This window comes from Mus caroli, unplaced genomic scaffold (assembly GCF_978045245.1).
Source record: "Mus caroli unplaced genomic scaffold, Mus_caroli_1 scaffold_15, whole genome shotgun sequence".
Classification (NCBI taxonomy): Eukaryota; Metazoa; Chordata; class Mammalia; order Rodentia; family Muridae; genus Mus; species Mus caroli.
The window spans coordinates 106,567,771-106,639,348 of record NW_028227270.1 but is presented as its reverse complement, the minus strand read 5'-3'; the positions used below and the strand labels follow the sequence as shown (position 1 = coordinate 106,639,348).

Here is a 71,578-nt window from a genome sequence, read left to right as displayed (position 1 = left end):
CTCCTGGTCTCCTGGTTCTCCCCTTCCTCCTCCTCTCACGTGGCCAGGCTCGGGTCATGTTAACTCTGGACTCTCCCAGATGTCCCTGACTCTGGTTATGCTCCTCCTCTGTTTAACTACGATAAACTTCTTTTCCACCATACCTAGGAGCAGTAATGTCCTTTCTTTCTTATTTTTTTTTCATTCAGATACCAGAGGAGTTTGAACATGAGAAGTTTCATATTGCAGGTCTGAGTGTTGTAAATAATAATAATAATAATATAATAATAATGCTGCATTGAAATCTTGCTAGTCATGTCTTGGGGCCCAGCCTGCTGTAATACAGGTTTGACACTGAAGGCAGAGGCTCAAGTGGCAAATGCACGGAGTTTGAAGACACATTAATGATTCAGGAGCAAGTGCATTAGGGGCATTGGAAGCAGCAGTCCTATCAGCTACAATTAAAGAGCTGCACAAGGAGCAGGCTTTTCATAATTCATGGGACAATTTTACTTTCTATTGTAAGAGAATTCTACCAAAAGTAATTTGTTCTTGTGAGTGAGTAAATTGCTAGGAAGACCAATTATGTATTTAGTCCATGAATAGTTGTAATTACTTTGTAAAAATGTGTAGTTGATTAAAAAAACCTGATTTTTGGCATCTTTTAACAATGTTGTTTTACAATAGTACCAGTCTTGTGAAATATGATTAGATAAAAATCAAAGAGTCTTAGAAATTTCTGGTTTCATATATCTATAAGGCAAACTGTTCACCAAACAAACACCAGTACTAACTTGATAAAAGAAAAGCAACCGTTATTTTTTTATCCATTGTTTATGTTCTATTGACCAAAAATAAATTTCCAGATAATTCTGTAGCGGAAAATAAATGGCTTCAGTTACATCAGTTTTTAGTGTGAATGAAAGTTCTCGGGAAGAAGCTGTACACACCTTCCACGGAATCTCCTGTTGGGTAATTAGCTAATCAGAACATATTGTGCAATATTTAGCATGTTAAAGGGCCAGATACAAATGATCTTGTACTCTTTCTAGCCACTTTAATACCAGTTTATTGTCTTCCCCTATTTGTGAGCTTACATCTTTATAATCACCCTATTAAAAAAAAAATCAGTGTAATGCCACGTGTGTACAGGTGCACTGAAAGGCCAGAAGAGAGTGGAGGATTCCCTGGAGATGAATTTACAGGTGCTGTGAGCCACCCAGCATGGATACCAGGAATCAAACTCAAGATCCTCCTGAAGAGTAGCAGAGGATCTAACTGCTGAGCATCTCCTACGACCAGGTAAATCCTTTTGAATGTATAAACAGACACCTAGCTCTACCAGTCAAAAGGGTCAGGATACTCTGAGCTAGCATCTGAGGCAGGTAGCAGAGGTTGCTCAACTTTACTTCTACTGAACTAGCCATTGTTTCTAACAATGTGGTTTTTTGTTTTTTGGGTTTTTGTTTGTTTGTTTGTTTGTTTGTTTGTTTTCGAGACAGGGTTTCTCTGTGTAGCCCTGGCTGTCCTGGAACTCACTCTGTAGACCAGGCTGGCCTCGAACTCATAAATCCACCTGCCTCTGCCTCCCAAGTGCTGGGATTAAAGGCGTGCTCCACCACGCCCGGCCTAACAATGTGTTTTTAAAGTGTCTTGTTTTATAGCTTTCTTTGTTGCTTTTATGAAAGTATAATTAAATTTGTTACCACTTTGGTATATGGAATTTACTGTAGCCCAAATCTTTCTTCCTAGACCTTCATCACTCATATTTGGCTCCAGAATAAACTGTCTTATCCTCTTGGTGGTGAGCATTGTGGTTTTGTGTCAACACTAAGTATTTAAAAATCTTGAAAGGTATTGGGATTTGGATTTCTTATTCATAAGTATGTTTAGTGAGTCTGTTAAAAATACTCAGCAGTATTATGTCCTACTTACTACAAAACGTTACTGATACTTATATTTCTATCTAGCCCAAAGCTTGCTGCAACTATCAGATACATGGTTCACAAATAAATAAGTCAAGAAACTGGAATAAAAAATGGAAAGGAATAAAAATTATTTGATCTTTGAGATTAGAAAAACCAAATATTTTGTCTAGTCTGAAAGGCCAATTGTTATATAAAGGGAGATTCATTCTTTCTTTCAATGTATAAATAATAGTAGTAAATTAAAAATGACCCTAGAAAGAACTTGGTCTTCAACCAATTTTCCCTAAGATTTTATATTTGGGAAAATCTAACTAGGGGTTGGTTTTTTGTTTTGAAGGACAAGTTGTAGATTTTGGAATTCTACTTTTGGAACTGATGTGAAGATCAATAAACATAACAAAAAGGCACCGGGTAGCTGAGATCTCTAAAATTCATAAATGCTTAAAGTTGAAGACCATGCTTACAGCTTTCAGTGATGGTTTGGGCCATGGATTTCCCTTGGGTTAACTAGCAATGGTGAGCTGGAAATTTCTCTAACCAGTGATCTGTACATTTATGAAATAATCCCTCAAGTAAATTATACCTATATTCTTTTTAGCAATGATGTTAAAGTAGCCAATATTCTGGGATTCTGCAAAAGCAGATGTCAGCATCCAGATTAAAAACTGAATGATCCTCATAGGTCTCCAAATGTAAATGTTTAACTAAATATGTCATAAAAGTCCAAAAGACAAGTGAAAAAACTTTCACATAATACATACATGACCTAGGCTGATTTCTCTTGTTGTGATAAAACACTATGACCAAAAGCAACTTGGGGTGAAAAGAACATCTTGGTTTACATGGCCTCAGCACAGTCTGTCATTGAGGGAAGCCAAGGCCAGAACCCAAGTAGAAAATGCAGGCAGGAACTGAAGCAGAGTCCATGGAAGGATATCCCTGACTAGTTTGCTATCTGTGGTTTACTCAGATTGTTTTTTGTCTTAATATAACCCAAGACCACCTACCCAGTGGTGGCTTCACCCATAGAAGTACTGGATTCTCTCACATTCATTACTAATCAAGAAAATACCCCACAGACTTACCTACAAGCCAGTTTGATGGGGGTATTTCTCAATTGAGATTCCTGCCTTCCAAATAACTCAACCTTATGTCAAGTTATTTTAAAAACTAAATAGCACCAAACACAAACACACACACACACACACACACACACACACACACACGACTCTGTTGATAAAATACTATGTATTTTTCTCAATTCCTGGCAAACCTAATTTAATTAAAACCCTTTTCATCTATCAGACTATTAGAAAAATGTACTTACAAGACTTCTTCTGAGCTTATTTCTATACTCCCAATAGTGGAAAAGTATGGTTATAATTGTTCAGGGTCTCTTCTGGTCTTGTAAAACATAGTTAAAAATCTTTCATATGAGATGAACTATTGTACTCCTGTCCTTAGTACATCCCCAGAGATAACTTTCTATTGACATACTCAATGTCTTCATCCATCTTTCCTAAAATAGCTATTTCATATATTCGTACTTTGAGGTCAGCTGATTTGCTTATACTTGTTTCCAAGCCTCCGATGAAGGTACTCACCACCCCCCTAGCCCCAGACAGTTTCCTTGTTGTCTGTCATACAGAATTGCCTATATTAGTTTTTCTTGCCATTGTCTATTATTATTTCTAAATATACAACTTTAGCATTTTTTGCATTTGCATTTTATAAGTCTCAGTTATTTGGAAGTAGCAACCACAGCTAACAGTTAACTTTCTAATGATATTCCTAAGGTGCTTGACCCATCTAAAGTCTTCATTACATCTTTGTTAATTGAATGATTAAGTTGCATCTAGGCAAAATCATTGTACTGGTATTTAGATGGCTTTTATTAGGACCTAGGACCTGTCAGGAATGGTTGGGTTATTGAAAGCAATATGCCAATCATGGGATTCTGGTACTTCCTTTTGTCAAAAATATTGACAAAAATTTTAAAATATGAAAACTGTGTTAGTTTTTCATTGCAGAAAAAAATACCTAAGAGAATAATAAATGGAAGCTAGAACTACTTTAGCTATCTTCCAAAAATGTCAGTCTATAATCCTGTGGCTCTTTTAATTCTGTGTCCATGGTAAAAGAGAACATCTTGTACGAAAAGCATGTGATGAACAGCAGGCTGAGAGCAATTAAGAGGCCCAGGCATGTCCCATAGGTTTCACTTTCTCCAGCAGGCCGACTTCCCAAAGTTTCCACAGACTCTCCCAATGGTGATACCATCCAGGAAGCAAGGCACTTCATGTTCAATTGTAAGAGACAATGCAAAACAAAGCAATAAAGCTCAACTCTTCAGACTTCTTACTCTCTTGAGTCGTTCACACTTGGTGAAGTCATCTTTAAGTCTCCTCTCAGCATCATCTCCTTTATCATTTCTTTGTCCTGTTAAGGTCAACTCACATCTCTCAGCTTGGGTGCTTTAGGCTCTACTTGTATGCCAACCTCTTCAAAGAAGGTTCTTGGATACCTCAAACATGTCCTTTAAAGGTACATTTTAGCTGGGCATAGTAGCTCATACCTTTAATCCCAGCACTCAGGAGGTAGAAGCAGACAAATCTCTATAAGCTTTGTGTAAACCTGGCTTACATAGCAAGTTTCAGGTCAGCCAAAACTCCATAACTCCTCCTGGTCTACACCTACTTGGGGGCAGATCAGCCTGTCTCCTCCTCTCTCTCAACACTGCACAGTCTTCAGGACTCCCAGGAGGATCTCCTGCAGGCAACAGGTGGGATAGCCACCTCAATAACTGCAGCAGCTAGGACCTCCCCTCCCCCCCTGGTACCCAGCAGATGTAGGACTCCTTCCCTCTGCAAAAAAAAAAAAACCCAACTCCCTTTTGGTTTGCACCTGTTTAGGGGCAGATTAGCCTGTATCGTCCTCTCTCACAATACCACACAGTCTGTAGGACACTCCAGAGATCTGCTGCAGCCAGGGCAACAGTTTACGGGGCTCCCAGGAGACTTGCTGTAGTCAAGGCAATAGTCTGCAGGCTCCCAGAAGATCTGCTGCAGCCAGGGCAACAGTATGCAAGTCTCTAAGGAGATTGACTGTAGTTAGGTATACATATCCCCCAGAAGATCTGAGGCAACCCTGGGACCCAGGAGGCAGGCTCCACACAGTCACCCAGGCCAACTAGCACCAGAGATAACCAGATGGTAAGAGGCAAGCATAAGATCATAAGCAACAGAAGCCAATATACTTTGACATCATCAGCACCCAACTCTCCCATCACAGCAAGCCATAAATATCCCAATACACTGGAAAAGAAGGATACTGACCTAAATTTCCATCTCATGAAGATAATAGAGACCTTTAAAGAGGATATAAATAACTCACTTAAAGAAATACAGGAAAACACAGTTAAATAGGTAGAAGCCCTTAACGAGGAAAAAAAAATCCCTCCAGGAAATACAGGAAAATGCAATCAAACAGGTGAAAGAATTAAAAAAAAAAACAGTCCAAGACCTAAAAATAGAAGTAGAAACAATCACAAATAGAGGCAACCCTCCAAATGGAAAACCTAGGAAAGATGTCAGGAGCTATAGATGCAAGCATCACCAACAGAATACAAGAGATAAGAGAGAGAATCTCAGGTATAGAAGATACCATAGAAGATATTGACACAAAGGTCAAAGAAAATACAAAGCATAAATAACTCCTAACCCAAAACATCCAGGAAATCCGGGACAAAATAAAAAGGCCAAACCTAAGAATAAAAGGAATAGAAGAGAGCAAAGATGCCTAGCTCAAAGGACCAGAAAATATCTTTAACAGATTCATACAAGAAAACTTCCCCAAACTAAAGAAAGAAATGACCATAATATACAAAAAGTGTGCAGAATACCAAATAGATTGGACCAGAAAAGAAAATGCTCCTGTCACATAATAATCAAAACACCGAATGCACAGAACAAAGAAATAATCAATATTAAAAGCTGTAAGGGAAATGGCCAAGTAACATATTAAAGCAGAGCTAACAGAATTACACCATAATTCTCAACAGAGACTCTAAAAGCTAGAAGAGCTTGGGCAGATGCCATGCAGACCCTCAGAGAACAGAAATCCCAGCCCAGGCTACTATACCCTGCAAAATATTAATCTAGCCCTACAGAGGATTCTTGAGGGAAAACTCCAACACAAGGAGCATATCTATAACAAAGAAAAAACAAGGAATTAATCATCTTACAACAATCCTAAAAGGAGAGAATCACATAATGCTACTTCCAATGACAAACACAAGAACTAACAATCATATGACTTTAATATCTCTCAATATCAGTGGACTCAATTCCCCAGTAAAAAAAACATAAGCTAACATACTGGATGTACAAACAGGATTTAGCATTTTGTTGTGTTCAAGAAACACACCTCAATGACAAAGACAGACACTACCTCAGAGTAAAAGACTAGAAAAAAAAGTTTTCCAAGCAAATGGTTCCAAGAAACCAGCAGGAGTTGCCATTTTAATATCCAATACAATAGACTTTCAACCATAAGTTATCAGAAGAGAAAGGGAAGGGCACTTCATAATTTTCAAAGGAAATATCCACCAAGATGAAATCTCAGTTCTGAACGTCTATGTCTGAAATGCAATGGCACCCACATTCATAAAAGAAACTTTACTAAATCTCAAAATACACATGGAACCCCACAAAATAATAATGAGAGACTTCAACACTCCACTCTCAACAATGGACAGGTCATTGAATTAGAAACTAAACAGAGACACAGTGAAGCTAATAGAAGTTATGAACCAAATGGATTTAACACACACACAACATTTCACCATAAAAAAAGAATATATCTTCTTCGCAGAACCCCCACAGTACTTTCTCCAAGATTGACCATATAATCATTCACAAAATAAGCCTCAATAGATGCAAGAAGATTGACATAATCCCATCCATCCTATCAGATCACGGCGGACAAAGGCTAGACTTCAATAACAACAAAAACAACAGAAAGTCTACAAACTCATGGAAACAGAACAATTCTCTACTCAATAAAAACTTGGTCAAGAAAGAAATAAAAAAAGAAATTAAAGACTTTTTAGAATTCAATGAAAACAAAGACACAGCATACCCAAACAAATTAGAAACAATGAAAGCAGTGCTAAGAGGAAAATTCAAAGAAACACGTGCCCTTGTAAAGAAAATGGAGAGATCCTACACTACCAACTTAACAGCATACCTAAAATTCCTACAGGAACAAAAAAAGAAGAAGCAAACATACCCAAGAGGAGCAGATGGCAGGAAATAATCAAACTCAGGGCTGAAATCAAGTAAGTAGAAATGAAAACTATACAAAGAATCAACCAAACTAGGAGCTGGTTCTTAGAGAAAAATCAACAAGACAGATAAACTCTTAGCCAGACTAACCAGAGGGCACAGAGACAGTATTCAAATTAACAAAATCAGAAATGAAAAGGGAGACACAATAACAGAAACTGGCCAGGTGTGGTGGCACACGCCTTTAATCCCAGCACTCAGGAGAGAGGCAGGTGGATTTCTGAGCTCTAGGCCAGCCTGGTCTACAAAGTGAGTTCCAGAACAGCCAGGGCTATATAGAGAAACCCTGTCTCGGAAAACAAACAAACCACCACTCTGGAAATCAGTCTGGTGGTTCCTCAGAAAATTGGAAATAGTACTACCAGAGGATCCCGCAATACCTCTTCTGGGCATATATCCAGAAGATGTTCCAACTGGTAAGGACACATGCTCCACTATGTTCATAGCAGGCTTATTTATAATAGCCAGAAGCTGGAAAGAACCCAGATGTCCCTCAACAGAGGAATAGATACAGAAAATGTGGTACATTTACACAATGGAGTATTACTCAGCTATCAAAAAGAATGAATTTATGAAATTCCTAGGTAAATGGATGGACCTGGAGGCCATCATCCTGAGTGAGGTAACCCAATCACAAAAGAACTCACACAATATGTACTCACTGATAAGTGGATATTAGTCCAGAAACTTAAAATACCCAAGATATAACATACAATTTGCAAAACACAGGAAACTCAAGAAGAACGAAGACCAAAGTGTGGACACTTTGCCCCTTCTTAGAATTGGGAACAAAACACCCATGGAAGGAGTTTCAGAGACAAAGTTTGGAGCTGAGACAAAAGGATGGACCATCTAGAAACTGCCATATCCTGGGATCCATCCCATAATCAGCTCCCAAACGCTGACACCATTGCATACACTAGCAAGATTTTGCTGAAAGGACCCAGATATAGCTGTCTCTTGTGAGACTATGCCGGGGCCTAGCAAACACAGAAGTGGATGCCCACAGTCAGCTATTGGATAGATCACAGGGCCCCCAATGGAGGAGCTAGAGAAAGTACCCAAGGAGCCAGGGCCAAGAAGTGGAAGTGGGTGGGTGGGGGAGTGGGTGGCGGAGCAGGTGGGGGACTTTTGGGATAGCATTGGAAATGTAAATGAAATAAATACCTAATTTTTAAAAAAAGCAAAAGGAAGAAAGAGGAGACAAATCTGATTGAGTAGAGAAGGGACTGGTGGGTCTGGGAAAAGCTGGAGGGCTATAAACAAGATCAAAAGAGACCTAATTAAAATCTCACTGAATTAATAAACATGATTTTTTATAAAAGAAAGGAAATTTCTATTTCTACTGAGCACCGGTTACACAGTAGGCACTGGTTGAAATATATTAGTGAATTTGCCTCCATTTGTTATTGCTATGCTCTTTTTACTAGTAAGTGAGAAGTTGGGGGATGGATTCAAACTGTCCCTTCTGTTGCTATGGAGTTGTTTCTCACTGCTATCAAAGCCTTCTGGTTGGCAAATCACATGACTTTTGTCTGCAAAGTCTATTTGTGGCTGCTTCTTGAACAGAATACCTGAAATTTAGAAGCCACTGTCCAGTTTGTCTATTTTCTAGACTCTGCCTTTTTCTTTTGCCTGCTTCTGGAGTTGGTTCAACCAATTTGCTCCTTCATGTAACCTTTGCCTAGAGAAAAGGAACATTCTGAGGTTGATATGATTGTTCATTAGAAGGCCTGGAGAGATGTTGTGACAGAGGGCATTTATTTAGCCCAGCTTTATAGAACATTTTCTGATTTCATGGATCCTTGGAATTTCCATTATAAAAAGAGCTGAAAGATAATCTACATTCATTTATTTGTTCCTGTTTTTAATTAGAGACAAAAGTAAGTATATTAGATATACTTTATTGGTTTCTAGGAAAAAGACCTACTATTGTATATCATGCCTTGTAATTATTTATGTCATTGCAATTTATAAACGGATAAAACAGATGTAATATCTATAATGTCTTCCCTTTTAGCAAAGAACCTCAAGAGGTACAAACAATCCATTACTGCAAGGCTAATCCCTTGCAATATTGGTTAAAAATTATTATTCCTCCACCAAAACTTGCAAAGGCAAAGGAACTAGCAATGCTGAGTATTTAAGAGCTTGGAGTAACCTTCGGACCATTGTGTAATGGACATAGGGTCTATGAAAACATTTACAGCCATTTTACCACCTACCTTTTAAAAATCTTACTAAACAGGGGGAAGAAAGGGTTTTGCTGTGAGGTTCTGATTCCTAGAAATGGCAGAAGTTAAGTCTCATCAACATGGCTGTCTAAACATGAGCTAAACAAGGACAACAGCAATTGACATACTAACAGGGAAGAGCTCAGGAGACCTCAGTCCTACACAAAGAGCTAAATATTCTTCCCCAGAGAACACACAATTTGGTTATATGCTACTAAATGATCAGCCTTGTAATCATATATACATAAAAGTAATGCTATACAGACTAAGCAGGTTATATTCATGTATTTTGGAATAGTACATATACAGTCATATATACATATATACATGTGTGTGTGTGTGTGTGTGTGTATACACATATACAACTGAAGGGACAAAAAGGTCATGAATTTGAGTGAAAGCTATGGGGGGTGGTATATGGGAGGCTTTGGAGGAAAGAAATGAAAGAGTGAAATGACATAATTATAATCTCAAAAAACTAAGAAAAGTATCTTTAAACCCCTGCTATAAAAAGCATCCTTCATGGCTCCTCCCAGGCTTGCATGCTCTTATCTGACCCCATGCTCCGTCTTCCTTTACTACGCCTAAGACATTCTGAATGAAATTACAGGAAATAAAAGGCTATGCCAGAGAGAGTTATTTTGATGTTGTTGTGTAAATATTTACTTTGATTGAATATTCTCTTCTGGGTGGGAAGAAGAGATGCCTGTAACTCAAGAAGCTAAGAAAACCTAACAATCTCAAAAAGCTTGGGGAACTTACAAAGCTCAAAACGGTTGGAAAACATAAAGAACTCAGAACGTTCAGAAACTTACAAGGTCAGAAAGTTACAAGGTCACAAAGCCACGTTCAAGACAGTAAGCAGGAAACCATTTCTAGGGGAAAGATTATTGGGTGGAGATGCTATTGAGTTAGGCTGGGAACTCCATGGATGCAGCTTTAACGGTCATCTTTGCTGAATGGGGTTTCCATGATGCCGCTGCACTAAGTCACCCATATACCTATAAATAATCCAAGAATCTACTTGATTCACCAAGCTAGACTTGGGCAGAATCATTTCTTTGGTGTGGTATCTATGCCCAATCCGGGCTGAAAACACTTTAGTTTGGATTTCTCCAGGAGTGGTTAGACAACAAGTGGTTGTTTTCTTCCATTTTCCCTCCCTTCCCCTGGGGAGTAGACGAAAGCAAGGTATCTGTTTGCAAGCCTTGTTGGCAGATTCTCTGTAGATGAGGAGAGGAAAGAGGGAAGGATACTTCTAAGAACTGTGGAGACAGAGTTGGTTCAATGCACTTTGTATCACTGAATGAGAAGCCTAAAGAGTGAGAAACCAGAGGGTGTGAGGAAGAAACAAGAGTTTTCTTGATTCCTACCCTCAACAATAGTTAATCAGTATATTGTCATTCTCATAGGCCTGCCTCCATGGAAACACAGATCTGGGGTTGCATGTGGCCCCTGGACTTGAAATCCTCCTTTATTAGATATTAGATCAGAAGAAATGACTTCACTTCTCTGCAATTGTTTCCATAATTTGTAAAGTAGTGATGAAAATTAAATAGCTTTATACTTACAACATGATGACAAAAGTGCTGATCTTAGAATAGGTGCTTAGTGATCTATCTGCACTGGGAATTTACTTATCTTCGAACTGGATAGAATATGTAGCCTAAGAAACTGGGGCTCTGCAAAAGAATAAAACAAAACAAAATATTGTGACTCATAACATAGATTCAGCCATGGTAGGGCCCCTGCCAGCTTCCATCAGAAAAATAACTCCTTTTGGCATAGTAGTCATGTATGATAAATTATTCAAAATGTGAGGTTTTAAAATAATAAATATTTATTACCTCATATTATTGGTAAGCTGGGAATCGAGGAGCATTTACCTGTGAGGTTGTAACTTATAAGCCCTCCACGAGTATGAGCAGAGATGGTGGCCAGGGACTATATGAACTGCATCCAGAAAGGTTCCCTCACACTTCCATTGGCAGGTGTGGCATGGGAGACATTTCGTGGGAAGATACAACACACATGTCTACTCATTACAAAACGGAGCCCACAGCAGACTAAAGTAGTGATCTCACCAAAGTCCAATTTGGTCAAACAAGGAGATTTTATTGAGGTTTCTAACAGTATTATGCTTAAAGTGGGATTACAGGGGAGAGGATAATTCAAAGGAGTAGTTGTATGACCAAAAAACAAAACAAAAACAAAAACAAAAACAAAACACCAAAAAACCAAAACAAAAACAAAAACAAAAACAACAAAAAAAAACTGACCCCACACAAGTGATGACAGCAGAAAGCTGCAACCCTGGAGCTCTGCACAGCTTGCTGCAGCTCAACATCTTGGAAAAGTCTCTCCTCTCTGTCACTCCGGTGGTCCACCTCCATACCACCACTGCCCCAGTCTGAAGAAGTTGTTTATTCCTTCTATAAATCTGGGAAGGGGGCTTGGGAAGTTTTGCAAGTTTCAGATTTCCCAGATATGTGACCTTTAATTTACATCTTAAATCTCAAAAGCCTCTTCTGCCTCGTGTAGAGAATGTTTCAGTTCAGAGGAAACTGCTGTAAAAGAGCCTAAGAAGTCAGTTTCTCCCCACACTTCTTTCTCCAGGCCTCCCGGAGCCTCCTCATGGCATGACACCAAGTTCTCTTCAGAATTAACTGTTTGGGAGAGTGAGCCAAAAGTCACAAAGCATTGTGTGAAGAGACGTCTCAAAACACCTTGTAAGGAAAAAGCCACAGTGCACCATGGGATTGATCTCATAGTCTTTTACTGTAACCTTTGTCACATGTCATTTATTAAAGTAAAGTTCTAATTCTCATCCACACTGAATCAAAACAGGATGTGCTGACAGGTGTATATAATCCAATTATTTGAGAGGTCAATGCAGGAATGCTAACTGAAATTGGGAGGCAGGGAGGTCACAACCTGTAGCAGCCACCTGTCCTCAATAAACCAAGAAAAAGAGTCAACTTGAAATAGCTTATCTAGAAAAACAATGTACTTTCCCCACTCTGGCCTTAATGAAATCCTGCCCTTCTCTAATCCCTAAACCTGGAACGAAAACTCTGCCCCAACCCTGCACTGCAGGCTTCCCTGGCTCCACTGGCCACAGTGCACCAGGTCTTGGGATATTTCTCTGATTATCAAAGTTGGGGATCACAACTTAAGCAAGTGCAATTAAAAATCAAAATCAAAACAAGAAGTGAATAAATTAATAAATAAAGCCATTGTCCTTTGCTGACACCATTAACAGGTCTTCAACTTATGCCTGGGTAAAACTTGATGTTTGCTTGCAATCAATTTCTCATATTTTCGGTCCTTCTTGCTTCTGTCTCAGCAGCAAATATGATGGGACTATTTGAAGAGATCACAGGACATTCTATAGTTGCTAACAAACAGGGGTGGCTCCTTGTCATTCTAAAAGCAGTAGCTGAGCTTATGAGCTTATGATTTTATATAGACTTGGTCATCTGAACAACCCCCGAGGAAAACCTAGCTGATGAAAAGCAGTGGGATCTACAGACCTTCTAATATTAGAGAGACCTGGAGGGGAAATGTTCCCACCCGTTTCTCCCAACCCTGGGCAATGGCTGTATAGATTTCATTTGTGCGTGACTGCTTTTCAGTTGGCCTTGGTGCATTGTGTCTGACTTTCTTACTTCTTCCTCCTTCTGCTTTGGTGAATTCTGCGAAACTAAATGTTCCCTGATGTGATGATTCTTAAACAATTAAAATTGAGGCATGGGGACCAGCACAGCACAGTCCTAGTGGCCCAGGTGCATGCTGTGTGCTCTCATCTTGGAAACAATGTAACAACTGCACAATGGTAGTTCCAGGTTAATACTTGACTTGCAAAGAAAGTTTGAAGAAATTATTAGAAAGTGAAATAGAGCCAACATTGGGATCCTAAGAAAGGAAAAAAAAAACTATTGAAATTATGAAATAAGTTTTACACAACATTTAAGAGTGGTTCCTGGATAAGCAAGTATAGAGTATGTGAAATCTTATACTAGTAAAACTAAGTCAGAACACTGAGACTCTTAGGAGAGTTATTGTGTACAATGTACAGAAGCAGAAAGCTAGCGGAACTACTGAGTTAAGGGTTAAGTTGATTCTTTCTGGCCACTGCCTGGCAGCTTTGCCCATGTCATTTATCATTAGAGCTTCACAAGAAAATACAAGTAGCTGGCCTCGGAGCTCTGAGCTCTGAAGTATAATAAGTCGAAAGTTAAAGTTTAAATAATGATAAGTTTACAATTATTATTACTTTGGCTGTAGGCCCTGGGAATAGGGAAGTTTGAAACTTTGGGGAACAGTTATAATTCTTGATTCTTTGTAGGATGTGCTTATTCTTTTGAATTTGATTTGGCAATGATTATACAATGTCCTTTTTTTTTTCTACCTACTTTTGGAGTATCAATAAAAGCCTGAGGCAAGAAAAAGGACCACAAGAAGAATGAGTGAGGAGAGAATGTGAGGTGTGTGTGGAGAGAGTGTGTGTGAGAGATGTGTGTGAAGAGTGTGTTTGAGAGTGAAAGGGGAATGCACAGAGGTGTGTGTGAGTGTGGGAGTTCAAGAAAAAAAAAGTGCACAGGAGAAAAGCCAAGTGTGCAGAATGCAGAGTGTGTGCAGCCTCAAGCTGCGAGCGAACAAGCAAGTGAGAAAGAGCAGAGAGTGAGAGAGAACAGAGAGAAGCTTTAAGCCTTGAGAAATTGCATGGGCCTGGCGAGATGACTCAGTGGTTAAGAGCACTAACTGCTCTTCAGAAGGTTTTGGGTGCAAATCCCAGAAACCACATGGTGGCTCACAACCATCCATAATGAGATGGTGCCCTCTTCTGGTGTGTCTGAAGACAGCCACAGTGTACTTAGATATAATAATAAATAAAGGCCTGAGCAAGCAGGGCCGACCAGAGTGAGCAACCTTCATTCCCAGCAACCATATGATGTCTCACAACCATCAGTACAGATACAGTGTACTCATATACATAAAATAAATAAAATAAATCTAAAAAAAGAAAAAGGAAAAGAAAAATTGCCTGTCAGTTTGTACCCAAAAAGTAGTCTGTGTATATTTATTATGCACCTTCCAGATATCCCTGATTCCAGTTGAAAACTCTGATCCTGTGTGGAGGTTGGACCCCAACAGTTAGCTGTTGTTGGATTTTTAATAACTGTTCCCCCCCAATAATCAAGACAGAGTCCTATTGATTTATTTAATCAGCTTTAGCACAATTACTGGGTGATTACCCCTAAATTATTTTTCTACACTAGACTGGCTATTTGCAAGCTGTGCTCCCCAAGTTACTTGCCAATCATTGCCCTGTCTCTCCCTCTCCCTCTCCCTCTCCCTCTCCCTCTCCCTCCCCCTCCTCCTCCCTCTCCCCCTCCCCCTCTACCTCCCCCCTATCCCTCTCCCTCTCCCTCCCCCTCTCCCCTCCCCCTCTCCCTCTCCCTCCCCACCCCACCTCCCACCCACTCTCTCCACCTTGTGGTCCCTACCTTCAACATCTAGAAGCTTGTCCTACCGCTATCCTCCCCAGTATTTTTCAGATGATATAGACGAGCAAAGTTTACACATCATTTGAAGTATGTGAGAATGTGCTTGTCTGGTCTGCAACCAGATCTTGGGGGCCAAGATTTGTCACTTGAAGACATAACAGCACCAGAGCAACCCCTAAGAGTTAGTCATTTCAAAAGTCTTCTTATAGTAGTATTTCTCAATACTCTCTATAAATTGTTATAACTATCAACAATTCAGCAGACAATGAATGCTGTTTTGACCCATCTCTTCATTTGCTTAGAATTGAAAATAACTGTATTTTCTGCATTCTTTCATGCTTTCTTTGTCATGTGACTCATTCTAGACAATAGAATACAGGTAGAAGTAACATGGCTATCTCTCAGGTGTCCAGTGTTTTCTGTTCTTTTCTAAGATTGCTTTCCATTTTCTCTTTTTTTTTTTTCTGGTCTCTCTAGTATCAGTATAAACTAGTATCTGTGAGCACATGGCAGAAGAATACAGACACCTCAAAATTTATTCTGGTTGATCAAAACCATTGGATTGTGCATGTGTGAAAATAAACCCTTGCACTTTGCCACAGGGACTTTTGTAGGTTGTAGTTCAGTGACTAGAATTAATATTCTCAATCAATATAGACCATCACCAAAAGAATTGTTTGCTCAGATAAGAAAATAGTTACTGTTTATTTGTTTGTGTTTGTTTGTTGTCTCTGTGATCAAAATGCCTGACACAGACGCTGTAAATAAGGAAGGATTTCTTTTGACTTGTGGTTTTCATCCACAGTCACTTAGCCCCATGTGCTTGGGCAGAGCATCATGGTGCAGGAGTGTGCTACAAGAAAAGTTACTCAGTTCCTGGTCAGCTGAAAAGCAGGCAAAAGAATGGGGAGCTCAGCTGGTTTTCTCCTCCCCCTTCTAGTCTATCTGAGCCCCTGACCATGGTTGGCATCTTCCATATTTACAGTGGGTCTGCTATACTCTCATACCCCTCTCTAGAAACACCCAGACAGACAGACACACAGGTATATTGATCTCCTAGTGATTTTAAATCAGTCAGTTTCATAATAGAGAAACCAGTTATTTTTAATGTCATTTTAATAGGCTTTAAGAAAAGAGGATAGGAAGTTGGATGGTTAGGGAAGGATGGTTGTAAATGAGAACAGTTGGGAGGCGAGGTGAATATGATCAAATCACATCACACAAAATTCCCAAGAATTCAATAATAAAGGAGGAAGCTTAAGCATCCTAGATACTGCTCAAAATAAAACTTATATTAGGATAATTTAATGTAAGTGTTTATATTAAGTATTTGTGGCTGTCTTAGGGTTTCCATTGCTTTGAAGAGACACAAAGGCCTAGGCAACCCTTATAAAGGGCAACATTTAGCTATGGCTGACTTACAGTGTCAGAGGTTCAGTCCATTACAATCATGGCGGTAAGCATGGCAGTATGCAGGTAGACATGGTGATAGAGAAGGGAGTTCTTGATCCAAAGGCAGGCAGATTGAGTCTCTGTTTTGAAGACAGCTAGAAGGAGGGCCTTCCCTCTCCCCCTCCCCCGACCCCCCGGCATTGGGCAGAGCTTGAGCATAGGTTCTCAAAGCCCACGCCCACAGTGTTGAACTTCTTTTAACAAAGACACTCCTCCTCCAATAATGCCACACCTCCTAATAATGCCTTTCCCATGGGCTGAACATATTCAAACCACCACAGTGCCCTAAGCTTTTACTTTGGGAGAATTAAACCAACCAGTGTATACATGTATGTGCATGAGCATTTGTGAGTATGTGTATGTATCCTGTCTAAAATTATCTACTTTGGCCCACTTTCAGATCTCAGCTTATATCACATTTCTGTAAAGAACTTTTTTTTTTTTTTTTTTGGCATGGGTTCGTCATCATTTTTTTTCATTAAATGTAATTCATCTCCCTTCATACCACTCACTACAATTTCTAACAATGGATATTTTTATGGGTGAATTTTTAATTCTGTGCTAGGCAACAGCCTCTGTGAAAATGTTCCTCACTAATCATAGAACATGATTCATAATAGAAAAATAACACGTTTACACAAGTTTGCAGATTAAAAAAAAGTGGATGAATGAACGCATGCCTGATTTTGTGGCGAGCATTCCCGATTCATCGATGATTGATAGTAAAGCTTAAAAGGACATGTGCCATGATACATACTTTGAAATAAAAGAGAAACCAGTCTTAAACAACTGCCAATGGATAAAAAAATGGGAATACATGATAATATAATAAAATATTCAAACTATAAACAAATATCTAAGAATCAGCTCAGATATAAAAATATTCTATTAGACAAATAAATGAGAACAAAAGGCAAATATTACACCGAATATTTCCAAATGCCTTAAGTAGATACTCACTTAACCCTTCAAGGAAGTGAGCCTACTGCTGCCCCTGTGCCTTAAGAAGATGTCTACTTAATAAATATCAAGCCAATTGGCCTGCCACTGACCCATCCTTTAAGTAGATACTTAACCTTCAAGGAAGCGAACCTAGTACCTTCCCTTGGGTTATGCATTGCTTGGGGATTTTTTTTTTCTGAGAATAGAGAATGTAAGAGTCTCATGTTATACTGACTGAGCTAGCCATGTGGTCATGAGAATGTCAGTAAGTAAACAAATTTACTGTGAATAAGCCTGGCAAAACTGCTTCAGAGAGGTGATAGGCTAAGGTAGAAAACAACTCACTTACCACACATACCCTTGACATGAAAGGTCTCAAAGCACATGACTCCAATCAGACAGTGAGAAAAACATTACACAGGACCAGACTGAGGAGTGTCAGAAATAGAGCAAATCTTGTAAACTGTCATAGTCAACAAGAGTTTCCCCAGGAAAAAAAAACCTGTGTTTGTGTGTGTATGTGTGTGTTTATATATGTGTTTATGTGTGCACTCATGTGTAAATATGGGTGCATGTGCATATTTGTATGTGCATGTTTATATGAGTATATGTGAGAGTGTATGTGTGTGTGTGTTTGCACATGTGTGTGCATGTGTATGTTTGAATGTGTATATGTATGTGCATGAGTATTTGTAAGTGTGTGCATGTATGTGTGTGTGCTAATTTATGTGGAAATATCTTTCTGTGTGTGCAAGTTTATGTGTAAATGTCTCTGTGTGTGTATATATATATATATATATATATATATTTATATATATGCATATATATGTGTGTGCATGTATGTAATTGTATGTATATGTATGTGTTCTTGTATATTTATGTGTGTAAGGACATGTGTTTGTGTATGCCTCTGTGTCTTAACATATATAGTGTACATGCAGATGATCTATGTGTGTTTTTGCATGTATATATGTGAGTACATGTAATGATGGAGATCAAACCCAAGGATTTATGTATGCTAACCATGTATTCTATCAGTTGAGCTACTTCCCTATCCAAACGGTTTTCCTGGTTTTATTTATATTTGTTTTTATCTCTATAATTCTAATTCATGAGCTTGCAATGATATCAAGTTCTCTATCACTGTGCTAGTCTCATTCTTTGAGACATATTTTGTTTGACCAGAACTTCATAAATTACCCACTTCAAAACAAACCTTGTGGACCTGTATCTCTAGCCAGAGACATCCTCTGAAGTACTTCATGTGTATTTGTCAAAGCTTTCTAGGAGTTTTCTCAAAGAGTATGAGAAATATGAAGCATGTCTTATAAATAAACTTAGAAAACAAACTAAACGGCAATGAATAATAATAAAAAAAATCCAGGAACTACTACTTAAAATAAAAAAATCCATCAAAATATTTTGAGATTAAAAATTAAAGAATATACAAAGATCCATTACCAAAATAGGAAATGACTCATATTCATATTCAATTTATTTTTGTTAATATTTATTAATAATGGCATTAGTACAGAACAAATGCTAACAATCCAGAGTCCATCCTGTAGCCACAGTTTGTGTGTCATGGCCTAACTACAAGAGGGCAGTCCTTTCTCTGCACCTTTAGCCCAAAAGGTGATGTTGCTGTGATGATCACGGTGTGCTGCTGTGATGATGCTGTGATGATGCTGTGATGATGCTGTGATGATGCTGTGATGATGCTGTGATGATGCTGTGATGATGCCTTCAGGACAGTCACTATAATAGTGGGTATCTCATCAGACAATGTGGAAGTGCACTCTTCTGACGTGGGATAGGAAGAAAATAAAATGTTTTGACTGACCCTTAGGCATTCAGCTCTCTACTTTTGACTCAAGAACATGAATGGCAAATGGTTCAGCACTCAACGTAATTCTGCTGGGATCCTCTAATACAACTCAGTCCTGACACTCTCTGGAGACAACATCAGATGCTACAGGATGTGGGATTAGTTTCAGAAGTCTATTCCTTAGGACACATCAGATGACAGTCAGGAATTGTTAGGTTTTTACATATAATTCTACCGACTGAAGTTCCAGGGGTCATGGAGGAGTTACAGCTACATCAAACATTTCACGGGGCTAATTGACTGACTGGTATGTCCACACTTGGAGAGAGCTGGGATATTAAAAGTTAGGAAACAGACTTGTCTTAGACTATCTTTAGCTCCCTTAATAGCCATTGATTTCCTGTCTCTGTGTTTGACCCAGTACCCTCGTGACTATTAGGTAAATCCTTTTGGAATGTACAGGTACCTATTTTTTGTCAGTGAACAAGTTAAGGAAGACAAGGTAGAATCTAAGGTCTACAGCTGAGCCTTCACTATTTGATGGAACTGGTTTACCTGACAGATCCACCAATATATTTGAAAAGTGTCCTGATATATAACTTTATTTGTTCTAGGACCATAAAAACTTCATGTTACCATATCAAAATCCAGTATTTGGGGCAACTGAATTTGTGTTCCCAGGCCTTGTTTACTCATAGTCAATTTTAGAATTAATTGTGTCTTACTTTCTTTGAGGTGAGAACTTTGGTTTTGCATTGGTGCTCTGACTTATAAATGGGGATCAGGGATTGGAAACCGGTCAGATAGGACACATACCCAAAAGTAGCAGTGCCAAGAATGTCCTTGTGGGAGTCCAGGAAAGCCAGATAGAGTTGTGGTGTCTTGCTCCTTGCTATTTCTTAGCCCTGTTCCAAAATTATATGAGTGTTACAAGATATTTGATCCTGTTTCTAGCCAGAGTGAGGTTTAGTCCTTAGCACATAACTTTAATCCCAAACAATGAAGTTAAAATTAGTTTGTAAAAGGAAGCACACAGGCTTGAAAGTTATGTCTATTGAGTGGCAAAATTTATGATAAGTTAGAGAAAGATTTGACAGAATAGGATATGTCAACTCTCATGAGAAGAGAGAGGAAAGAGAATCTCCCTGAGAGACAGACAGTACAGGAAGGAGAAAGTGCAGTGCAGGATGCAGCAGCATCCGAGGAGAGAAGCACAGCAGGGTTGAGAGGCAGCATTGCAGAGAGGGAGAAAGAGGCAGCTTTACCAGAAGAGTCTTACAGAGACAGGTTGGAGAGAGAACAAGCTAGACACCGGTAAACACAGAACAAGCAAAAGAATGAAAAGGAGCCAGAAGATTAGAAAAAAATGCTAAAGTTAGTTTGAGGCCAAGCACAGAAATTCAGAGGTCAAGAGAAAAGCCAGATTGAATAAGTCAGCTGGGAGAGGAGTTTTGAGCCAGAACAACTGAATTGAACCAGCCAGCCAGAGCTTAGAAAGATCTAAGAAAGGGTGAGCTTATTTCTCAGCAAATCTCAGAGGCTGAAAAATTCTAGGCCTAGATAAGATTGTATGGGGGTTAGAACCTTCCAGGATTATGTCTAGGACAGCAAAGAGAGATAGCAAGCCTCCCAGACAGCAATTACAACAGGAGAATAAAATTTACTTTTACATGTGAAGACCCAACTGCAAGAGAGAGAAGGGATATACATACCTTATGGTTGGGCCAACTGGGCTGGCCAAGTCATTTTCTCTCCAACTTGTCCCAGTCTCCTCCACACATCCTTACAAAAGGTCCCAGACTAGCACTTTAATGGTATCATCTTTCCAGGGACCCTCTTTCTTTCTCTGAAGCCTCCTATAATAAACTTTCTAAAACTTACCTTCTGCTCTTTGAATTTCTTTCTCTGAATTTGGGAAACAAAACCTGGAAAGCCATTGTTTTGGGAAGGGTTTGGTGACTGTTGAGTTTTCTGGGATCCTGGTACGCAAACTAACCTCACTAAGAGCTGAGAAATCGTCTAGTTACTCAAAGATACCTCCTGATTTGTCTGTGTCACTGCTATACCATTTATTTATTTGAGATTTATTAAGTTGCTAGAGTGGCTTACAGACCTAATGAATATAAACTTTCGATCACAAAGTGTATTAGAGCAAATACATATAGAGCTGGGCTGGGTGGCAAAGGCCGTAATTCTAACTACCTTTGAGGGAGAAGCAAGAAGATTCCAAATGAAAAAAAATGAAAAGTGTACTTTTGCTACAGAGTGAGTTCAAGGAAAGTCTGGACAATTTTGTAGCGTGTAATTATTAAAAAAAAAAAATCTATGCTATGTCTGGCTATGCACTTGCAATGATGGTCTCACCCACCCCTATGGTTCCTGTGGTTAGCCAGCTGCCAAACAGCCCCATCTCTCATCTTCCCAGGCCAACTGCCCCATGTGGCCACTTGGCAGAAAGCCCAAATCCCAGTAACCCCGTAAAGTAAAGAAAACTCCAGAGGCTTACAATTTATCAGCCAGATTTATAACAGTAAATCCTCAACCCCAAAATGCCCACACAAAGAACTCAAAACTCAACTAATATAGATACAAGCTGTACACCTAGATTGGACAAATGTGTCTTACATTACTCAATTGTCTATCTAAGAAATCCGTAGTTACTCATGGCTCCTAGGACCACCTGGCTCTGGCTCATCATCCTCTCCTTCAGCACCATCTCCTGCCTCTGCTTCTGCCTCTGCCTCTGCCTCTGCCTCTGCCCCTGCCCCTGCCCCTGCCCCTGCCCCTGCCCCTGCCCCTGCCCCTGCCCCTGCCCCTCCACCTCCCTCCATCTCTATCTCTATCTCTATCTCTATCTCTATCTCTATCTCTATCTCTATCTCTATCTCTAGCTCTAGCTCTAGCTCTAGCTCTAGCTCTAGCTCTAGCTCTAGCTCTATCTCTATCTCTATCTCTATCTCTATCTCTATCTCTGTCCCTTCTCTAAAACTTTCAGCTCCACTTTCCCTTCCACTCCCCAGTCATCACAGGCTCTAGCCTTATCTGACTAATTAAGATTTCACCTAATCTCACCTGAGTACAGGCACAGGGTACAGGGCAGAAAGAACAGACAGCAATCCAGAACACAATTTAGTAGGACCGGGTCACAAAACAAACAGTAAAATCAGGGCTGTGGATATAACTCGTTGGTAGAGTACCTGCCTAGGATCAACAAGGCTCTGAATTTGGTTCCCAGTACTGCCACCAGCCCCACAATACAGATGAATCATTGATTGCCTCTGTAAGATCAGCTACTCTGGAAGCCGTTTCTGTCCTATTACTTTGTTTTCAGGTTTGCTTGGAGGCTTTGTAATATAGATAAGATTGATTAAGGGAAGAAGATAGCTCATTGAAGGAGCAATACAGAGGAGCTTAGAGGTGTTCCAGACCTGTCCTGTGGCATGGCTTTGATGAAGCTGATAGGATGCTTGATATGGGATTTGAACCCCAAATAAGGAAAATTGTGGCTCAAATAAGACCTGAAAGGCAAACACTAATGTGGAGTGCAAATTGACCAAAAGAAGTAAGACAGGTTGTTGAAGATTTCCTGAAAGAATCTATTCATCTCAATATTGGTGCACTGGAACTAAGTGCAAACCATAACATTCCTCAGGTTGTGGACACATGTCATAATGTCGAAAAGAATGAAAAACTTACTTGTCTGATGGAAGAGGTCATGAGTGAGAAGGAGAGCAAAACTACTATTTTTTGTTGAAACCAAAAGAAGATGTGATGAACTTACCAGAACAATGAGGAGAGATGGGTGACCTATCATGGGCATCCATGGTGACAAGAGTCAGCAGGAATGTGACTGGGTTATAAATGAATTCAAACATGAAAAAGCTTCTATTTTGATTGCTACCGATGTGGTCTCCAGAGGGCTAGAAATGGAAGATGTTAAATTTGTCAACAATTATGAATACTTAACTCCTCAGAGTATTATATTCATCGAATTGGAAGAACTGCTCACAGTACCACAACAGGCACTTTGTTTACACCTAACAACATAAAGCAAGTGAGTGACCTTATCTCTGTGCTTTGAGAAGCTAATAAAGCAATTAATCCAAAGTTGCTTCAGTTGGTGGAAGACAAAGGTTCAGGTTGTTCCAGGGGTAGAGGAAGCATGAAGGATGATTGTTATGACATACTCTGCAGGAAAAGGGGGTGGATTTAATACCTTTAGAGATGGGGAAAACGATGACAAAGACTAGTCTGCTTCAGAGACATTTGGGGGATAAACCCCAGAATGGTGTTTACAGTGCTGCAAATGGAAGCTTTGGAAACAATTTTGTGTCTGATGGTATACAGACCAGTTTTGGGACTGTTAATCCAACAGGGTCTTACCAGGACAGTTATGATAGCACTCAGCAATATGGAAGTAATGTTGCAAGTATTCACAATGGTATGAACCAACAGGCATAGGCATATCCTGCTACAGCAGTTGCTGCGCCTATAATTGGCTATCCAATGCCAACAGGATATTCTCAGTAAGACTTTAGAAGTATATGTAAATGTCTGTTTTTCATAATTGTTCTTTATATTGTGTGTTATCAGACAAGATAGTTATGTAAGAAACATGGGAAATGCAGAAATGACTATGGTGCAGCAGTAATTATGGTGCACTTTTTCCGCTATTTAATTTGGATATTTTTCTACATTCCTGAAACAATTTTTAGGCTTTTTTTTTCTTTTTGTACTAGAAAATGCAGGCAGTGTTTTCACAAAAGTAACTATACAGTGATTTCAAATACAATAAATGAAGGCAATGCATGGCCTTCTAATAGAAGATATTTGAAGTCTGAGAAACAAAACAAAACAACATTAAAGGCTTGTGCATCCATGCCCTGGCTTTAACTTGGAAGGTTTTGATCCTGAGTGAAGCCGAGGTACGCTAGAGTTTCCAGTCTTTCCCCTGCTGATTCCTTTCGGACATTAATCTATCGACTTACTCACTTCAGCCTTTTCTTTATGCCCCTGCCAGTCAGCTAGGAGCTGTTGTGAGCCGTTTTCTTCCTGACCTTGGGCTCCACTGAACAAACTCTGAAAATGTTCTAATAAGAGGCTCTCTCTTCCTCCTAATAACTCACATTTTATTGGCAAAAGCAGAATTCAGCAGGGCAGATATGCATATACTCTGTCTTTGTCCATGTTTCCTGGGCTACAAAGAGTCCTCTGAGTGAAAATGGCACGTTAGGGAAGTGCTGTGGCTCCGAAGTAGATTCAGGATTGAGGCTGATAACTAAAAAGACCTTCATCTCTACTCTTCACACAAAAAGCAGGAAAGGAAGGGGATCATTGTACAACATATGGAACTTCCAGTCATCCTAGGCCCAAGTTTTAAACCCCACTGATGGTTCTGCTACTGTTCCCAAGTCCCACAGTGGCTTCATGCTACTTGGATCCTTGAATAATGCATCTGGGTCAGATACATAGTAAAGCATCAATTATCCAGGTATCCACTTAAAAAATCTGTCAACGTTTGAAGGTTTGGAGGGTCTTCCTAGTGAGCAGGTACAGGTTTTGGTGTTAGAGTAGAACTTAATAGAATAGAGGAGAGTAGAGTCTGGCCATGAATCTCTGATCTGGGTAGAGATCTAGCATTCAAGTTTGGCTGCTGCTTCAGTCACTTTGGCTAATGGACCACCCCTTGCCTGGTGGGTTTAGGATAAACTAGACTTGGATTTGAACTCTCAAAGTTTACCTCCTGTGACATATTTTCTCCAACCTCCTGAACCTCTCGAATAATGCCACTAACTGGGCACCAAGCATTTAAATGCCCAAGATTACAGAGGTCATCTCATTTAAACCAACCCAAGCCTCTTCCATGGGGAATGACTGGGGCACAGAAACAAACTTAGTCTACTTCTGTTCATCTAACAATGTCCCTCATTCTCCCTTCCTCTCACTCAAAGGCCTTTTTGACCTTTCCCTTGAGATGGAGAAGCCCAGCTAGTGAGCAAACTCATAGTTAACCCAGTTCTCCAAAACCTCTTCTCCTAAAACATTTTTTCCACTGTTGATGCTCTATACTTTATATAATGAGCTTAGTTGTTTATTCCCTATTCTTCTCTCTCATCCCCCTCCCTCTTCCATCCTCCAACTCTCAGGTCTTTTGTATGCGGCCTGATGAGGAGCTAAATTTGGGGAGAAATTATTTTTATTTTAATTCACTCTTGTTACCGGATATTTGATTACAATATGCACCCTGAAACTATGTTATTGACTGGGAAAAAAGCTGTTTCTAGTTGTGGTGTGGCTTAGCCTTAGCACACACATTTAGTCCCTTTGGCTAGAAAATAAGCATGCCTTACTTAATATACTACACACCTTTAATCCTAAATAATGAAGGAAGAGTTAGTTTGTAGAAGGAAGCATTCATGTTTGAAAGTGACTTCTAATTGTGTGGCACAAAAAAATGATGAATCAGAGAAAGATTTAACAGAACAGAATATGCCCAACTCTTATGAGAAAAGAGAGGAAATAGAAGCTGCTTAAAGGGCAGTACAGAGGTGGAAGGAGAGAAAGGAGGCAGTTTTATTGGGACAGTTATAGAGGAACAGGTGACTGAGAGAGAGAGAGAGAGAGAGAGAGAGAGAGAGAGAGAGAGAGAGAGAGAGAGAGAACAAGCTAGACACAGGTGAAAGCAGAATGAGCCAGAGAATGAGAAGGAGCCAGAAGATTAGAACAGATTGCTAGAGTTAAGTTTGAGGTCAAGTAGAGCAATTCAGGAGAAGCAGAGAGAAGCCAAATTGAATCAGTCAGCTTGGAGAGGTGTTTGAGCCAGAACAGCTGAGTTAAAACAACCAACAAAATTCAGAAAGATCAAGAAAGTGTGATCTTATGTAGCAGCAAGACTTAAAGGCTGAAACATTTTACAAAGGTTAGAAGCTTCCAGGACTAGCCCTAGTTTAGCAGACTGAGGTAGTAAGCCTTGGAGGCAACAGTTACTTCAGGCAAATAAAAATTACTTTTATACATTCTTTTTTTCCCTCTCTAAGAAAATGAGTAAAATGCACTGACTTTCTGAATCAAATGAAAGATAAAAGACATAAGGAAATATAAAAGAAAATGCCAAGATGCTATATTATGCTGCATAAGCTTAGTAAATAAACTATGTAAAATGCTTATCATTGTGCCTGAATTATAAAAACACTGAATTAACAGCACAATGATTTTTACTGTCTTCCCCACTGGTGTTATTTTAAGGATTAGTCACAATATATGGAAAATGCTTGACACGCAATAGGTATTCAGGAAAAAACTTATTAACTCAGTGTAAAAAATATATGTATTAGTAAATAGATTTAACATATTAAATAGTGACATATGATAGGAAAGATGGGATTTAGATGAGAAAATTTACTACAAATACTAGTTTTTTCAAAACTTTAAAAATGTGTCCTATTTTTTATTTTATTTTTTAAAGTTTGATATTTTATTTATTTACATTTCAAATGTCTCCCCTCAGCAAACCCCCTATTCCATCCCCTCTTACCCTGCTTCTATGAGGGTGCTCCCCCATCCATCTACCCACTCCTGCCTCACTGCCCTACCATTCCTCTATACTGGGGCATCAAGCCTTCACAAGACCAAGGGCCCTCTCTATCATTGATGCCAGATAAGGCCCCTTCAGCTCCTTCAGTCCTTCCCTTAACTCCTCCATTGAGGTCCCTGTGCTCAGTCCTATGGTTGGCTGCAAGTATCCACATCTGTATTGATCAGGATCTGACAGAGTCTCTCGGGAGACAGCTATATCAGGCTCCTGTCAGCAAGCACTTCATGACATCTGCAATAGTGTCTGGATTTGGTGTCTGCATGTGGGATGAATTCCCAGGTGGAGCAGTCTCTGAATGGCCTTTCCTTCAGTCTCTGCTCCACCCTTTGTCCCTGTGTTTCCTTAGGATAGGAGCAGTTCTGGGTTAAAATTTTGGAGATGGGTGGGTGGCCCCATCTCTCAACTGGAGGCCCATGCCTAACAGAAGTATATGGTCTCAACAGGTTCTCCCTCCCATTTGTGAGGTATTTCGGCTAATGTCATCCCTGTGGGGTCCTGGGAGGCTCTTGCTTTCCTGGCATCTGGAACTTTCTGGTTGCTACCCCCAGATCCCCATCACCCATTTCTACATAACCCTGTTCAATTTTCTGGCCCTTTCTGCACATCTCCCTCCATCTCCCTCCCATATCTGATTCTGCCCCTCCTTTTCCCCTCTCCCTTATCTCTTCCTTTCAAATTCCTCCCATCCTCTACTTCCCTTCATTATTTTGTTCCCCACTCTAGGAAAAACTGAAGCATCCACTCTTTGGTCTTCCTTCCTCTTGAGCTTCATGTGGTCCATGAGTTGTATCGTGGGTGTGGGTATTCCAGGCTCGTTGCCAGGCTGTTATCAGTGAGTGCATACCATGTGTGTTCTTTGTGACTGAGTTACTCACTCAGGATGATATTTTCTAAATCCATCATTTGCCTGTGAATTTCATGAAGTCATGTTTTTAAAATATCTGAGTAGTACTCCATTGTGTAAATGTACCACATTTTCTGTATCCATTCCTCTGTTAAGGGACATCTGGGTTGTTTCCAGCTTCTGGCTATTATAAATATGGCTGTGATGAGCATAGTGGAACATATGTCCTTATTACATGTTGGAGCATCTTCTGGGTATATGCCCAAGAGTGGTATAGCTGGATCCTCAGGCAGTACTATGTCCAGCTTTCTGAGGAACTGCCAGACTGATTTACAGAGTGGTTGTACCAGCTTGCAATTCCACCAGCAATGGAGGAGTATTCTTCTTTCTCCACATCCTCACCAGAATCTGCTGTCACCTGAGCTTTTAATGTTAGCCATTCTGACTGGTGTGAGGTGGAATCTCAGGGTCATTTTGATTAGCATTTCCCTGATGGCTAAGGATGTTGAACATTTTTTTAGGTGCTTCTTGGCCATTTGAGTTTTCTCAGTTGTAAAAATCTCTGTTTAGCTATGTTCCCCACTTTTTAACCAGGGTTATTTGGTTCTCTGGAGCCTAACTTTTTGAGTTCTTTGTGTATATTAGATATTAGCCCTCTATTGGATATAGGATTGCTAAAGATCTTTCCCCAACCTGTTGGTTGCCGTTTTGTCCTATTGACAGTGTCCTTTGCCTTACAGAAGCTTTGCAATTTTTATGAGGTCCCATTTGTCAATTGTTGATCTTAGAGCATAAGCCATTGGTGTTCTGTTCAGGAACTTTCCCCCTGTGCCCATGTGTTCAAGGCTTTCCCCCACTTTCTCTTCTATTAGATTCAGTATATCTGGTTTTATGTGGAGGTCCTTGATCCACTTGGACTTGAGCTTTGTATAGGGAGATAAGAATGGATCAATTTGCATTCTTCTACAAGTTGAGCACCAGTTGAACCAGCACCATTTGTTGAAAATGCTCTTTTGTCAAAGATCAAATGACCATAGCTGTGTGGGTTCATTTTTGGGTCTTTAATTCTATTGCATTGATCTACCTGTCAGTCGCTGTACCAGTACCATGCAGTTTTCATCACAATTACTCTGCAGTACAGCTTGAGGTCAGGCATGGTGATTCCTCCAGATGTTCTTTTATTGTTGAGAAGAGTTTTGGATATCCTGGATTGTTTTGTTATTCCAGATGAATTTGAGAATTGCTCTTTCTAACTCTGTGAAGAACTGAGTTGGAATTTTGATGGGGATTGCATTGAATCTATAGATTGCTTTTAGCAAGATGGCCATTTTTAGTATATTAATCCTGCCAATCCATGAGCATGGGAGATCTTTCCACCTTCTGAGGTCTTCTTCAATTTCTTTCTTCAGAGACTTGAAGTTCTTGTCTTACAGATTTTCACTTGTTTGGTTAGAGTCACACCAAGGTATTTTATATTGTTTGGGACTATTGTGATGAGTGTCAGTTCCCTAATTTATTTCTCAGCCTGTTTATCCTTTGAGTAGAGGAAGGCTACTAATTTTTTTCTTTTATTTATTTATTTTTATTGGGTATTCATTTCATTTACATTTCCAATGCTATCCCAAAAGTCCCCCACACGCTCCCCCAACCCACTCTTACTTCTTGGACCTGTCATTCCCCTGTACTGAGGCATATAAAGTTTGCACAACTAATGGGCCTCTCTTTCCACTGATGGCCCGACTAGGCCATTTTCTGATTCATATGCAGCTAGAGACAGGAGCTCCAGGGGGTACTGGTTAGTTCATATTGCTGTTCCACCTATAGGATTACAGATCCCTTTAGCTCCTTGGGTACTTTCTCTAGCTCCTCCATTGGGGGCCCTGTGATCCATCCAATAGCTGACTGTGAGCATCCACTTCTGGGTTTGCTAGGCCCCGGCATAGTCTCACAAGAGACAGCTCTATCTGGGTCCTTTCAGCAAAATCTTGCTAGTGTATGCAGTGGTGTCAGCGTTTGGAAGCTGATTATGGGATGGATCCTCAGATATGGCAGTCTCTAGATGGTCCATCCTTTCGTCACAGCTCCAAACTTTGTATCTGTAACTCCTTCCATGGGTGTTTTGTTCCCATTTCTAAGAAGGGGCAAAGTGTCCACACTTTGGTCTTCGTTCTTCTTGAGTTTCATGCATTTAGCAAATTGTATCTTATATCTTGGGTATCCTAAGTTTCTGGGCTAATATCCACTTATCAGTGAGTACATATTGTGTGAGTTCCTTTGTGATTGTGTTACCTCACTCAGGATGATGCCCTCCAGATCCATCCATTTGCCTAGGAATTTCATAAATTCATTCTTTTAAATAGCTGAGTAGTACTCCATTGTGTAAATGTACCACATTTTCTGCATCTATTCCTCTGTTGAGTGGCATCTGGGTTCTTTCCAGCTTCTGGCTATTATAAATAAGGCTGCTATGAACATAATGGAGCATGTGTCCTTCTTACCGGTTGGGACATCTTCTGGATATATGCCCAGGAGAGGTATTGCTGGATCCTCTGGTAGTACTATGTCCAATTTTCTGAGGAACCGCCAGACTGATTTCCAGAGTGGTTGTACAAGCTTGCAATCCCACCAACAATTGTTTTTTAAAGATTTATTTATTCATTTATATGTAAACACACTGTAGCTGTCTTCAGACACTCCAGAAGAGGGCATCAGATCTCATTACAGATGGTGTGAACCACTATGTGGTTGCTGGGGTTTGAACTCAGGACCTTCAGAAGAGCAGTCAGTGCCCTTAACCACTGAGCCATCTCTCCATCCCCTGATGATTTTTTTTTTCCCCAGCCACTTTGCTGAAGTTGTTTATCAGTTGTAGGAGTTCTCTGGTGGAAGTTTTGGGGTCACTTAAATATACTATCCTATCATCTGCAAACAAAAGGAGGTCAAGGGGATACAAACTGGAAAAGAAGTCACAATGTGTCTTCTCTATTGATAATTTTTATCCCCTGTAAAACACATTCTTTTCTAATTTAAAGTATACCCTTTTGTGGTTCTGGCCTTCATACCATGTCAACAAAAATATCAATTTGAGTCTTTTGGAGAACACATAGCATTTGGCACTGGCCATTAGGTCATTAATACATTACATTGGATAGAATTACTTGCTTTGTCTAAATATGCTAGCAGTGGCAGGGGAGAAAAAGAAAAATGGGGCTTCAGTGAGGACAAATTCAGAGATATGGGCTTTTACACCTGTTCCCCAAAAGGATAATAGTGAGTCAGACTTCTCAGAAGAGAAACATTTCTTTCAGCTTCTTTCTGTTGGCCTAGATCTTTTAGTCTGACCTTCAGGTGTTACATCGAGGACCCAGTTCTTCTTGCAAGGAGAGCAAGTGTAGCAAATTTCATTGTGCTAGAGAGGATGGGGGCTGTTCCTCTGACTTTTTTCTTCCATCTACCTCTGACTCTTGCTGCCAATCATCATCACTATATCTATGTTTTCTCTGTTTACAGAAAAATCCCCACCAATAATAATACTTGTTGAGCACTCTGGGACACACACATGTTCTCCTTCTTGTTTGCCATCACTATCTTTGTACCTATGGTTTCTTTTTAGAAGATAATCACCATCAACAATAAAATGCATTGATATATGTCCTCCTCTCCCCTCTCCCATCTCCTTCTCTATTCTTCCTTTCCTCTAGATTCTATCTCATTTCTTCACTCCCTGGGAGAGGAAAATCCTATGGAAAGTTCTCTCTAGGAATGCTGCCTCTACCAACTGAGCAAACATTTATTCCTCAGCCCACTCCCATCTGTCATCTGCCACCAACACTGAAGGAAAATGCTTTTGTCACTGTCACAAATTAATTCCATTTGCTACAACCACTAGGTGCTTCTTAAAAATACATATTTTTGATTATATGTTGGGGGAGGGGAGAGGGAAAGGATACATGCACATGAGTGCCCATGACCTTGGAGCCAATGGATCCTCCTGGAACTTGAGTTATAAGCAATGGTGAGCTGTGTTGTGAGTTATGATGAGTTCAACTCAGAAATCCTCTGAAAGAACATTAAGTGCTCGTAACTGCTGAGCCAAACTCCACTAGGTGCTTTTAAAATCCTGTTACTCCTTGTTGTAGAAGCCCCTGAACATGTGGAATTTCTCCAGAGAAGCACTGCCGCAGTCCAGGGTGATATCCTCTCACTGATCTCCCCTCCCAAGTCTGCCTGCAGAATGTTCTCTCCTTCTTAAGCCTCCGGTATAGGTAATCTTATTCATTCCCATGGAGTAAAGCTTCCTTCATTAGCCATGTTTTCAAGACAGGGTAGAAAGATAGGGAAAACCAAGGAGGGAAAGCCAGGGGAAAAAGAGAGACAGCCCTTCATCCTGGGATCTGATTGTCTTTCCTGCTGAGTCAAGAAACTTAAACACAACTGGTAAAGCTAAAACTGTCTACAGATGTAATATGTGTTTTCTAAAGATACCTCAAACAAGGATGCTAAAAGCAAGTGAATTATTTTTAATCAGGGCCAGATTGTTTATAGCCTTGATTCTGAAAACACTCCACACTTACCCCTAAATCTAAACAGAGTGTGTCAAACAACCATTGGGCAGTTTCATTTATAAAAAAAAGTTAAAAAAATTGCTTTATTCTTGCTACTTTCACTCCTCTGTATAACACACACACACACACACACACACACCCCTCCCATTTCCCTCTTCAAACTCTAATATCTTCCCTGTCCTTGTCCTGGTTTGCTTCTCTATTGTGATAAACAACATCCAAAGACAGATAGTCCTGGATGAAGTAGGACAACAGGCTGAGTAAGCCATGCAGAGTAAGCCAGAAAGCAGCTTTCCTGCACCATCTTTGCTTTCCTGCACCGTCCTGCTTTGGTTTCTGGTTTCAGGTCCCTGTCCTGAGTACCTGCATTAGCTACCCTCAACAATAGATGGGTGAGATGAAATAAACCCTATCTTCCTCAAGTTGCTTTTGGCCGTAGCAATCAAGAAGCCAAACAGGATGGAAATTGGTAGCAGGATCATGGGATATTGGTGTGGTAGACTGGTCATGTTGATTTGGGGAATGTTTAAAACTTTGGGCTAGAAAAAGCCTTTGGATACTTAGAGTTTAGGCTGTTGTGGGAGTTTAGAAAATAGGAATGTTGAAAGAGACGCAGACTGTTAAAGCCTATTAAAAAGACCAGCCTTACTGTGCTAGTTTTAGCCTAATAGACTCCATTTTGTACCTAGACTCCATCTTATGTTTAGCTTGCCCCTAGTTTGATCTCATTTACTAGAAAAACCATAACTTGTTCCTAGAACCACTCCACCCTTAGTCACCACCTTAGCAACAGCCATTCCACCCTAATAGCAACCAATCAGTATCAAGCAAGACAGAATCCAACATTGCACATGAGATTACTCAAGCTGACCCTCACTGTTCATAGCCAGGTAAAAGCATTACTAGCCAATAAAACTGCACCAAGCTTATAACCTTTAAATCTTAGCCAATTATGTAACTGCCAAGTTGGAAAGCCCCTTACCCTACTTATAACCATGATAAAAAGACTTGATTTTACCAGCTCAGGGCCTTCCCCACCCATCCACTGTGTTAGAGAAGTTTACAGGTCTGAGTTTGAGCTTAAATAAAGACTCTTTGCTTTTGCATACAAGTTAGACTCTTGGTGGTCTTTGGAGCAACTTACAATCTGGGCATATCAGAGCTGTTTCTGTGGTACTTTGAAGGCTATGTGGTTTCTGGTAGGCAAGTCTGTAGGTTATTTTCTTGATTAATAATTGAGTATTGGTTAACACCTGACTTGAATTTGGGACAGTGGGACCATGACTACTTCCCCAGTCCCTAACTGTATAGCTGGGATTTACTTAGAAGTTAAAAGAGTTGCCTTGTTAGTTCCCTGAGCTGTGAGCCGAGGCTATGATGGTTGGAAAGGCCAAATGGAAGCCATCAAAGTTGCCTTTATCCTGGAAAACAGTGAATCCGAAACACTATTGGATTTCTGGAGGTATTCGAGAAGTTAGTACCACCATTAAAAACTTGAAAGATTCAGGAGCAGCGTTCTCCATTATATCTCTACTTGACCTGTGCAGAAGATGAATGAATTATGGAAAATGGCAGTGACTGTTGAAAATTAACCAGTCTGTGAACTGAGCAACTACCTCCCCGCCTATCCCCTAGTAAGAGACAGCTGTTGTGAGGCCAGTCTGACTGGAGACGGCACACAATTTCCAGGACCAAGTAACAATCAAGTTCTCAGCTCTCAGGTGTGATTCTGCTGTCATCACTACACAGCCCTGGCTGGTCTGTAACTTGCTGTAGGCTGACCTCAGACTTACAGAAGTCTGCATTCTTGTTTCCCATGTGCTGGGATTAAAGGCATGCATTTCCATTCCCCAATTAAAACACGAAGTGTTTAGTATTGGTATATGTGCATGGGTGGGGCCATTTAAGAAATTTTAAAGAAAAATTACATAAATTAAAATTCACATATTTTCACTCTATTTTTAAACTTTAATTTTTAAATTGTGTCAGTCTTTAGGTTTTGCTGTATATTGTATCAATATAACATAAAAATTGCAGGGAGGAATCTATCTTCATATATCCATCATCTAAATATGATACCTAAGCACATCTCTCTTCCATTTGTGTTTAAACTTGTATTTTCCCTAATTCTTTTTTATTTTGTTTTGAGGTTGCGTTTCTCTCTATGTAGTCCTGGCTATCCTGAGTCTTTATACATCAGGTTGTCTTCAAGCCTGCAGTCATCCCTCTGCCTCTGCCTCCTGAATGCTGAGACTAAAGGTGTAGACTGACATGCTTGGCTTTATTTTCCCTTATTTTTTAAGGATCTTAAGAATTTTGCTGCAGCTAGCATCATACTAAAATTCTTTTCTGTGTTTTACTCAAGAACTTGCCTTCATTTCATCTTATTACTAATTTATTTATTTCCAAGTTACATGTGTGGGTGTCAGAGTGTTTCTGAACTTGGGCTTACAGTTTATGACTCAAGAAGCTTGGTTCAGCAACCCATCCTTGAAAAATAAACTAAAACAGTCAAATTAAGAGAAAAATGAATAGAGATTTATTCAATGTGGGATTATTCATATTGGGAAGAAGGCCCAAGAGATTCAGGGAGACCCTCCAGTCCATCTGCAGGGTAAATAGAGGGTCAGGAATGTATTTTTAGCAGTCTCAATCAAGTTGTGGCCTGTCATCTGGAGGTCATTCTTAATCTGCAAGGCAGTCTGTTAACAACTTGTTAGCATTGTGTGAAGTTTCTTTTCTGGAAGACAAGACTCTGGCATCAAGTTTCAGAGTTTTTTCTACCAAGAGATCACTCGGAGAAACTTCACTTTCATGGTGTCTGTTGTCCTAAAAGTCTGGCAGCTAAATGTCTTTAGGCTGTTTTTTGTTTCTGCCAGGTCAGCGATAAGAACGTCTGAGAGATGGTTCTTTCCTTCTGCCATGTGCTTCTCTGAGCCTGAACTCAGATTACCTACCTGAGCCGTCTGGCCCGACCCCAGAACCTAGTTTTCCTTGAGTGTAGGCCCCTAGAGGAAAGGGAGCCCCTAGCCTGCTGGCAGCAGCACTGGGCTGACTCCCACGGCCTTACATTCACACCTTCTGGACTCGGCACCACACAAAACAATCACCAAACCTAGCTTGTCCCGTTTCTGAAACGTGGCAATTTCTGTTCATTCTCTCTATATCCTTGGCCATCACCATCATGGTCTGTTCATCACTTGTACAGGTAACAGCCAGACCTACAGTCTGTCTCTTTTAAGTACTTTCTTGGCCCACCCCAGTGCACTCTCTTCACCTCACCCCTCCTGTCTCTCTAAATTAAGTGCCTCTTTGGAGACAGGATAGAGTCAAGGTATTGCTCATTGTTGTGCTTGAGAAGGAAAGAGAAAACCATTGTAACGACTAGAGTTTTGCTGAAGTAAATTGACTGTTTTCAAAGTGGTGAAGTAGGGTACAGATTTAGCTGGCAGGGGTGGGTGTGACTAGCAAGGGAAGATGTGGGTGTGACTAGCAGTACTTTAAATGTTCTAATCTCAAAATATTAGGCTACCAGAGAAGCAAATCTAAAGAGACTGGAAATGTTGAGTCTACGATGTGTTGAACAGTATGTATATCATCCTAAGCCCATTTATCCTGAAAAACAAAACCTCAAACAAACCATTCTGCAAGAACCCAAGAATGTCGGGAGGAAAAGGTTGGGAGAGTGTCACCTGACTCCCAGGTGGGAGAGAGAAGCCCTGAACACAGGGATGCTCGACTTAGTTCTATCTGCTGCTAGTGGGCTTCATTCAACACTGCAGACTGCTTTCTTCCCCTGGAGTAACCTTGTCCTCTAGCCACAGGCTGGTAGCTTTGATAGGAGGCAAATGTCTATAGTATGGCTAGGCCTGATAGTTTATTACATAAGAAGACTAACTGTTGCCCTACAGTTTGGCTACGTAGTGATGTTTACCTGAACTACGGCAATTCCTAATGTGGTTCAAAGGTCGAAACTATAAAGCTAGCCCTGAGTTTAACTACCTGAGTCCAGGAGACTCAAATATGTTGGCCCTCTAGTTTTCTTCACATTCTCTTCTAAACTGTACCTTTAACTCTCACTAGTGACTTCATGAACTTGGAAAAGATGAATGAATACACAGGTCAATGGGGATACGTGAGAAACAAAGGCAAGTAACACAAAACTTCTAAGGACTGTTTTAAATGAAGTGACGAGACACTCGATGACTAGTGGACTATGGTGTCCCAAGGACATCAGGTTGATCCACATGCCCTTTGCTGGAGAATTCGGTAAGAAAAGCAGTTAGAAAAGACACTTCTGTCACTGAGATAGATGAAGTTGTTATTCATAACACAGTCCCTAAAATGATGCTGCTACCTAAGAATTATAGCTGAAGAATTGTTACAGTCTATTCATTTAATGTAACAACAAATGATAATCACAGGCAGTAGAGTTCCTTAGCACAGATTTAAAACCATTGAGAGACAAATCTTTTGTTATCAACTTCAGAGGACCCCTGATGGCTACCGGCATTGTCAGCAGGTGGAAGACACCCAGAAGTTTGACCAGTGCTCGAGAGCAACCCTGATGCAGCACTGGGGAGGAAGACCAGCACCTAGACCATCAAATACAATACAGCAGGGAGCTTGGTAAGAATGGCCCTGGTGACATGGGCACAGGAGAGCTCGCCTTAGTGGTGTAAGAGCATGAGAGCTGGTGGGCTAACCAACTCAGCTATCATCCAGGCCCAGATTCAGGGCTTTAAGTTGGCCCACCCCAACCTCCACCCCATCTATGAATTGTTAATGCACATGATGAGGCCAGTCCTACAGACCCAATCTGAAAGAAATACCAGTAAGAATCCAGCACTGATAGGTTGCTAGGGTTGAGGACAGGGAGATGAGTGGGACTGAGGCGCACTGAAATTCATACACACACACACACACACACAAATCGCTAAAAATTATATTTAAAAAATGTTATCAACTGCATATAGAAGGGACAGGTGGGGTGTAGACATTGAAAATAAATTTGACAGGATATATACATTTTCAACAACTGGTACTTTAAAGGCCCTACTCTGGGTATTTATTTGAAAGGTTTATCTTGGGTTTGCTTTCTCACAAGCATCTACAATGACAATGGAATGTGATTGATTAATGCAAAATGGGAAAACTATTTCTATTATTTACGTAAATTAGCACACTTTGTTCCATAAAAAGTAAATTGTTCTAAAGCACCAACAAAGAAGAAAAAACTTGGTTTTTGTTTGTTTGTTTTGGGTTTTTTTTTTTTTTTTTTTTTTTTTTTGAGACAGAATCTCACTTTGTATCCTGGCTTGCCTGAAATTCAAGATATCCTCCTGCTTCTACTCCTGAATACAAATGAGTGTACCACATACCTGTTCTAAATTCTTTTCTCACTGACACAACTGCTTAATTAAAACCCAACAGCATTATAGAAATACACAAATTAATCCATTGAGCCTTTACATAAATATGCTGAGTTTATTCATGATAGTCTTCAAATTACCTCATTTAAAAGTAACAACTAACAAAATCCATTTTAAAATACATTGATAATTTGAAAACAGGCACAACATGAAAATGAAGACTCCTGATTTTAAATAAGTGCCTAACTATGAAATTATCTTTTTAACATTTTTCAGTTCAATTCTGGGTGAACCAAGATGGCCTCTTTATGTTTCTTTCAACAATCCTCTTGCCCTGATCCTTCTCTGATGGTTTCTCTCCTGTGTACAGTACCATAGTCTCAACGGAAGGAGCTTTGAAAGGACCTCCTTCTTGAGCCCCTATTTGTTGTCTGATTTTTGTCGTCTCCTGGCGTACTTTCTCATAGCAATAGCCACAGAGGACATGTTTCTGCTTCAGGTGACCACATTCAGGGCAAATGTCTATATTGTTCTTTAAAACAAAGAAAAACATATTAATAACAAGCAATATAATACATAATCACCAGCAAGAACTCTTACATGCTGACATTGTAGCTTTCTGAGAATGTTCGTGCTACATAAGACTATATACTATCTAGTTCAACAATATATTTTAACAGGAAAACTGAAAAAAAAATAATAGCAACACTGAGTTCAAATTAGTAAGAAAATTAGGACTAAAACTCAAGTTTACCAATCTGGTATATTTTTATTTGTATAGCCTATGGATAAACTATTCTCAAATTCTTTTGTCTAATCTCCAGCTTGAGTAGAATATTTTCATTATATGAGTGTAGTGAATTCCACATTAACGATTAAAACCATAGTCAAGAAGTTTGGAGATTTTTCAGAAGAATTGTTTGTAACGATCTCATGTGACTTTTGAATTAAGAGCTCTATCAGTCCTCTAACTTCAAATAATAAATAACCAACAAGGAGCCCAACAACACAATGGGACGATTCATTAAGGGTATCTTAAAACATTAAGGAAGAATTAGATTATGTATTTATCCACAATGAGCCAAACAAGATGCTAAGACTATTATAAGGCTGGTTTTCTCTGCTACACCAATACAATACCGAGCTATTCAGTGTTAGACTTGAGGAAGAGAGTGTGTACGTGCACACACCTACACCCATCCACACATTACCTTAATTTTAATAAGCTTTTGAGGGTTTCTTCTCCTACATCGGTTAACTTCGATGGTGCGTCTGTTTTTGGGAGCTGCCATCCAAAAGATACTATCTAAAAAGCTGGAATTCTCTTTATTTTCACAGGTATCATGTGCTAGCTCTGTGAGGATGGATGGTCTCTGCACGGCTAATGCTGGTGCTATAAAACAAAACAGAGATACCGAATCAACTTTGAGTCCCTAAATGAATACAGCCAGTATTTTCTGTAACAGTCAACATGTGTAGTGTCACTAAATATACACACCTATAAATTATATGTGTTTGTGAGTATATGTGCACATGGAAGGTCAGAGGACAGCTTTCAGAGTTAGTTCTCTCCTTACGTCATACTGGCCATGGGGCTAGGACCCAGGTCCTGAGACTTAGCAACAAGGTCCTTTACTACTGAGCCATATGGCTGGCCTGACATAAATAGTTTTGAATGTTAAACACAACAAACATTAGTAATAATCCCCAGCTATTAAAATATACTAAAGCTCATATAAAAGGCAATTTAAAATACTTCAACTGGAATGCTTTCTTATTGCAAGCTACTAAAGCAGCCAGGCTACTCTACTAAGCACTTCCTCTGTATATAATTCGCGACACTGTAGCTCAGTAACAAGTAGTGCACGGTAATCTAATTCCGAGACTCCCTGAACTCACTCACATCACTGAGATGACTACAATGGCCATCATCTGTACCACACTATCCTGATCCAGTTAGCTCCTTTTTCTTTAAACCTGGTAGGTTCCTAAAGCCATTAAATTCTTCCTTAATATTTAATCTTGACCTGTGTTCTAAGAAAAGATTTATTATTTATGAGATTGTCAAGTGTTTCACCTTTGTTTTTCTAAATTGTTTAGATCACTTCTTTACCCTTTCTTATGTTCTTCAGACTTGCGAACTTTCGTTCAATTCTTAGGACTGCTTACCACTACATAAACTGTCCAAGCACAGGTCTATTAGACAACGAATGGACTGAAATGATTATCTCAGGTAGAACATGGAGACAATTATTTATTATACTGCGCTTGAGATATAATAAAATATATCTCTGTTCAGACTGGGCATTATCACTTGTGGGATATACTGTAAATAACACAGCAATCTCAAATTTAACGCCCAAGACACCAGGAGCTCGAAGCTAGCCAGGGCTATACAGTGAGTTCTAGACCACCCTGGCTACGGAGTCAGTCTAAATAAATAAATAAATAAATAAATAAAATAACGAACCAATCAACCAACCAAAAGTCACGCGCTGTTTCTGTCCTACAACCCGGAAGCCCTCACCAACCCACTTTCCACGAATTCTCTCCTTACGGACCCCACGGAGGACTGACAAAGCGACTCCAGCTCTGCTGCAGTTGCCGTTGTAGTAGCTCCCAGCACCTCTGGAGCGGTCCGGGACGCACCGGCCATGGTAGTGAAAGCAGCAGCAACGAAGGAGCCATGACCCTCTCAAGACAGAGCGGGACGCGGGCTGAGAGCATGCGTTAAGTCCGCCCACTTCCCCGCCTCCTCGCTCAGAGCATGCGCAGGCCGCTCTTGCGCATGCGCAAGGGTCAAAGGTCGGCTGGGATCCAAAAAACTCCAACTCCCAGCTGCCCCTGGGTGACTTTTCTCCAATCAGAGCAAAGAGAAAAAAAAATTAAAGGAAGCAGCCTTACTGCGCATGTGCGTGACTGTGTTCCGACTTTCCGGGTAAAGATGGCAGAGCGCGGTTACAGCTTCTCGCTGACTACATTCAGGTACCCGGGGGACCCCCAGGTTCCATGCGTCGCAGATCACAGGAGCGCCCCAGACATGGTTCCGTGTGTCGGACCTGGATCTGTCTGGTGTTTGCGTAGGAGTGCGCGGTGACGGAGCTGGACTCGTAGCTTTGCAGAGTCATGTTCGGTGCCAGGCCTGGGCCCTGGCTGAGGCCGGCCGTGTTGCGGGCCGAGGGACGGGAGGCCCCAAGCCAAGCACTAAGCACTGGCTCTCCCTCTAGACTAGGAGAAGGGTGCTTTGAGATAGTCTGTTTTCAGCTGCTCTCTTCAGGCCCAGGATTTCTTTACTGGCCCGGCTAGGCCTGAGCCAGAGCTTTGGAAACCCTGACTCCTTAAGGGACGTGTGAGACGTCCTTTTTCTTTTGGGAGATCCTTATTTACTGTTAAATCTTAGTTTTAGTCTCTCTTTAGCAGCTATGTGCTTTGAAGCTCACACTGCTTTCGGTTTCGCCTGTGCTCCTGTAGAAGCTTAAGAAGTATAAAATGAAGGCGCTGATTTCCTGTCAGGTTTTCGTGGCACACGCAAAACTGATAACCTCTGTATTTTGCTTGATCCACTAACAAATTGCTTTAAAACGATTTAGACCCTTATTTTTTGGGAGAAAGAATTAAAGAGTTATATATATTTTCTCAAAGTGCAGTTAAGGGGAACTATTGTTCCCTGTTTAAGAAAAACCATCATGGATGAACTTAGACAAAGGACTGTGTTTCGACCATTTTCTTAAGGACTGACAGCTGAAGGCAGCCAGGATCTACTTGTTGAATATAACAGTAACTAGTAGTGGTTTTTCCATTACCACCTATGTATGATGAGTTATAGATGAACCTGGACAATTGAACTTTTTCAAGGTTGTCCACAAATAGGTAAATCAGGACTCAAACCTTGTTGGCTTTGAAAACAATTAATAAACTTTTTGTTACAATATATTATCTTTTGAGAATTGCCCTTTACAGTTTCACATAAGAAGTGAGTTAATGTTATTGTTTTGAAATCTTTGAATAAATTCCATTAAATTCCTTAGCAAATGATTTCATTATATAATTGACAGAGACTAAATTTTGCATGGTAGTCACTTATATTTGTAAACAAAACAAATATGGTCCTAAGTCGTTTCATTATAGCTGAGACAAATGGACATAGATGGTGAGGGACTGAGTTTTTAAATTATTAACTATTTAATTTCTTTTTGTGTCAGAATTATTGGTGACCCAGGCTGACTTCAAATGACCAGTAACTAAGGATGCCTTTCAGCTCATCCTGCCCCCACTTGCTCTGTGACGGGATTTTAGTAGTGCATTCCCGTACCTTATTTATGCTGTGTCATGCATTCTAGGCAAGCACTCTACCATAGGAGCTGCATCCTCAGTCCTTGAGTCTTTTATAAAAAACATCTGAATGTTTTCACAAACAGATTTCTTTATTATAACAGTCTTAAAAAAAAAAAAAAAACATGATAAGGTTTAGCTAGCAGCTTACATTTGGTGAGGAGTGGTAAATGAACGAAAGAAATTGGCGTGGACTGGTTTGCGTTCTACCAAACGTGTTCCTGGGGATTTTTTGTTGAAAGAGGCAGTGGGGTACTGGGACTCATGAGCACAGCAGCTGCCTGAGTTCTCGGTTCACTTGCCTGAAGTGGGGAACAGAGGTAGTGGGAATGCTTTGCTAACCAGAGATGGGGAAAAAACAACAGCAACAGAACACAGGAAAGAGAATTTGTGCCCATTCGAGACTTGGACCAACTCCCTAGTCTGGCAAGCTTAGCTTCCAAACACCTTCAGGGTAGATTTCAAAGGCCAGAAGGTTAGATTAGTGAGGTGTGGCCTCTGTTTTCCTCCTGTCGGGTGTCCTGTAAGATTTGAGAATGTGTGAACAGGGAGAATGTCTTTGTTTCTTTTCCAGCCCATCTGGTAAGCTTGTCCAGATTGAGTATGCTTTGGCTGCGGTGGCTGGAGGGGCCCCTTCAGTGGGGATTAAAGGTAATTCAGTGTTTCCTTCTCTTCAGATGCTTGTGAATAGCCGAAATAGGTGTATGTGCATAAGCCTTAACAGTCTTCTTGTTGGTTTAGAGAACTTTGAAGTTAAAAGAAATAACATTCTGAAATAGATGTTACATAATTCTTATTGATCTTTGTGTTAAAGAATTTTGAAGTTTTAAGAAAATAGCATTCAGCACAGAAATTTAAAATTTACAGCAAATATAGCATTTTAATCTATTGTGATAATTCATAAGTTGTCTTTTCTTCAGGAAACTATTGTTTTCATTGGTTCTATTTTTCTATGGAGTTTTATCTTCTTTATCAAGGGCTAATTATAAAACATCTGAAGATAAAATTATTGTATGTTCTAGTATCCTTTTAGAGAAATCTCTTATTATTTGTATTAGAAGGCTTAACTAGATTAAAACCAATAAACCTGAAAATATTGAGAGAGACTGGGTAATGCCTGCAGCTATGGGGATTTTACTTTTTTATTTTTTATTTTATTTCTTGGTGTTGTGTAAGGATCCAGAAAAAGGTTTTACAGTCTAGAGAAGGCAACAAATTTAAATTCAATGCATCTGTAAGTAGAAGGCTAATGAAGGACACATTGTAGTATTAATCTTTTTTCTTCTTTTTAAGCTGCAAATGGCGTAGTATTAGCAACTGAGAAAAAGCAGAAATCCATCCTGTATGATGAAAGGAGTGTACACAAGGTGGAGCCCATAACCAAACACATCGGTTTGGTGTATAGTGGCATGGGCCCCGATTACAGGTATGTGTACTGTTGATGATGTTTTCTCATCACGTCGTCCTAATTCTTGTTTGGTTTCAGAGTCATGGCAGCCTGCCGACAGCTAAGTTCTGTTTGCCTGCAAGGATCACTCTGTGGAGGCTGGTCTTGTGACTCATGGTTGTAAACAGGTGGTTAATGACATGCCTTTCTTACCCGGCTTTCTCATCACTCTCTCATTCCCTCCATCCAAGGACTCGGTAGGAAGGGCTTGGGTGTTTTAAAGCACCTTAGAAATGACTGAATGCATTCATGCTGTAATAATATATTGTTACAGTGGGTTAGGCAACAAGAAAAAGCAGGGGCCATGTAGAGTTAACATCATTCTGTTTATACCTGCTTTTCTCAAAGGTCCCTGAAGGCTTCTGGGTGGCCAGGCAGGACTCCGGCATATAGAATTGCTTCCTCTGAACTCCACTGGAAAAGAGAGTGACACTTGCTACACTGAGGTCCCAGGAAGTTGAAAGGAATTAGCAGCTTTTTACCATGTGCAATTAAAATGAAAATTATTTTGATTTTATAGGACAAGGTAGAGCCCCGGAGTTATCAAAACATCATTTGCTTTCCTGCCATGGAAAGTTCTGTACCACTGTGTAGAATGGACACTGCAGAGGACTATTGATGAGAAAATAAACTTACGGGAAGGCTTGAGTGTCCTCGATAGAGTGCATGCTTCAGATAAAGTAGCGCAGGAGCAGGTGGGGGAAATCCTTTGCTATATTTGATTGCTATATAGTTAGGTTAGTCAGGTTCTCTAAAAGAGCAGTACTGGTTGTGTGTGTGTGTGTGTGTGTGTGTGTGTGTCTTATTAGACTAGTTTACAGGTTGTAGCCTGGGCAGTCCAACATTGGCTGTCTGGTGGCATTAAAGGCTGAGAATACAGAAGTCGTTCAGTACAGAAGGCTGCATGTCTCAGCAGACCCAGTCTAATGCTGGAGTCCTGAGGGATTCCTGCAGGAGGCTGCTGTTGTCTTCAGTCTGTCTTGGAGTCCTGATAAAGTTGTGTTAATATAGGTGGCAGCAACAGCATAGACACTGTCCAGCTATGACAAGTAAGAGTCAGGCAAGGAGCCTAAAGGAGTTTCCTTCCTTCTGTGACTTTTTTATCTGGGTTGCCATCAGAAAGTATAGCCCAGATTTAGTGTGGATCTTCCTGCTTCAAATAATCTGATTTTTAAAAATTCTTTACGGGTGCTTGGATCTCTATTAATTCCAGTTATAGTTATGTTGACAACCAGGATTAACCATTACAATCATAGGATTTCATGCCTGGAAGATGTCACAGAGGGAGACACAAAGCTCTCACTTTGTTAAATAAATCGGTTACCTTAATACAGTGTTTGACCTGCATGTGTATCTGCATCACATGCATGCAGTGCCCCCAGTAGCCAGAAGAGGTATTGGATCCACTGAAAATAGAGTCACGATAGTTGTGAACCACCGTGTGGTGCTAGGTGTTGAATCTGGGTCCTCTATGTGTTTAATGCTTAACCTGTCTCTCCAGGTCCCTTAAATCTGCTACTAACTCCTCTAGTCCCTGCTTCTCTTTCTGTTGTTTCCTACTGTGATTCTCTAATGAATCTTTTCTAAAGTGAGGCTAACTCTGAGCTGATGACTGCTAAAGAGAGACTAGTGCTAAGTTTGTATTATATGTTCTTTTAGAAGAAAGTTGTGGGGGAGTTAGTAGTGTGTCACAACTTTAATTGTTTTTTTCTATTGCCTTAGAGTACTTGTACACAGAGCTCGGAAACTTGCTCAGCAATACTACCTTGTTTACCAAGAACCCATTCCCACAGCCCAGCTGGTACAGAGGGTAGCATCCGTGATGCAGGAGTACACACAGTCAGGGTGAGTCACTGTTAGTACTTGAAGAAATGCATTATGAATTTGAAGAAGAAAAAATTGTGTGAAAGAAATCAGGTACATAGAAGTCTTCTTATTCTTTCTGTATTTAAAGCTGAACAAATGAAGAAAATCACTGATAACAATTGTTTCTGGATTTGACTTGAAATAATTTCTTAAGGTAGTAAACTGTGGCAATATGGTGATATACCTGTAAACCTAGTATTCGGAACACTTCGGAAGGTAGATCGCAAATTCAAGGCAAATTTAGGTTGCATAGTTAGACACTGTCTCAAAATGAAGGAAAAAGGGGAAAAATGTGTTCTCATCCAACAACAGACATCAGCATCTTGATTTTAAGAAAGCCCTTTGCCTGTGTACTTTGTAATCTTTAGTGTTCAGTAATTAGCTTTTTAATCTGAAGTGATGGTGAAATATGAAGACAGCAATAACATTTTAATTTCAATATTCTTTTGTTGTTTAAGATTTATTTATGTATGTATTTTATGTATATGGGTATTTTGTCTTCATGTGTGTCTGTATACCAGAAGAGGGCATTAATTCCATGATGATCATATGAGGACTGCAGTTAGAGATGGTGAGCTATCATGTGGGTACTGGGAATTGAACTCAGTACCTCAGGAGAGCAGCCAGGACTTTTAACCTCTAAGCATTTCTCCAGCCACCCAATATTCTTAAATCATAACGTGACTGAAATAGTGTAAAGGTAACTGCTGATACATAAGCCTAGTAGGAAAGAGGCATTAATTAAATGTTAGTACAGGCTTCTCCATGCTTAGATAGTAATACCATACATAATACCAAAGTATGTGCTTAGCCTCTTTGTGTTGCTCTAACAAAATACCTGAGCCAGGTTTATTTAGTTCAGAGGACTGCAGGTCCAAGGACATGGTTCATAGTTATTATATGGCCTGAGGTCACACAGTAAGAGGCCCACAGTAGGGTGGCCCACTCCATAGAAACTAATTCACTTCTACAAGATCAAACCTACTCTGAGAAAAAACATTAACCCTTATCATCTAGGATGGAATCGGTGACCTACTGTCTTCCACCATGCCTCATCTCTTGGAGGTGTAATTTTGTAATTATGTAGCACTGAGAAGTAATTTCTGGTTAACTTTTAGGAACTAAACTACTTGATTTGGATTTACTACGGTTATTAACAGTAATAAGGACAATTCATTTTATATTGGTTCATTTAGAAGTTAAAGTTAAGTCTAACTCAGTTTACTTGGTAATTACTTTTCTTGTGAATATATTTAAATTCTTACATTATTCCAAGTCATTTTTGTTTTTTATTTTCTATAGTGGTGTTCGTCCATTTGGTGTTTCTTTACTCATTTGTGGGTGGAATGAGGGACGACCATATTTATTTCAGTCAGATCCATCTGTAAGTATCATTACATATATTTGAAGTATTTATTAGAATTGTTTTTTTATACATGTAATAAAAGTAGAAACCATAAAACTTTAATATTTAGCAGTATTTTCCTTCTCTTTCTCTTGTTTTTAAAGATTTAGTTTTACCTTGAATCATGTGTATTCATGTGTCTGTGGTTGTATGCCTGTGGCTGACTGCGGTGCTTGTGGAGGACAGAGGAGTCAGATCCCACTAAGGCTGCAGTTAAGGGCCTGGGACTGGCACTCAAGTCCTCTCTGAGAGCAGGATGTGCTCCTATCCCTCAGCCATTTCTCAGGCTGCTTTTTTTTTTTTTTCTTTTTCTTTTTTCTTTTTTAAGACAGTATAAGGTAGTACATATTTGTTTGCTCATTCATCATTTTTATAGTGCTGTCTTTGATAAGCTAAATGATACATTAGTTTTCACCATTTTTTGGTCATGTTCATTAGCATGTACTAGAATCCACATGTACTAGTTGTTGTAGTTATCAAATTTCATTAGGCCTCTTGAACTCTGTTACTTTGTGACTCTGTTACCTTGGCAAACACTTCAGTCAGATGTATAACAGGAGGCCACTGTTACAATGTTTGTCATCAATTTGATGACAACTGGGATTTACAAGGTGTCTTGATGGCACTGGTTTTTCTTTCTTTAAAAAAATACTATTTATGTTTTTATTTTTATTTATATGAGTATACTGTAGCTGTCTCAGACACACATCAAAAGAGTGCATGGGATCCCACTGCAGAGGGTTGTGAGCTACCATGTGGTTGCTGGGAATTGAACTCAGGACCTCTGGAAGAGCAGTCAAGTGCTCTTAACCACCTAGCCATCTCTCCAGCCCTGAGCTGTTTTTTCTAAAGCAGAAAGTGATATCTGGATCTGGGTTTATTCTACATTGTTGCATTTGCTGTGAGGAGAAGCCTAAGAAAAAGTTCAAGGTTAAGGAGTGAAGCTTTGTTTATTAGATAAGTACAAGTCCTCTTGATGCAAGCCTTAGAATCCTATCTTACAAATTAACATGGCAAAACAAAAGTAACCGAATTTTGAGTCCATCTGTGAGCTTCTGAAGCTAAACGTCTGGTCTGTGGTCTTGCCTTCCCGGCCAGCTGAGGAGGGCAGTCCCTTGGGACTGTGTTCACACTTCGCTGTCCTCTTCTGTACTGTATACTATACTCTAACAAGACACGCCCCCGAGAAGCTTTCCTCTCACTTTTACATTCATGTTTGCTTTTCCCAGATGTGGCTGTTACACGCAGGGCCTCTTCAACATTCCACTTGCCCCCCTTTTCACCTGGGAAAGTAATTGTAACCATGGTAAATATAAAGTACGCAAATAAATATACAAGTAAAACATAAAAAATAAAATAAACATACACAAGTAACACACTGACTGGCAGTGAGTCACAGACCTCGCTGAGGACAGTTCTTTGATATATATATACTTTTAGCTTTTATTTAAAACAGAAGCAAGTTTGCATAGTAATGAGATCAATGAGCTTGTTTATTTTTACATAAAGAATTAAGTCTTTAGAGAATATTCGAATCTGCAGGGTCTTGGAGCTTCAACTTTTTTTCCGAGTTGATACTTTGATTTTATATTTGTCAGTGCTAAGGAAACCACTTTACATAAATACTTGCTGCAGAAATGTTAGGGAAATGCCTAGGGCCATTTAAAAATGATTGCAAATTCTAACCCCAATCCAAAATCCATTTAATAAATCTTTTTTATGAAACTCAAATCAACAACCCAATAATAATTTTAAAGTTAAAAATAGAAAATTCTAACAGTGGCATCTATGCTGAGGAATGATGATAGGACAACATTGTCCTTCATTTCTTTTAATTAAATCAGTATGATTCTAAAAAGCACCAATCACTGACTTCTCCGGTCAATGTTGATTGGTGCTGTGTAGCATGTTGGTGTAAACAGTAGAGTGCATCACATTCTGAGGCAAAGCTCTGGAGACATCACTTAGGTATCGTGGGAGAGGTCTTAAAACACCTTGAATTCCTATTTTTGTTTTTGTTTTTGTTTTTGTTTTTTGAGACAGGGTTTCTCTGTATAGCCCTGGCTGTCCTGGAACTCACTTTGTAGACCAGGCTGGCCTCGAACTCAGAAATCCGCCTGCCTCTACCTCCGCCTGCCTCTACCTCCGCCTGCTGGGATTAAAGGCGTGCGCCACTACTGCCTGGCAACACCTTGGATTCTTTACACATTGATTTTGAGCTAAATTTTAATTGTTAAATATTTAGAAACCTTTTACTGTTGCCAAACTTTTCATGACCCCATCAAAATATTGAAAGGTTTTGATACTTTTAATAAAAGTCCCTCTCTATTCAGTAAAGCTGATAAGGGTCCCTAGGTCTCAGGATAATGTGAGACAGCTTAGATGCATTCACTCCATTAAGCTATGATTTTTGATATTTTACTTTAATTCCTACTTCCGTTTATCTTGCTTTAAAAGTATATAATAATTGCACTAATTCATTGTTATCTGTTTGATGAGTTTCGATATGTGTATATGTATGTGTGTATATGTGTAAATACCAAACTAAACCATTACCACAGTCATTAACCGAAGTTTATTCATGATTCTTGTTTTTTGTTCTACAGCCTTTAAACAAAACTTATTCTATGAAATTGCCATTCAGTTTCAATAAATTATCATGACTTTGGAAGTTAGAGACCAACTAGAGTTAAACACAGATAACAAAAAAATAGAGTTGTGTGAATGTTTTAAAATGTCTTTGTCTCTCCTGATTAGGGAGCTTACTTTGCCTGGAAGGCCACAGCAATGGGAAAGAACTATGTGAACGGGAAAACTTTCCTTGAGAAAAGGTAGGCTTCCCAGGGCAGGCGGATCACATGAGGGCCAGAACTCTTGGAATGAAGGGTTTTTTGTTTGTTTTTGTTTTGTTTTTTGTTTTTGTTTTCCGAGACAGGGTTTCTCTGTATAGCCCTGGCTGTCCTGGAACTCACTTTGTACACCAGGCTGGCCTCGAACTCAGAAATCCGCCTGCCTCTGCCTCCGCAGTGCTGGGATTAAAGGCGTGCACTGCCACGCCTGACTTTGAATGAATTTAAAAAAAAATTTTTTTTAAAGATTTGTTTATTATATCTACGTACCCTGTAGTACTGTACTCTTCAGATGCATGAGAAGAGGGTGTCAGATCTCATTAGGGATGACTGTGAGCCACCATGTGGTTGCTGGGATTTGAACTGAGGACCTTTGGAAGAGCAGTCAGTGCTCTACTGAGCCTTTTCTCCAGCCCCTCTTTGAATGATTTATCTCCCGGATCTAGCAAGTCCATTGCATCACTATGTATTTGAGTTTTGCTAGAGATAAGAGAGAAAACATCCGAATAATCTTTTCTTAGTATTCAGTGACGTTAGTGGTAGTATTATTTATTTCTTAAGGCTATTGTTCAACCTTGTTTCATTTCTTTTTTAAAAATATTTATTTGGGGTTGTGGGAATAGTTGACAGAATTTGTCCATGTATCTGGCTCTTAAACTCACCATGTAGACCATGCTGGTGTCTGACTCACAAAGTTCTACCTGCTTCTGCTTGCTCATGCTTGCAATTCCAGCAATTGTAATGATAAGGCAGGAGGATTGCTATAAGTCAAGTCCAGCCTGGGCTACAGAGTGGGCTCTGGTTTGGGCTATGCTACAAAATTAGGACCTGTTTGAAACAAAACAAATTGGTATCTGCTCAAGACCAATAGTTGGTCTTGAGTAGATCACATGTGTGTATTTGCTAAAGTAAGAATGAAGCACTGTGAAACATTTGCTGTCAGTGTGGACCATGAGCCACTCTGATTTATTTGTGGTGATATTCTGAATTCAGTGTGTTCACTGTACTCCAGACGTCTCTGATGTTTTGGACAGAGTGTTTTATACCAGGGGTGTAACACATGAGGCTTCTCTGTATGGTTTTCGTTTAATATTCATGTTAAAGTTATTAAAGATCTTAGACTTTTAATCAATTTGTAACCTCAATCTTGGTAAAGCACATTAACTTTTACCTCTTAATGAGTCTTCAGCATGCTGAGTTGTAACTTACAGTATCATGATTTTAGCAACAGTTTGACTTTTATTGTAGTATTGCTAAAACATAAAGTGCATTTTTATAATGAAGTTTTTCATGGTGTTAGAAGTTCAGTAGCAACTGTCACATTATTTGGGGACAGCAGTCTCAGTGAGATGGTTAGGGGATACTTTTACAAATTAGAGTTTTTTAGGAGGGTTAGATTTTTAAAAAAGATTTCATGTTTTTTTTTTCTGCTCTTTTATTTAAAATAACCATGAAGACTCTAAACAGTGCTACACTATTTTTCAATCTTGTTCTTTAGATATAATGAAGACCTAGAACTGGAGGATGCCATTCATACAGCCATCTTAACCCTAAAGGTTAGCTCAATATCCACCAACTAGATTTCAAATGGTTTTTCTAATGAACTGCTTGTGAAATTGACCGTTTTCCTTCCTTTCTAAATTAGGAAAGCTTTGAAGGGCAGATGACAGAAGATAACATAGAAGTTGGGATCTGCAATGAGGCTGGCTTTAGGAGGCTCACTCCAACTGAAGTGAGGGATTACTTGGCTGCCATAGCGTAATGAAGATGTGCTGGAACAATCAAGACCTCACACACTCGACTTTTTCATGTTTAAAGTATGTTTTGTTTGTGCAGACTTATTTCTACATGGTTTAGTGGATTCACATTTTAAAAATAATCATAATAAACTGTTAAAACCAACTTTTAGTTTTTAAGAGTAAAGTTTGCATATACTTCTTTCTTACTTTCTCATAGTTGACTTTTGGAAATTAAATGGTAAAATCACTCTGATTTTCATATATTTTCTTTAGTATATCTCATTGCCCCCTTTACTAACAAATATACCTATGTTTCCTTGAAAGATAATTTTAGTTTTTAATATAGGTTATGACTTTTGGAACTGGAAGAATTTGTTCTTTGATAAATTCATGAAAAGAATGTGGTTGGATTCATGAATGGATGTGGTTCAGCAGGGCCTGGGAGCATTCTGTAGTTGTACTATAGCAATCAAGTGTCAAACAAAATTGGTCTCCTAGGAGACAAGTGAGTAAGTAAATCTTGGTGTGTTAGATCCTGTGTGTTTCTGCATCTCATGTAGGTAAACTGATTCGCTAGATTATGGTAGAACTCCTCTTAACTATAAATAGTGGTAATATAACTAAGGTCAGAGCTGCATCTCCCTCATTAATGAGAAAAGAGCCATCACTGTAAGTCCTTAGAAGCAAACAAGTAGTTGGGGCATTTAAACCCATTTCCTTTGTGGAAGTATGATGCATGATTTTAATTGGATTTTCCCTAGGCATCGTAGGATAAAAGACACTTAGGATAATAGACTGTTTATGAATGTCCTTATCATTATGAAGAAGTAGGCAGTTCTATGGTTTAAATGTAATTGAAAATATTTTGATCAATATTACATAAAATTTAGAAATAGCTTTATTTTAGAATATTTGTTGACATGCTGTACTGTACTACTGTCACAATACATCCATAGCTTACTAAGTAGACAGTAACATTTTAAGACATGGGAAGGTGACACCTTGATCGATTGTTATTCGTGTATTTATTGTATATCTGTGGTGTGTGTATGAGCACGTGTGTTTATTGGGTACCAGTGATACATCACTTGAACCCAGAGCTTGCCTGTTGACTAACTAGTCTAGCTAGTTTGCTCTGGAAATCCTGTGTCTACCTTCTGAGTGCTGGGACTAAAAGCTGCCCCACATTTGTGTGGGTGTTATGTGTCCATACTCCAGTTCTCACATTTGCACTACAGGTGCTTTAGCTGATGAGCCTTACCCTCTGCAGTGCCCTTCTATTTAAGACATGTGTTGAGGAACTAGAGAGATGGCTCATTGGTTGAGACCAGTTGTTGCTCTTGCAGAGAATTTGGGTTTAGTTCCAAATACCCACATGGTAGCTCATAATCATCTACAGCTCCAATTTCAAAGGAGCTGAAACCCTCTTAACCTTTGCGGGCATTAGGTAAGCACATATGGACAGACATACAAGCAGATAAAACACAAAATATTAAAAAAATTACTAAAGGTCTTGAGTATTATTAATAATCTCTCTAGATTTGCCTTAGTGTATTTGAGTCCAGCACAGTATTAATCATAAGACTTTTTTGTTTTTTTTCAGGTTGTTTTGTTTGTTTTTTGTTTTTAATTATCTGACTGCAAAGAAATTAGAACAGTGGTTTTCAATCTGTAGGTTGCAACCCCCTTGGGAATTTAAATGACTCTTTCATAGGGGTCTTCTGAGTTTTGGGAAAACATATTTACATTATGATTCACAACAGTAAAATTAAAGTTGGGGCTGGAGAGATGGTTCAGGGGAAAGAGCTCTGACTGTTCTTTCAGTAGTCCTGAGTTCAAATCCCAGCAACCACTTGGTGGCTCACAATCATCTGTAATGGGATCTGATGCCGTCTTCTGGTGTGTTTGAAGGCAGCTACAGTGTACTCGAATAAATAAAATAAATCTTTAAAAAAAAAAACACGCAGTATTTAAAAAAAAATTACAGCTAAGGTAGCAACAAAAATAATTAGGAAGATTGACAACCACTAAATTAAAAAGTTTCTCCCTCACATTGGTGACTGTGTGTGTGTAAATTTGATATTGTTGGAAAGGCTAGGATTTCTGTTAGCTGCTGTTTAATTTGTTTAAACCTCATGTCCAATATTAAAAAAAACAAAACCGAACAGAATGCTGAGTGGTGGTTGCACAAGCCTTTATTTCCAGCACTTGAGAAACAGGTAGGTGGATCTGAAGTCAAAGCCAGCCTGATCTGCAGAGTTCCAGGACAACAAGGGCTACATAGAAGAAACGATGGCTCTCAAAACAAGAACCCCAGAAGAATGTCAACATTTATAAATCAAAGAGGAAAGTAGAGGTATATAAATTTAAGACGAGGAAAGTGCAGATAGTGCAGCGGAAGGAAACATTAGATTCGGGGTCAGCTATATTCTGCCTCTGCAAATGGAAAGCTGCCTGCAACCCCATCCCCTTTGTCACAAGACTGAACAGAGCTCTTCATTGACCTTGGAACTCATCTGTTCCCCTTTTGTTCCAGTTACTTCAGAAACTCATTCTTTGATGTAGGAGCTCATTGTACACTAAACATTCTTAAATCATTTTAGACTTTGGGATGTTAGTTTCTTTTCATCTTGTGCATTATAGTGTTCCCAGTGTTCATAGCTTCTCCCAACATCCGGTTGTATCTGGAAAGCTTTTGCATCAAATTCCTTACCATAAATCTTGCTTTGCAAAGTTACTAGCTGAGAAACGTAACTGTTCTTGACATTTATGAATATTGGGGGAGGGGAAGTAGAAGGGAAGAGTGAGGAAGATTCTGCTTTGTAATGGAGCACTGAGCTCTTTTACGATTTGTTTGCATTTTCAGTTGATTGTCATACACAGGAGTTCCTGACTCTTGGTACTTAAGCTCACCCACTTTCCAGTCAGTGTTTCCAAGCTTTTCAACTCTCCAGCCCTAACCTTTGCCTCCATGTAAAGAAGAGTAAAGACTGATACTCAGTGGGAGGGGCTGGTACTCCTCTAGGATTAGAATTTTAAGTTCCTGGCAACCAGTGCAATGGCCCCTTTATTAGTTACAGTTTGTGTCTGTGACAAAATATTTCCTCTCTGTGGCCTTTGGGATTGTCTTTTGTTCCACAATTATTTGCCTTTTGATGAGTTTTTACTTCCCAAATTTGTGTGCCATCTGCTTGTAGGGGCCATGTTAATGTTCTCTGTATCAGTTGGGTTTTAGTTTAAAATGTGCTGCCAAAGGAAGGACATTTGATAAGTTTCTTAATGGTTATTAGACTGAATGCCCAAGTAGGTCCTTATTAAAACATTTTTTTGTAAATTTTTTAGTATATTTACATTTTTCCTTTTACTTTTCTTGATTATGGACCTAAAATTTCTGTTAACTGAATATCTGATTCTTGCTCTTTGCTGTTTTTCAATTCCTTCCTGTACTTTCTAGTCCACTGATGTTTAGAATATGCCTTTACTTCGGAGAGCTGTTTCCTATCTGTGCCTTCAGCCCTTAAATGAAGAGAAGCTTATTTGAGGGCCAGAGTAATCAGGTAGCTGAAGGTTCCAGTTACAAGGTACTTCTTAAGGAAACGTGCTGTTGTATGCGCACGTTTCTGTCCTCCAAGTCCAAACAGGAGAAGATTTGGAAGTGTTGAATTTGTGAATGAGTCTGGTACCTACCTGTCTTATTGTAGATTGTGAATGTCAGATTTCTTTGGAAGTTTTTACTTATGTACTGTTTGAAGGGAAAAGGTGTAGGGGGTGGGAGGTGGGAGCATTGGAGGAGCAAAGAGGCTAGGGGCAACATTTAGTCAGGAAAACTTCCCACTTTCTAATGGTGCCTGTTTTTTGTTGGGCTTCTTTCTATCTTGACACCTGGTTACTTACATCACCATAAACTTATTTCTGAGGAAGGAATGGGCTGACTGCCCTGGATGGGAGAAAGGACTCTGGTATGTTATTAATGAAGTCTTTTTAAAGAATGGTTTTAATTCTGCCCTCCGTTTAGACACCAAGTTCAAAGCCCTCTGGAATTTGTGCTTGATAAACCCTGGCAGGCTTTGCTGGAGGCATTTACAGCGTTGTTTGGGTTTAAATAATTTGTGCCTCAGGGGCAAAATACATCTATCTACCCTTTAGAACTAAATAAATTCCTGTGTAATGTATTTGGAATAGCGCTGGCTACAGAGCTTTTTTTTTTTTTTTTTTTTTTTGTATATGTAAAGCACCGAATGAGATATTGCTCCTGTCTTAAGATTTTGGTAGTATGTCTGATCTGTTACTTCTATCCTTAAAGTAGTACTTGGGACAAGGAGCAGGATACAAGGAAAACACAATTGAAATCTAATACTTAAAATTAGTTTTGCTTTCTCAAACTCCCCCTCACCCCGGATAACTTTGAACTAAATTTCCACAGCCCCTGAAGCTATGCAGTTCTCTGCCCTTTCGGAAGGACAGCACATTTAAAAGTTCCTTCTATGTAAAGGCCAGGATGATGCAACTAAAAATGCTTCCGAGTGGCGTTTGGAACCTCACGGTTCTCGATTTTTATTTTGCTAAAAATATCCAAATCTGAGACCCAAATAAGTTTTAGTATTCAGGACTCAGTGAGATTGAGACCCAGCCCTTGACCCGCCCCTGCTGGCTGGGAGCTCAGGTTTCCGTCGCTTTGGTAGCAGAAGCCGGTTGCCCTTAACAAATATGGTCGCTGCGGTGCCGCCTGGGACTCAAGCTCAAGCTCACCGGGCCGGAACCACGTAATGCCAGAGGCGGGACTCGGCAGGCGGAGTGCCTCAGCAGAACAAGGTGAGGACTGGTGAGCTGTCTCTGCATACTGCCTCTGTGTTCCCTCGCCATGTGCGCATGGTGTCTGGCGCTGATGGTGAGGATCCGGGGACCAAGGGAGTGAGTGGGGAATAGAGGGAGGTGGAGAGGGAGGGCATGGGCCGGGTGTCGGGGCAGGAAGGGTCAGTTCTGCGTCTTCCCTACTCTGGCCTCTAAGCACTAGGCCCCCTGGAGCCTGTTTGATCCGGACTTGTTGGATCAGGCCCAGCGGTGCAGGTGGACATACCAGAATGGGAACCATACTCACGCAGAAACACTTCACCCCAGGCTCTCGCACCTTGTCATAGTCCAATAGCCAGGCTGGCCACCTGGTGTGGTGTTCTGGGTCCTTCCATCTTTTCCTTCAGAATGGGAACAGGAGGCCAGTTGGTTATCCCCTTTGTTCTATTGAAACATTGCTAAGTTGACATCACATGCAGAAATCAGACAGTCTTGATTGCTTGACATCTAAACCCTGTGGAAATCAAGAGGCAACTCCTTAAAAGACTGTATCTGGGAGTGGCAGCGCACACCTTTAATCCCAGTATTTGGGAGGCAGAGAAGGGTGGATTTCTGTGAGCTCAAGGCCAGCCTGGTCTACATATTAAGTTCCAGAACAACCAGGGTTATGTGGAGAAACACTGTCTCAAAACACAAACAACAACCCCCCTCTACCCCCCCCCCAAAAAAAAAAACCCAACAAGCCCCAAGAAAACAAAAATCATCTATTGAAGGAGTAAGAGGTGAGAGATCCTAGTATGACTAGTTTAGGAGGGCCTCTTGTTTGGACAGTTTGTGGATTTTTAATATTAAGCAGTTGTTTTTACATTAAAAAAAATCAGTTCTTTGAGAATTTCATGGAGAGAATTTCATATCATGTGTTTGGTTCATATCCACCGTGGATGACTCAACCAATCCCATACTCCATCCCTCCTTCAAGACTGCTTTGTACTACCCAAATAGTCTAGGATGTGTGGTCTTCTACTGAAGAGTGGGAGGCTACACTCCTAGAGAAAACTGTCTCTCCCTCTCTTAGCTGCTCAGAATTGTCAGCAGTTGCCTGGGGGATTCCAGGCCCAGTTCCTCTTTCCATGCTGGCTTAGGCTTGCACAGGTTTGGTGCATGCTGTGTCCAGAGGGTTTCATTGCTGGTCTTACCTTTTTTCCTTTCACAATGATCCCTGAGCTTGTGAGAGTAACATATGAGTGTTACATATGTCCCTTTTAGGAATAAGAGTTATATGTAGTCTTATAGTCTCTGCACCTTGGCCAGTTGTGAGTATTAATAACTGTGTTAATAACAACTGCAATAGAAGCCTCTTAGATGAGGGTTGAAAATACACTCATTTATGGGTATAATAATAAGTCAGTTTACACTGTCTATCTAGCAGCATAAAGTGGTAAGTTTTCCCCTAGGGCCTATGACTTCCCTAGCATAGGTTCGTAGCCTAATAATGATGCCAAGTATGGGTTTCATCCTATGGAGTGGCACTTAAATCATATATATATATATATATATATATATATATATATATATATATATATGAATGTGTTTGGTGGATGTGTAGTCAGTATGGGGGAAGGAGATGCCTCCGTGGGCCCATACTGAGTCCCCCTGAGGGGCCAGCCACAAGACCACAGTATAGTATAGAATAGTTTATTCAGGGAATGGGGAGGGGAGTTGACATGGTAGTAGAGACAGAAAAAGGGGCGGGGGAGGGGAAGGGAGGGGAGCAGAAGAGAGGAGAAGATGGCCATGAGCACATGGAGAGAGAGGCGGGAGGGGAATGGGGAGAGAGGGGGACTAGATGACAGAGGGAGAGCAAGAAGGCAAGAGCAAGAGAGTGGAGGGGCCAAGCAGCTCCTTTTATAGTGAGTCAGACATAATTGGCTGTAGTCAGGTAACTGTGGGGTGGAGCTTAGACAAAATGTTAATACCAACCATAAAGTGGCTGGTTACTCCCATAGTATTTGTGCTGCTGTTGTACTGATGGGCATGTCTTGCCAGGCCAGTCATAATTGTAACTCCAAGGATTCACAGATACTATTGAAGATTGCTTTTCTCCTCTGTTAGCCTGCATAACACCTTGCAGAACTATGAAAATTAGCCAGGAAAGCTGAAGCTTCTAGGTGAGCTCTATTTCGCCATGTCCTATGACTCAAGTTGGTGGTTTTAGCAATACGGTCTTAGCCATCAAGTTCTAGATGGATTGGCAATACCACGTTATGTTTGGGTATATATGAAGCCTCCCTGGCCAGCAACTCCAAAAGATAATCCATTTCTGACATTGGGATTTTTATTTCTTAGCCTCATATCTAGTAGAGACATTGTTTTTCTCTGCTGTAAGGTAGTTCCATCTTAGTTCTTGGTGAGTGTGTGTGTGTGTGTGTGTGTGTGTGCGCGTTGAGAGGTCCTTCGTGTTATTTTTCCTTCCTACATTTCCCCCCTTAAAAGCCCCTCTCTGTGGCCCCTTAGTAATGTTCTGATCTCTAGGGATATGTTTTCAGTTCTTTATACATTCTAGCCTCTAACCGTCTGTCAAGTGTATAGATGGTAAATGTTTTCCCTATGCTGTGGGCTGCCTCTCTACTCAAGTAATGGCATTTTTTGCTATGTAGAAACTTTTATATTTTCAGGTTTCACTTGTTAATTATTGTTCTTAACCTCTGCACTATAAAGGTCTTGTTCAGAAAGTCCTTTCCTATGACAATGACTTCTAGTATGTTTTATACTTTTTTTTCACCTCTATCAGAGTTAGGATATCATGTCTTAGGTTGAGGTCCTTGATCCAGTTGGAGTTGAGTTATGTGTAAGGTGAGAAATGAGGATCCTGTTTCTTTCTCCTACGTTAGCTGTTCAGTTTGACCAGCACCATTTAGCTGTTTTATTTTCTCCAGTGTGTATTGTTGACTTCTTTGTCAAAAATCAAAAGTCAAATGGCTTGAGGAATTCATATATGGGTCTTTATTTTCCATTGATCAATGAGGCTTTTGTTGTTGTTGTTTGTTTATTTTATTTTAGATAATACTATATTGTCATTATTACTATGGGTGTTGTCCTAGTTAGGGCTTTAGTGCTGTGAACAGACACCATGACCAAGGTAACTTTTATGAGGACAACATTTAATTGGTGCCGGTTTACAAGTTCAGAGGTTCAGTCCATTATCATCAAGACAGGTACATGGCAGCATCCAGGCAGGCACAGTACAATAGAAGCTGAGAGCTCTACATCTTCATCTGAAGGCTGCTAGCAAAATACTGGCTTTCAGGCAGCTAGAATGAGAATCTTATAACTCACATCCACAGTGACACACCTACTCCAACAGGGCCACACCTTCTAATATTGCCATTTCCTGGGACAAGCATATACAAACTATCACATTCCACTCCCTGGCCCCCATAGGCTTGTCCAAACATAAGAGTCTATGGGGGCCATACCTAAAATAACATAATGCAAAAACACATTTATTCCAACTTCAAATCTTCTCAAAGTCTATAGCAGTCTCAACAGTGTTAAAAGTCCAAAGTTCAGTGTCTCTTCTGAGATTCATCCACTTACCTAACTGTAGTCCTCAAAGCAAGACCAGCTGGGCAAACTCCAAATTCTGCATCTCCGTGGCTGATGTCAAAGCAGTCTCCAGATATCCAACTTCATTACCTTTGTTGTTGACTGTAACAAACTTCTTTCTCCTGGGCTGGTTCTACTCCTTGTTAGCAAGCAGCTTTCCACAGCAGATAGACCATGGCTCTGGAATCTTGAAGTCTATGATGGGCGTTTCTGAGACTTCCTATGTCAATGCAGTAATTCTGAGTGTCTTCACCTTAGTCTCAGGCAGATTCTTCAGACAAGGGCAAAAACTAGCCAGGTTCTTAACCAGTATACCACAAAAGCAGTCTCTAGGCCACATATTGACATTCTCCACTGAAACCTCTTGGGCCAGGTCCACCCAATTCAAACCACTCTCAGTAACAAAGTTTTCCATATTCCTACTAGGATAGCCCATTAAGCCCCATTTAAAGCATTCCACTGCTTTCCAAATCCAAAGTCCCCAAATCTATATTTTTCCAAATAAAAGCATGGTCTGGCCTATCATAGCAATACCCCAGTCATTGGTACCAACTTCTGTCCTAGTTAGGGTTTTACTGCTGTGAACAGACACCATGACCAAGGCAACTCTTATGAGGACAACATTTAATTGCAGCTGGCTTACAGGTTCAAAGGTTCAGTCCATTATCAAGGCAGGAAGATGGTAGCATCCAGGCTGGCACAGTACAAGAGGAGCTAAGAGTTCTACATCTTCATCTGAAGGCTGTTAGCAAAATACTAGATTTTAGGCAGCTAGAATGAGAATCTTATAACCCACGTCCACAGTGACACACCTACTCCAACAGGGCCACACCTGTTGCCATTCACTGGGCCAAGCATATATAAACCATCACAGGTCTGTAGAATAACTTATTGAAATCTGAGGTGTATCTTCAGTCATTCTTTGTTGTTTAGGATTGTTTTGCTATCTTGCTGGTCTTTTTGCAGTTCCATTTGAAATTTAAGATTGTTTTATCAAGTTTTGTAAAGAATTGTTTTGGCAAGATGATGGGGAGTGTGTTGAATGAATATAAGTAGTTTGCTGTTGGCAGGATAGTCATTTTCACAATATTAATCCCACCAACCCTTGATCGATCGTCTTTTCAACTTCTGGTATCTTCAATATCTTTTTTCATTGTTGAAATTTTTTTTGTTTATTTTTTTGTTTATTTAATTAAAAATATTTTTCATACAGTATATTTTCATCGTAGTTGTTCCCCTCGCAGATATGCCTTCCCTCCACTCCCATCTAACTTCATGGTCACTCAAAACGACAAAAACAAAGCACACAGAAAACATGGTGTATGTTTTGTGTTGGTCAACTCTTCCTGAGCTTGCCTTGGAGTTTGATATACAAAGTGTCACTCCATTGAAGAAAACAGATATTCCCTCTCTCAGCAGAAACAAATTGCAAATAGCTTCTTGCTAAGGGAGTTAGCTCACTCCCCGTTCTTCATGCAGGGTTTCTTTTCTTTTCTTTTTTCCTGGTTTGATTTATGTAGGCCTTGTGCATATTGTCACAGTCTTTGTACTGATAGAGGATAGGATTAGAGATACAGTGAACCTCCCCTAGGAGGTTCTCAGTACTTTTCCTCAGGCAGTAAGTGCTGGTGGAATTGGTGGTGTGAGTCTTGGATCCCTCTCCCAACAGTGGCCCAGAAGACGGGGATTCATGGTCCTTAGATGGGTCTCAGGAGTAGTTCTAGTTATTGGTTTGCGTCTAATGCCCCTCCCTAAAGAGAGGTGGTCATGCTGTGGGGATGGGTGTAGTTGGAGGCATGAGTCTGGTGTCTGCCTAGAGGAGAGACCAGGCGTGTAAATCAGAGATCTGTAGGGCTTGTTAGGGTAGGCATAGTTGAGCTGGTGGGAGAAATCTAGGCTATCCAGGGAGGAATGGAGGTGAGGGCTTTCAGGGGGAGTGGATGGGGTAGGGACAGGAGTTGCAGGCTCCCTACATGAAAGAGGTATATGAGACAAGGTGCTGGAAGGCAGGTAGAACACTTGCTCCTGGGCTGGTGAGATGGCTCAGTGGGTAAGAGCACCTGACTGTTCTTCCGAAGGTCCGGAGTTCAAATCCCAGCAACCACATGGTGGCTCACAACCATCCGTAACGAGATCTGACTCCCACTTCTGGAGTGTCTGAAGACAGCTACAGTGTACTTACATATAATAAATAAATAAATCTTTAAAAAAAAGAACACTTGCTCCTTAGGCAAGTTGCAGGAATGGATGGAGTTGTTGGCGTGGGTCTTTGGGTAGTGGGTTTGCTTGTAGTTGGAGGTACCATCTGATGTCTGCTTGCAGAAGAGACCAGATGTAGGCAATAGTGTGAGTGGAGTTGGCTGGAGTGGGTGGAATTGAGTTGGGGGTAGGGGTAGTCTAGGCTCCTGGGGCCAAGGACTTTTGCCAGGGATGGATGTTGGGGTTCCCCAGTTGAAGGTGTGTATGGGCATCTATTTTAAAACTTTAATCTTGATGTTTGGAATCTTGAAATTTTCAGTAGTTGAATAGTAAGACTAATCATTGATAGAAATACAAAACACATTGCCAAACTCCTGTTTTGTTTTGTTTTTTTTCCCCGACATAGGACATGCTGTGGATTCCACAGTTTACAGAGGTGAAGGTGTAAACGAGTGTCGGAATCCAGCACACTGCAGGAGGAGCTCAAATGCACAGCTTTGTTTAGCTGTCAGAAGGAAGGAGGCTCTCCCAAAACCTCATGCCCTGAAGCCCAGGGTCATATCCTGGATCTTCACAAAACATTGTTGCTAGATTGGACTTTCTAATCATCTTAATAGTGGCAACTACTGAAATTTGCCTCGTTTCTTATCTAAGGAATAATGCTGTCAGCATGTCTGCATACTCCATGCTCTCCGACAGAATCGTCATGGCCAAGGAACTGATCAAAAGAGCAGAATCACTTTCTCGGTCCCGAAAAGGTGGCATAGAAGGTGGCGCAAAGCTGTGCAGCAAACTGAAGGCAGAACTCAAATTCTTGCAGAAAATAGAGGCCGGGAAGGTAGCTATTAAAGAATCTCATTTACAGAGCACTAATCTAACACACCTGAAAGCCATCGTGGAATCGGCAGAGAACCTGGAAGAGGTTGTCAGTGTTCTCCGCGTCTTCGGCTACACAGACACCTTGGGAGAAAAGCAGACGCTAGTGGTGGACGTTGTAGCAAATGGAGGTCATACGTGGGTCAAAGCCATCGGTCGAAAGGCTGAAGCGCTGCATAACATCTGGCTGGGCAGGGGCCAGTACGGTGACAAAAGCATCATTGAGCAGGCTGAAGACTTCCTCCAGGCCAGTCGACAGCAACCGGTGCAGTACAGCAACCCTCACATTGTCTTTGCATTTTACAACAGTGTCTCCAGCCCCATGGCAGACAAGCTGAAAGACATGGGCATATCTGTAAGAGGAGACATTGTAGCCGTCAACTCTCTGTTAAATCACCCCGAAGAGTTCCAGCTGAGCGAGAGTGAGTCCGATGAGGAGGGCCAAGAACTTCTGCAGGTGACAAGAGTCGACCGAGACAATGTCCTGGCACGCGTTGCCTTTCCAACAGAGATCAAGGTCGATGTGTGCAAAAAAGTCAACCTGGACATTACTACTTTAATCACATACGTATCTGCCATGAGTTACGGAGGCTGCCACTTTGTCTTCAAAGAAAAAGTGCTCACAGAGCAAGCAGAGCAAGAGAGGAAGGAGCGGGTTCTACCTCAGCTGGAAGCATTTATGAAGGACAAGGAGTTGTTTGCCTGTGAATCTGCTGTCAAGGATTTTCAGTCTATTCTAGATACCTTAGGGGGACCGGGAGAGAGAGAGAGGGCCGATGTGCTAATTAAACGAATCAGTGTGGTGCCTGACCAGCCTTCTGAGCGGGCCTTGAGACTAGTGGCAAGTTCAAAAATTAATAGCCGTTCCTTAACAATTTTTGGGACAGGAGACACCCTGAAAGCCATCACAATGACTGCCAATAGTGGTTTTGTCAGAGCTGCCAACAATCAGGGTGTTAAATTCAGTGTGTTCATTCATCAGCCTAGAGCACTTACTGAGAGCAAAGAGGCCTTAGCGGTGCCCTTACCAAAAGATCTCACCAATGATAGTGCGCACTAATGCTATCCTTTAAGTATTGTCATGGAAATACATTATTTATATTAAAGGCTGGCCTTCCCATATATAGTGGGAGAAAAAAGTTTATAGGAAACATAATATTTAGACCTGCTTAAGTAGAAGTTCTTTGTGTTTCATCTATTTAAGGTCTATAAATTAGAAAAAAAAAAAACAAACCCAATTGACAGTCTTATGTATCCCTGCATTCCATCACAGACTACATTGTAGCAGGTAAGAACAGAAAGACATTTGCATAATGCTTTTAGCTACCTTGTGATGCATTTGCCTCAGTAGGGCCGCAGCCTCCAGTAAAGGTAATCACATTTCATGGAACATGGCTACATGATTCTTGAATTCATTAAATATCTGGAGAAAATTCTGAGGCCTGTTTTTCATTGTGTTATATTTGTCAGTCTATTAAAGGTGGGAGATATTAGCTATTCCAGCTATTCCTAAAATCACTGCTTGTTATTAATGGAAAGAAAGTCCTAAAAAAAAAAAAATAAAACTAAAACTAATGCTATTAATTTTAGAAATTAAGCTAAAGCTAAAATTCTTACAGAAAATAGAGAAAAAAATTTAAATTTCAAAATTTTAAAATCAATTGCTTTGTGTCAGACAGAGTCTGGTGGGTATTTTATAGAGATTAGAATTCATGTGGAACGAAAGGGAACTTTGGTCTGTTGGGTCTCATTTATTTATCAGTATACCACTTGTCTTAGCTGGGATTACAGGTGCAGCAAGGTGGAAAGGAAAAGAGGATCTCTTTGTCTTGCATATCCTGAGCCACAGTTGATTGAGGGAAGCCACGGCAGGAACTCAGGTTGGGTGGAACCCAGAGGCAGGAGTTAATGCAGAAGCCATGGAAGTGGGTGCAGCTTACTGGCTTGTTCTTTCTGGCTTGTTCAGCCTGGTTTCTTTTAGACTCTAGGACCACCAGCCCAGGGATGGCACCACTCACAATGGACTGAGTCCTTCCCCATCAGCTACTACTGAAGTGCTCCACAAGTGCTGTTGCCCAGTCCTTTGGAGGCATTTTCCCCATTGAAGTTCCCTTCTCTCAGATGACGTTAGGTTGTGTCAAGTTGACATAAAACTAGCCAGCACAGCACTGTAAAGGAGAAACAGTGTTCCTAAGCTCAGCCTAGAACTCTGAAGGTAAGCATTAGTTTGAACAAGTAGAAAAGGTAGTTTCCTAAAACTCAGATTTTACATCTAAGTCCAAAACAAACCGTTATTACAAGTATTTGAATTATCAAAAACTACCTTTCTTATTCTGTTAGTGCTAGCAAGTGAAAATTAATTGCATCTCTCATGACACGGTGATGGAGATAGTGAATGAGAGCTGCATGCAATTACAGGTAAGTTCTACGACTACAGTGTACTCCATACCTTATCATTTACAAGGAAACAAATTCACAAAGTGAGTATATATTTTCCTAAAAACTGGGACTTTGAGAGTAGCCTTGTCTTTCCTAAGGAGTTACTATTGGGATTTGAGTATTGGCAGCCTGACACTCTGCCAGCTTTGCTTAAGTTACAAAGAGGGAAACTCAGTTTTAAGCAACAACTTGGAGAGGAAGTTTGGTTGTCAAGATCTAGGAACACAAAAATGAATGCAAAATTAAATGTAGAGTGGCGCTTCTCTGGGAAGAGGTCACTAAACATATTTCCCACAGGAAGAGCTGAATTAGGCTTCACGTTTAATGTGGGGGAAGTATTATCTAGTTGTAGAAATGAAATTTACAAATATGAGCAGCTATTTAAGGCAGTGGTTCTCAACCTTTGGGTTGTGACTTCTTTGAGGTGGGGATTGAACCACCCTTTCACAGGGGTTGCCTAAGAAGATTAGACACACAGATTTACAAAAGTGGCAAAATTATACTTATGAAGTAGCAATGAAAATGTTATGGTTGGGGGTCACCACAGTATGAACTGTAATAAGGGATTGTAGCATTAGGAGGATAGAGAATTACTGATTAAGGGTGTTAAAATATTTAGTGCTATTTAGCACCAAACATGATTAGAATATTTTGCTATGAAACAGCAGGTAATTATGAGGAACACTTAGTCCCAATGGAGGTAAAAATCAAAATATAATGTATTAAATTATATTCAAAATGTTTTGAGTGCACAGTAAGGGAATAATTCTTGATCTGAGTCAGAGGTCAAAAGGGCTTGATGCTTTCACAGGTGAAACCTTATAAAGTGTGTAAGTGAAAACAAGTGTGGGCAGAGAGCATGAATTTGCAGGCCTGGTAGCAAACCAGGCCAGAGAAATGGAAGTTTTTTTAAAGGTAGTCAAGATAGACTTAAGGTCATATCTGATCTCTTTTAAGGAAACAATAACTGTGGTTTGATGAAATATATTTTAAGGAAGATGTGGCAATAACTGTGGCCAGAGTAAGAATATTGGGACATATAGATGCATGCTGTGTTAATAGCATCACTGATGTGTTATTAATATCATTTAGTGGCATTCTGAAGAAACTGCTGTCCGCAGTGGCTGTATCTGTGGCCCTACCAAACACCACTGTCTCCGGGCATCCAGAATTACAGTTTTAACAATATAATAGATGCAAGAAATAGATGTGGTCTTTTAGTGAGGCACTGGGTCCTGGAATGTAACAAATTGCTCTCTCTGGAACTGTTCTCTGCAGCCTACCCCATACACCAAAGGCTTGTAAGTTGGCTGAAGAGATCAGTTCAAAGGTAAAAAAAAGGATGGAAATTGCAACAGGAATGTCCAGTTAAGTAGCCAGTTAAAAACTGTCAAGGCATGTTAGAAAGTAAAGCAAATGTCTAAAACATTGTGAAGGTGAAGATAAACAAAAATAACCCACAGTTGTACTGGGCAAGCAGTTCAAAGGTAAAAAAAGGATGGAAATTGCAACAGGAATGTCCAGTTAAGTAGCCAGTTAAAAACTGTCAAGGCATGTTAGAAAGTAAAGCAAATGTCTAAAACATTGTGAAGGTGAAGATAAACAAAAATAACCCACAGTTGTACTGGGCAAGGCGGTAGTGTTGCCGAGATCGTGGAATAAGCACTTAGTGAGCAGTGGTAAATTGGATGCCGGATCCAGGTTGTATTTTTGTTTTATACTCTAAATCAGTGGTTCGCAACCTTCCTAATGCTGTCACCCTTTAATACATTTTCTTATGTTGTGGTGACCCCCAGCCATAAAATTGTCTTCGTTGCTACTTCATAACTGTAATTTATGTGATTTAACAGTTATGAATTGTAATATAAATATCTGATAGGCAGGATATCAGATATAGACTATTGTGGATCGCCCTGGTGCTGTTTGTATTTTGATGCTAATTCTGCTTCCCCAAGAGGGGCTGCCTGGGACTGGGAGTGAATCAGGTGACTCTTCCTTCACTCTCTGTGAACCTTCTCATAATGAAGGAAGATTTCTAGGAACCTATCACTGGTAGAGGAGTAGGCGGGACTTACGGGTCAGAGAGGGGAAGAGGAGGGCAGAAAGAAGTGTCTTGCTTTTTTTGGACAGGGAAAGCTTGGAGGACAATATGTAGCCAACAAGAGGCCCCCCGAATTTGATGGCAGATCCGCCAGAATCTCCTTCGCTCCTCAGGAGGAGTTAAGCTTAGAACGACTTGTAAATTAGGATGCTAGTTGCTGAGCCCAGTGATTGAGTTACCTATTAATTCTGAACTGAGTTTGTGTTGTGTTTTACTTCATGTGGTGCTTCAACTGGGTTCCAGAGAGAAAGGTGCTGTGGCAAAGCATGGGTTTGCATCCCAAAAAGCCATGGAAATTTGGAAGCATGGGGCTGGTGTGGTAGCAACCTGCCAGTGGGAACTTAGCAAGCTGGGCGGAGAGATTTCGTAGTGCCGGGTCTGGGTCAGAGAGTCTCCAAAATAACAAGCCAGTACCTTGCCTGCGCTAGAATGGATTGCTTTTGGGTTTGTTCACCCCTCAAAGGAGTCATGACCCAAAAGTTGAGAATTGCTGTTCTAAAGCAAAAGGCACAGTGGCAGTCAACGGGTTGTGAAGAACAGTGACACGTTGTTTCAGCTGTTTTTTCTAGGTCATTCTGATGTAGGTAACAAAGTCATGCTTAGCAAATAGGCAGTGCTTTAAGTAAATCACTAAATCAATCAATCAATCACTGTCTAATAATTGGTCTTCAGTAGGCAAAAGTAAAAGTATGTTTAGAAAAGCACATTCTCTGCAAAGATAACCTAAAAATATATTGGAAAACTAAAGCAACTTAATTTTAAGTATTAAGAAATGTAACTTGAGGCTGAGGAGTGGGAATTGGGGGGTCAGCAGGTAAAAGTGTTAGCTGTGCATGCTTGATACAGTTTGATCCAAGAACCTACATAAGCCAGAGGTTGCTGTACTTGCCTCTAATTACAACCTTTCTAAAGAAAGATGAGAGGGAGACAGGAAAATCACAGAAGCTCACAGGCTACTAAGCTTGGAAAATAGCTCAGTAACAGGCAATAGAAGACCCATTGACTCAACAAGGTAGGAGGTGATAACTCATTCCTATGACCACTACACTTGCACAGTGACATGTTTTTACACACACACACACACACACACACACACACACACACACACACACAATGTGGGCAGTGGAGGCTCATGTCTTTAATCCCAGAGGCATTGGATTACTTGGGAGGCAGAGGCAGGCAGATTTCTAAGTTGGAGGCCAGTCTGGTCTACAAAGTGAGTTCCAGGACAGCCAGGGCTACACAGAGAAACCCTGTCTCAGGGGGTGGGGTGTAAAAATATAAGTGTAACTCCTACAGGAAATGAAGAAGAAATTAATTCCAAATGAGGTATGAGGAAAGAGAATAATGTAGTACACATAGAAAAAAGTTAAAAGAATTCCTTAAGACGCCTACAGACCAAAGAGCAAGAGGAAAGAGAATCTTACTGTGAGAGCTACAGAGAAGATTAATCATGGGTGAATACACTATTTTGGTATTGAACAGGACTATTCTCCAAGCCAAATCACTGCCATCAAGAGTTCTCATCCCAGCTAGGCTTCATGACTGTTGATGTTTTCTCATAGGAGGAGAGTATCCATCTACCCCTCCCAACCAGTTGTGTGCAATTCATGCATGCCCTGACTGGGTCTAGTCTTGGAGTCTCTGAGAGAGACTGGGAGAGGGGACTTTCTCTATACAGCCATAAGGAAGGCATCATTCTTGGTGGGTACAGGCCTTCTAACGTTGCTGCTTTAAGATCATCCAAAGCCACTGCCCCTCACTCCTCACTCATTGCTTTGTGAGTAAGTAAGCCTAATGAACTCATTGGTTTTCCAACGTAAACTGTGGTAGAATCTAAGTTAAGTTTGTCATTGGAACTTCGGTGTGTGTGTGTCTGTGTCTGTGTAGGGGATAAGGGACATCTTTTTAGTCTTCCTCAAAGTGAAGATTCTTGAAGCATATTAAAACATGATTTTCTTAGGAATACGAATTAGAATCAAGGAAGAAATATAAAACCAAAAGAAATAACTGAAATCATTTTTAAAGTAGCTAAGTATTTTTCCCCCCAAATGACCTGGTTTAGTTAGCTTCATCAAGTAAGTTTTCAGTTTTAAATATCAAGTGAGTTCTGTTTGAAAAGTGAGACGGTGCTCATCTTTTTTTGTTTTGTTTTGTTTTTTGTTTGCTTTTTTTTTTCAATTTTTTATTAGATATTTTCTTCCTTTACATTTCAAATGCTATCCCGAAAGTCCCCTATACCCTCTCCCCACTCTGCTCCCCTACCCACCCACTCCCACTTCTTGGTCCTGGTGTTCCTCTGTACTGGGGCATATAAAGTTTGCAAGACCAAGGGGTCTCTCTTCCCAATGATGGCTGACTAGGCCATCTTCTGCTACATATGCAGCTAGAGACATGAGCTCTGGGGGGTACTGATTAGTTCATATTGTTGTTCCTCCTATAGGGTTGCAACCCCTTTAGCTCCTTGGGTACTTTCTCTAGCTTCTCTGTTGGGGGCCCTGTGTTCCATCGACTAGATAACTGTGAGCATCTACTTCTGTATTTGCCAGGCACTGGCATAGCCTCACAAGAGACAGCTATTTCAGGGTCCTTTCAGCAAAATCTTGCTGGTATATGCAATAGTGTCTGTGTTTGGTGGCTGATTATGGGATGGATGAGGCTACAGTAGCTAATGTAAAGAGAACAGGATCTTGAGAGGCACCTGTGCTGCTTCTCTAAGCATCAAGTACTGGGAATGTTTTCAGATTTATTTTCTAGAATATGAACATAGGTTTTATACCTAACTCTGGCAACATAGTATAAAACAGAAAATGTAACATACAATCATTTGATGATATAAATCTCAGATAAAAACAAAAACTTCACCAGGAGGAATCTTGCTCCCAGGAGAAAAATAGGGCAGAGTATCCATCCTTAACAATTGGCTAATCCTAACAATCAGAATTGGCCTTCATCATGAGATAGAATAAGAGTAAGCTTGTTTATGCGGAAAATCCCATATAGGGAACAAAGGAAATTCTGAGTGTGGATTCCTGAGTAGCTGTGTGTTGTTGACTTGGCCACAGCCTTGTTAGGACCCTGGCCTCAGTCCTCCCCACTTAGAGGCACAAGTGTGGATGCTGATAGTGTGGTCAGAAAATGTCCAACATGGCTCCCCTCTGCCAATATTTACAACCTGAAGACTGTTCCCATACAGAGGCTGCTCCTATGGAGATTAGCTAAACCTGTCCCCTTGTTCCAGATGACCACCGTAAACCCTGCCTCCTTGTTTTTTGTTTTGTTTAATTTATTTTTTTACACTCCAGATTTTATTCCTCTCCCATCCACCCTCTAACTGTCCCACATCCCATACCTCCTCCCCACCCCCATGTCTTCATAAGGATTCTCCCCCAGCCCCACAACTGACATCTAAACCTCCTGGGGTCTCCAGTCTCTTGAGGGTTAGGTACATTATCTTTCACTGAACACAGACCAGGCAGTCCTCTGCTGTATATATGTTGGGGGCCTCATATCAGCTAGGGTAATGCTACCTGTTTGGTGGTCTAGTGTTTGAGAGATCTCGGAGATCCAGATTAATTGAGATTGCTGGTCCTCCTACAGGGTTGCCCTCCTCCTCAGCTTCTTTCAACCACAGGGTTCAGCAGCTTCTGTCCATTGGTTGGGTGCAAATATCTGCATCTGACTCTTTCAGCTGCTTGTTGGGTCTTCCAGAGTGCAGTCATGATAGATCCCTTTGTGTAAGTGCTCCATAGCCTCAGTAGTAGTGTCAAGCCTTGGGGCCTCCTCGTGAGCTGGATCCCATTTTGGGCCTGCCAATGGACTGTCTTTTCCTCAGACTCTTCTCCATTTCCATCCCTGCAGCTCTTTCAGACAGAAATAATTATGGGTCAGAGTATTGACTAGGATAGTAACCCCATCCCTCACTTCATGTCCTGTCTTCCTGCTTGGTGTGGGCTTTATAATTTCCCTCTCCCTACTGTAGGGCATTTCATCTAAGTCTTTTGAGTCCTGAGAGTCTCTCACCTCCCAGGTCTCTGGTGCAGTCTGGATGGTCCTCCCGACCTCCTACCTCTTGAGGTTGCCTGTATCCATTCTTTCTGCTGGCCCTCACCCAATACCAGATTAGGTTCCCCTCTCCTCCCCCACCCCCCATCCACTTCCCCTTCCAAGTCCCTCCCTCCATCCCCACTTGTAATTGGTTTCTTCTCCCTCCCAAGTGGGGCTGTGGTATCCTCACTTGGACCCTTTTTCTGTGGACTCTATCTTAGGTATTCTTTTTTGTTGTTGTTGTTCTTTTTGGCTAATATCCACTTATTAATGAATACATACCATGCA

At 40.4% G+C, this 71,578-nt stretch overlaps 3 protein-coding genes and 1 pseudogene across 4 annotated transcripts; 3 read left to right on the top strand and 1 right to left on the bottom strand.

Annotated features, from left to right (window-relative positions):
- Nucleotides 1-21,572: 21,572 nt before the first annotated feature.
- Nucleotides 21,573-23,748, top strand: LOC110308448 (putative ATP-dependent RNA helicase DDX5 pseudogene; annotated as a pseudogene).
- A 13,402-nt stretch (nt 23,749-37,150) lies between these two features.
- On the bottom strand, nt 37,151-40,348 carry Mrpl32 (mitochondrial ribosomal protein L32). Its single transcript, XM_021180585.3, has 3 exons — nt 40,155-40,348; nt 38,805-38,986; nt 37,151-38,125 (listed from the first exon to the last, which is right to left on the bottom strand). Exons 1-3 carry the CDS (start codon nt 40,318-40,320, stop codon nt 37,871-37,873), a joined length of 603 nt encoding a protein of 200 aa, XP_021036244.1. The 5' UTR covers nt 40,321-40,348; the 3' UTR covers nt 37,151-37,870.
- Nucleotides 40,349-40,489: 141 nt separating this feature from the next.
- Psma2 (proteasome 20S subunit alpha 2) lies at nt 40,490-51,394 on the top strand. The gene is made up of 8 exons (XM_021180262.3): nt 40,490-40,578; nt 42,500-42,576; nt 43,219-43,351; nt 45,095-45,217; nt 46,541-46,622; nt 49,401-49,474; nt 50,991-51,048; nt 51,138-51,394. The coding sequence occupies exons 1-8, from the start codon at nt 40,538-40,540 to the stop codon at nt 51,252-51,254; spliced, it is 705 nt and encodes a 234-aa protein (XP_021035921.1). The 5' UTR covers nt 40,490-40,537; the 3' UTR covers nt 51,255-51,394.
- A 4,616-nt stretch (nt 51,395-56,010) lies between these two features.
- Nucleotides 56,011-64,139, top strand: CUNH7orf25 (chromosome unknown C7orf25 homolog). Of its 2 annotated transcripts, none has more exons than XM_021180374.2 (2): nt 56,011-56,043; nt 62,234-64,139. In XM_021180374.2, the coding sequence occupies exon 2, from the start codon at nt 62,498-62,500 to the stop codon at nt 63,761-63,763; it is 1,266 nt and encodes a 421-aa protein (XP_021036033.1). In that variant the 5' UTR covers nt 56,011-56,043; nt 62,234-62,497; the 3' UTR covers nt 63,764-64,139. The 2 variants fall into 2 exon arrangements, with proteins under 2 accessions (XP_021036033.1, XP_021036032.1); XM_021180373.2 differs by having other exon boundaries at nt 56,026-56,119.
- Nucleotides 64,140-71,578: the final 7,439 nt, after the last annotated feature.

Excerpts from the sequence above, each read along its gene's own strand:
- Mrpl32 (XM_021180585.3), bottom strand. The coding sequence starts at position 40,320 with ATGCTCTCAGCCCGCGTCCCGCTCTGTCTTGAGAGGGTCATGGCTCCT. Across the intron at positions 38,987-40,154 it reads CTTTGTCAGTCCTCCGTGGG|CACCAGCATTAGCCGTGCAG; the intron begins GTCCGTAAGGAG and ends TTTGTTTTATAG. Across the intron at positions 38,126-38,804 it reads AAAAGCTTATTAAAATTAAG|AACAATATAGACATTTGCCC; the intron begins GTAATGTGTGGA and ends TTTGTTTTAAAG.
- CUNH7orf25 (XM_021180374.2), top strand. The coding sequence starts at position 62,498 with ATGTCTGCATACTCCATGCTCTCCGACAGAATCGTCATGGCCAAGGAA.
- Psma2 (XM_021180262.3), top strand. The coding sequence starts at position 40,538 with ATGGCAGAGCGCGGTTACAGCTTCTCGCTGACTACATTCAG. Across the intron at positions 43,352-45,094 it reads GGCATGGGCCCCGATTACAG|AGTACTTGTACACAGAGCTC; the intron begins GTATGTGTACTG and ends CTATTGCCTTAG. Across the intron at positions 51,049-51,137 it reads CAGCCATCTTAACCCTAAAG|GAAAGCTTTGAAGGGCAGAT; the intron begins GTTAGCTCAATA and ends TTTCTAAATTAG.